The sequence below is a fragment of the Oncorhynchus nerka genome, unplaced genomic scaffold (genome assembly GCF_034236695.1).
Source record: "Oncorhynchus nerka isolate Pitt River unplaced genomic scaffold, Oner_Uvic_2.0 unplaced_scaffold_1787, whole genome shotgun sequence".
Lineage (NCBI taxonomy): Eukaryota > Metazoa > Chordata > Actinopteri > Salmoniformes > Salmonidae > Oncorhynchus > Oncorhynchus nerka.
Genome location: NW_027039535.1, coordinates 11,018 through 72,375, shown reverse-complemented (window position 1 = coordinate 72,375; position 61,358 = coordinate 11,018). Strand labels below are relative to the sequence as shown.

Below are 61,358 nucleotides of genomic sequence, written 5' to 3'. Positions count from 1 at the left end.
TATACTGTGTTCTATCTCTATACTGTGTTCTATCTCTATACTGTGTTCTATCTCTATACTGTGTTCTATCTCTATACTGTGTTCTATCTCTATACTGTGTTCTGTGTGAGATGGTGAATCCTGTTCAAATGTTCTTCAATGGGAGATGTACAGTATTTGATACAACACAACTTTACAATACAACACAACAGAACTTTACAACATAACTTTACAATACAACACAATTTTACAATACAACACAACACAACTTTACAAAACAACTTTACAATACAATACAACACAACTTTACAATACAATACAACACAATTTTACAACACAACACAACAATACAACACAACTTTACAATACAACACAACTTTACAATACAACACAACTTTACAATACAATACAACACAATTTTACAACACAACACAACAATACAACACAACTTTACAATACAACACAACAACACAACTTTACAATACAACACAACTTTACAATACAATACAACACAATTTTACAATACAACACAACACAACTTTACATAACAACTTTACAATACAATACAACACAACTTTACAATACAACAACACAACTTTACATAACAACTTTACAATACAATACAACTTTACAATACAACAACACAACTTTACAATACAACACAACTTTACAATACAATACAACACAATACAATACAACACAACTTTACAATACAATACAACACAACACAACTTTACAATACAACACAACTTTACAATAAAACACAACACAACTTTACAATACAATACAACACAACACAAGTATAGGCCACATACCTTGAGACAGAAGACCACCAAGCCAAGGTGTCTATCAGCAGGCATGTCAAAGTTAGGGTCACATCTAACCAGGGACTCCAGTAGCTTAGCCATCTCTACACCCTGAAAACACAAACGTAGAGGTCAGTCCCTGTAATGTAGCATCTCAAATTACAGAGGGAGAAAGAAACCGACAGACAGACAGACAGACACACAGACAGAAACACACACAGACAGACAGACAGACACACACACAGACAGACACAGACAGACACAGACACAGACAGACAGACAGACAGACAGACAGACAGACAGACTGACAGACAGACAGACAGACAGACAGACACACAGACAGACAGACAGACAGGTTACATACGTGTCTGATGTGTCCCTGAAGGTTCTTCAGACCGAAGCAGCGCATCACAAACCACAGCTTCAGAGAGCGGAACCGTCGACTCAGGGGGATCTGCCAATGCTGACAGACACACAGACAGACTCAGGGGGATCTGCCAATGCTGACAGACACACAGACAGACTCAGGGGGATCTGCCAATGCTGACAGACACACAGACAGACTCAGGGGGATCTGCCAATGCTGACAGACACACAGACAGACTCAGGGGGATCTGCCAATGCTGACAGACACACAGACAGACTCAGGGGGATCTGCCAATGCTGACAGACACACAGACAGACTCAGGGGGATCTGCCAATGCTGACAGACACACAGACAGACTCAGGGGGATCTGCCAATGCTGACAGACACACAGACAGACTCAGGGGAATATGCCAATGCTGACAGACACACAGACAGATTCAGGGGGATCTGCCAATGCTGACAGACACACAGACAGACTCAGGGGGATCTGCCAATGCTGACAGACACACAGACAGACTCAGGGGAATCTGCCAATGCTGACAGACACACAGACAGACTCAGGGGGATCTGCCAATGCTGACAGACACACAGACAGACTCAGGGGAATCTGCCAATGCTGACAGACACACAGACAGACTCAGGGGGATCTGCCAATGCTGACAGACACACAGACAGACTCAGGGGGATCTGCCAATGCTGACAGACACACAGACAGACTCAGGGGAATCTGCCAATGCTGACAGACACACAGACAGACTCAGGGGGATCTGCCAATGCTGACAGACACAGTGGATCAGGATCAAGGTTAAAACATTCAAATCAACATTAACATCTACAGTAAGATTAAGATCCAGATCAGGTTCAAGATCCAGATCAGGGTTCAAGATCCAGATCAGGGTTCAAGATCCAGATCAGGTTCAAGATCAGTTTCAAGAAGATTTGCATGCTTTCCCGACTGGTTAATGTTAGTGTAGGTAGTTTGTACCATGAAGTCGGTGGCTTGGTCTGAGTTTTCGTGTCTGAGGTAGACAGGGTCGACACTGAAGGTTTGTTGGAGCTTGACCTTGTCCTTCACCCTGTTAGGACCACCGTAGAAAAACATGTTACTATATCTCTTTCCAGACAGGATGCCATGGGGCTGAGTAGAGTTAGCCCAAATAGAACAGTTACTATATCTCTTTCCAGACAGGATGCCATGGGGCTGAGTAGAGAGAGCCCAAATAGAACAGTTACTATATCTCTTTCCAGACAGGATGCCATGGGGCTGAGTAGAGAGAGCCCAAATAGAGCAGTTACTATATCTCTTTCCAGACAGGATGCCATGGGGCTGAGCAGAGAGAGCCCAAATAGAGCTATCTCTTTCCAGACAGGATGCCATGGGGCTGAGTAGAGAGAGCCCAAATAGAACAGTTACTATATCTCTTTCCAGACAGGATGCCATGGGGCTGAGTAGAGAGAGCCCAAATAGAACAGTTACTATATCTCTTTCCAGACAGGATGCCATGGGGCTGAGTAGAGAGAGCCCAAATAGAACAGTTACTATATCTCTTTCCAGACAGGATGCCATGGGGCTGAGTAGAGAGAGCCCAAATAGAGCAGTTACTATATCTCTTTCCAGACAGGATGCCATGGGGCTGAGCAGAGTTAGCCCAAATAGAACAGTTACTATATCTCTTTCCAGACAGGATGCCATGGGGCTGAGTAGAGAGAGCCCAAATAGAACAGTTACTATATCTCTTTCCAGACAGGATGCCATGGGGCTGAGCAGAGTTAGCCCAAATAGAGCAGTCCTATTTTCTCTGCCTTGGCTGAGTGGCTTTCACGTGCACAAGCCTAGTTCCAATCAATAAAGAACAGCTTCTATCTCAAGGCCATCAGACTGTTAAACAGCCACCACTAACATTGAGTGGCTGCTGCCAACACACTGACTCAACTCCAGCTAACTTTAATAATGGGAAATGATGTAAAAAGATATCACTAGCCACTTTAAACAATGCTACTTAATATAATGTTTACATACTCTACATTACTCATCTCATATGTATATGTGTATACTGTATCATCTACTGCATCTTTATGTAATACATGTATCACTAGCCACTTTGTTTACATACCCTACATTACTCATCTCATATGTATATACTGTACTCTACTATATATGTACTCTACTATATCATCTACTGCATCTTTATGTAATACATGTATCACTAGCCACTTTGTTTACATACCCTACATTACTCATCTCATATGTATATACTGTACTCTATACCATCCACTACATCTTGCCTATGCCGTTCTGTACCATCACTCATTCATATATCTTTATGTACATATTCTTTATCCCTTTACACTTGTGTGTATACGGTAGTAGTTTTGGAATTGTTAGGTTAGAATACTCATTGGTAATTACTGCATTGTCGGAACTAGAAGCACAAGCATTTCGCTACACTCGCATTAACATCTGCTAACCATGTGTATGTGACAAATAACATTTGATTTGATTTGATTTAATGAATGGGCAACGCCGCCGCCGCTTCGTGTCTGGAAAGCCCTCGAGGGTCGTCATAACTCCTCTCTACCCCCCCTCTCTCTTTTTAAAACGTTTTACTGCAGTGGGCTAAATCAGGATCACACAATGTTTCTTGGTAGTGTTAATAAACCAATCTACTTCACACACATGGTTATGGGTTTAAAAACAGAAGACACCTGTCAGATATAGAGTTGAAATGTATTACATTTTGAGTTTGTATCCCAATATTACACTTTATATACATCACAGAAGACTAAATATAACACAACCGTTTGACATAGAATCACCAGATTTCCGTCTGTGTTTCTGAAATAATGTTAATTTAATTATTATTAATATTCCACCCCTAGAGGCCACTAGAGGGCGTTTTGGTCATTAGACTGCAGGACAGGATGACAACCAGGTCTTCCTCCCTCTCTCTCTCTTCCTTTCTCCCCTTCCTCTCCCTCTCTCCCTCCCATTCCTCTCTCCCTCCCCTTTCTTCCTCCCTCTCTCTTCCTTTCTCCCCTTTCTCTCCCTCACTCCCCTTCCTTCCTTCCTTCCTCCCTCCCTCCCCTTTCTCTCTCTCTCTCTCTCTCTCTCTCTCTCTCTCTCTCTCTCTCTCTCTCTCTCTCCTTCCTCTCTCTCTTCCTCCCATTCCTCTCTCCCTCCCCTCTCTCCCTCCCTCCCTCCCTCCCTCCCTCCCTCTCTCTCACCAGAAGGCAGTGCAGTCGAAGTGGACCATCATCCATTTTGAGGGGTTGAACGTGAAGGAGTCAGCATACTCTATACCCCCCAGAGGTCCTCTCCCTCCCTCCCTCCCTCCCTCCCTTCTCTCTCACCAGAAGGCAGTGCAGTCGAAGTGGACCATCATCCATTTTGAGGGGTTGAATGTGAAGGAGTCAGCGTACTCTATACCCCCCAGAGGTCCTCTCAGCTCAGGGCAGAGAAACGCTGAGCCTGCGTACGCTGCATCCACATGCAGCCACAGACCTTCCTCTGCACCTAGGCCAGGCAGGGGGAGGAATACAAACACGTTTTGCAGAGAATCTCGGGGGGCGGTGGGAGTCCGAGTGGAACTTGAACCTGCGACCCTGATCTGTATTCATACAGCGTCTCAGAGTAAGTATGAAGTAGCCTTGCGGGAACCTTGACTTGTGCGAGCAGGAATGGCTCACAGGGGCAGAGTAACCCGTCCATTCATGATCAGCGCTGTTACTCTGAGACTCTTTATGAATACGGACTCAGGACGCTGAGATTCACCAAAGTCATACAAAGGTCACATGTCATACATGTTATGTGTGGTACATGTTGTATGTCATACAGGTGTGTATGATAATGAGGAGGTAGGGGGGTACAGACGTACACACTGGTCCCAGCTCTGACAGGTCATCGAAGGCACACACCCCCGTGGTCCCCAGAGTGGCACACAGCTGAAACAAACAAACATGATCATTGGTTTGTTTACAACCTTGGTTACAACTGTTTATGACCTACTATGACCTACCATCCCCTAATATACCCTACATTGACTAACACCCCTTAATATACCCATCCATGACCTACCACCCCCTAATATACCCTACCACAACCTACCACCCCCTAATATACCCTACCATGACCTACCACCCCCTTATATACCCTACCATGACCTACCGCCCCCTAATATACCCTACCATGACCTACCACCCCCTAATATACCCTATCATGACCTACCACCCCTAATATGCCCTACCATAACCTACCACCCCTAATATACCCTACCATGACCTACCACCCCTAATATGACCTACCATCCCCTAATATACCCTACCATGACCTACCACCCCTAATATACCCTACCATGACCTAATATACCCTACCATGACCTACCACCACCTAATATACCCTACCATGACCTACAGCCCCCTAATATACCCTACCATGACCTACCACCCCCTAATATACCCTACCACGACCTACCGCCCCCTAATATACCCTACCATGACCTACCATGACAGGTACCAGTCCTCTCCTCCTGTCCTCCTGGATGGCCTGTTTCAGAGTGTCTCCTCTCAGGGAGAAGTGGTCGTCTGGAGGGAGGAACCTGATCTTCACCAGGGAGATCAGACCTGCCTTCTCCACTGAGGAGTGAGCCTGATAGAGGCAGAGAGGTGACGGAGAGATAGACGGACACACAGACAGACAGGCAGATGGACGGACACACGGACAGACAGACAGACATGCAGATGGACGGACACACGGACAGACAGACAGACATGCAGATGGACGGACACACGGACAGACAGACAGGCAGATGGACGGACACACGGGCAGACAGACAATCTCTCATTATGCAGAATTCACTATTTGTGTGTGTGTGTGTGTGTGTGTGTTTGCAAACGTTGCATATGTGCGTGTGTGTGTGTGTGGGTCCCTAACCCATCCCATCTTGACCTGGTCTGATGCGTAGGCCACCAGTCTGGAGTTGACCACTGAGTCGTCCAGGTCTCTGTCTGCTGGATCTGTCCTCTTCAGCTGTTGGATCCTGTGCTTCCTGGCAGCTAACAGAGCTACCAGACTACTCTCACTCACTGTACTCTGAGAGGAGAGAGGGATGGGGGGAGAGAGAGGAGGAAGGAAGGGGGATGGAGGGAGGGAGGGAGGAAGGAAGGAAGGAAGGAAGGAAGGAAGGAAGGAAGGAAGGAAGGAAGGAAGGAAGGAAGGAAGGAAGGAAGGAAGGAAGGAAGGAAGGAGGGAGGGAGGGAGGGAGGAAAGGAAGGAAAGGAAGGAAAGGAAGGAAAGGAAGGAAGGGGAATGTAAATGTAATGTAAATGGGAAGGAGGGAGAGAGAGGAGGGAGAGAGAAGGGAGAGAGACAAAGAGAGAGAGAGGGATGGGGACAGGGAGGGAGGGAGGGAGGGGAAGGGAAGGAGAGAGGGGAGAAAGTGAGAGGATGGAGGGAGAGATGGGGACAGAGAGAGGAGGGAGGGGGACAAAGAGGGAGGGAGGGAGACAAATAAGGAGGGGGAAGGGAAGGAAGGGGGAGTGAGGAGGGAGGGAGAGGGGAGAGAGACAAATAGGGATGGAGGGAGACAAAGAGGGAGGGAGGGAGAGAGAAAAGCACTACGTTTATGTGAACTGAAACACCTGAGAGCTCTTATTTACTGCTCTCTGAGAGGAGTGTAGAGAATGGTATTCCCATTCACCACTAGGTGGTGCTGTGAGAGTACATGTCTCTCTCCAGTAGACAGTCAGGTACATGTCTACCTGCCTATTCCTCCCCTGGTGCTGTATGGGTAGTACTGTAAGGTGAGTATGGTCAGGTATGGTCAGGTGTATCTATCCTACCTGCAGTATTCCTCCCCTGGTGCTGTCTAGTTGGTACTGTAAGGTGAGTATGGTCAGGTGTATCTATCCTACCTGAAGTATTCCTCCCCTGGTGCTGTCTAGTTGGTACTATAAGGTGAGTATGGTCAGGTATGGTCAGGTGTATCTATCCTACCTGCAGTATTCCTCCCCTGGTGCTGTCTAGTTGGTACTGTAAGGTGAGTATGGTCAGGTATGGTCAGGTGTATCTATCCTACCTGCAGTATTCCTCCCCTGGTGCTGTCTGGTTGGTACTGTAAGGTGAGTATGGTCAGGTATGGTCAGGTGTATCTATCCTACCTGCAGTATTCCTCCCCTGGTGCTGTCTGGTTGGTACTGTAAGGTGAGTATGGTCAGGTATGGTCAGGGATATCTATCCTACCTGCAGTATTCCTCCCCTGGTGCTGTCTAGTTGGTACTGTAAGGTGAGTATGGTCAGGTATGGTCAGGTGTATCTATCCTACCTGCAGTATTCCTCCCCTGGTGCTGTCTAGTTGGTACTGTAAGGTGAGTATGGTCAGGTATGGTCAGGTGTATCTATCCTACCTGCAGTATTCCTCCCCTGGTGCTGTCTAGTTGGTACTGTAAGGTGAGTATGGTCAGGTATGGTCAGGTGTATCTATCCTACCTGCAGTATTCCTCCCCTGTGCTGTCTAGTTGGTACTGTAAGGTGAGTATGGTCAGGTATGGTCAGGTGTATCTATCCTACCTGCAGTATTCCTCCCCTGGTGCTGTCTAGTTGGTACTGTAAGGTGAGTATGGTCAGGTATGGTCAGGTGTATCTATCCTACCTGCAGTATTCCTCCCCTGGTGCTGTCTAGTTGGTACTGTAAGGTGAGTATGGTCAGGTATGGTCAGGTGTATCTATCCTACCTGCAGTATTCCTCCCTGGTGCTGTCTAGTTGGTACTGTAAGGTGAGTATGGTCAGGTATGGTCAGGTGTATCTATCCTACCTGCAGTATTCCTCCCCTGGTGCTGTCTAGTTGGTACTGTAAGGTGAGTATGGTCAGGTATGGTCAGGTGTATCTATCCTACCTGCAGTATTCCTCCCCTGGTGCTGTCTAGTTGGTACTGTAAGGTGAGTATGGTCAGGTGTATCTATCCTACCTGCAGTATTCCTCCCCTGGTGCTGTCTAGTTGGTACTGTAAGGTGAGTATGGTCAGGTATGGTCAGGTGTACCCAGGTGTATCTATCCTACCTGCAGTATTCCTCCCCTGGTGCTGTCTGGTTGGTACTGTAAGGTGAGTATGGTCAGGTGTACCCAGGTGTATCTATCCTACCTGCAGTATTCCTCCCCTGGTGCTGTCTGGTTGGTACTGTAAGGTGAGTATGGTCAGGTATGGCCAGGGATATCTATCCTACCTGCAGTATTCCTCCCCTGGTGCTGTCTAGTTGGTACTGTAAGGTGAGTATGGTCAGGTGTATCCAGGTGTATCTATCCTACCTGTAGTATTCCTCCCCTGGTGCTGTCTGGTTGGTACTGTAAGGTGAGTATGGTCAGGTATGGTCAGGTGTATCCAGGTGTATCTATCCTACCTGCAGTATTCCTCCCCTGGTGCTGTCTAGTTGGTACTGTAAGGTGAGTATGGTCAGGTGTACCCAGGTGTATCTATCCTACCTGCAGTATTCCTCCCCTGGTGCTGTCTAGTTGGTACTGTAAGGTGAGTATGGTCAGGTATGGTCAGGTGTATCTATCCTACATGCAGTATTCCTCCCCTGGTGCTGTCTAGTTGGTACTGTAAGGTGAGTATGGTCAGGTATGGTCAGGTGTATCTATCCTACCTGCAGTATTCCTCCCCTGGTGCTGTCTAGTTGGTACTGTAAGGTGAGTATGGTCAGGTATGGTCAGGTGTATCTATCCTACCTGCAGTATTCCTCCCCTGGTGATGTCTAGTTGGTACTGTAAGGTGAGTATGGTCAGGTATGGTCAGGTGTATCTATCCTACCTGCAGTATTCCTCCCATGGTGCTGTCTAGTTGGTACTGTAAGGTGAGTATGGTCAGGTATGGTCAAGTGTATCTATCCTACCTGCAGTATTCCTCCCCTGGTGCTGTCTAGTTGGTACTGTAAGGTGAGTATGGTCAGGTATGGTCAGGTGTATCTATCCTACCTGCAGTATTCCTCCCCTGGTGCTGTCTAGTTGGTACTGTAAGGTGAGTATGGTCAGGTATGGTCAGGTGTATCTATCCTACCTGCAGTATTCCTCCCCTGGTGCTGTCTAGTTGGTACTGTAAGGTGAGTATGGTCAGGTGTATCTATCCTACCTGCAGTATTCCTCCCCTGGTGCTGTCTAGTTGGTACTGTAAGGTGAGTATGGTCAGGTATGGTCAGGTGTACCCAGGTGTATCTATCCTACCTGCAGTATTCCTCCCCTGGTGCTGTCTGGTTGGTACTGTAAGGTGAGTATGGTCAGGTGTACCCAGGTGTATCTATCCTACCTGCAGTATTCCTCCCTGGTGCTGTCTGGTTGGTACTGTAAGGTGAGTATGGTCAGGTATGGCCAGGGATATCTATCCTACCTGCAGTATTCCTCCCCTGGTGCTGTCTAGTTGGTACTGTAAGGTGAGTATGGTCAGGTGTATCCAGGTATATCTATCCTACCTGTAGTATTCCTCCCCTGGTGCTGTCTGGTTGGTACTGTAAGGTGAGTATGGTCAGGTATGGTCAGGTGTATCCAGGTGTATCTATCCTACCTGCAGTATTCCTCCCCTGGTGCTGTCTAGTTGGTACTGTAAGGTGAGTATGGTCAGGTGTACCCAGGTGTATCTATCCTACCTGCAGTATTCCTCCCCTGGTGCTGTCTAGTTGGTACTGTAAGGTGAGTATGGTCAGGTATGGTCAGGTGTATCTATCCTACCTGCAGTATTCCTCCCCTGGTGCTGTCTAGTTGGTACTGTAAGGTGAGTATGGTCAGGTGTATCTATCCTACCTGCAGTATTCCTCCCCTGGTGCTGTCTAGTTGGTACTGTAAGGTGAGTATGGTCAGGTATGGTCAGGTGTATCTATCCTACCTGCAGTATTCCTCCCCTGGTGCTGTCTAGTTGGTACTGTAAGGTGAGTATGGTCAGGTATGGTCAGGTGTATCTATCCTACCTGCAGTATTCCTCCCATGGTGCTGTCTAGTTGGTACTGTAAGGTGAGTATGGTCAGGTATGGTCAGGTGTATCTATCCTACCTGCAGTATTCCTCCCCTGGTGCTGTCTAGTTGGTACTGTAAGGTGAGTATGGTCAGGTATGGTCAGGTGTATCTATCCTACCTGCAGTATTCCTCCCCTGGTGCTGTCTAGTTGGTACTGTAAGGTGAGTATGGTCAGGTGTATGGTATTCCTCCCAGGTGCTGTCTATCTATCCTATCCTACCTGCAGTATTCCTCCCCTGGTGCTGTCTGGTTGGTACTGTAAGGTGAGTATGGTCAGGTATGGTCAGGTGTATCTATCCTACCTGCAGTATTCCTCCCCTGGTGCTGTCTAGTTGGTACTGTAAGGTGAGTATGGTCAGGTGTATCTATCCTACCTGCAGTATTCCTCCCCTGGTGCTGTCTGGTTGGTACTGTAAGGTGAGTATGGTCAGGTATGGTCAGGTGTATCTATCCTACCTGCAGTATTCCTCCCCTGGTGCTGTCTAGTTGGTACTGTAAGGTGAGTATGGTCAGGTATGGTCAGGTGTATCTATCCTACCTGCAGTATTCCTCCCCTGGTGCTGTCTAGTTGGTACTGTACGGTGAGTATGGTCAGGTGTATCTATCCTACCTGCAGTATTCCTCCCCTGGTGCTGTCTAGTTGGTACTGTAAGGTGAGTATGGTCAGGTATGGTCAGGTGTACCCAGGTGTATCTATCCTACCTGCAGTATTCCTCCCCTGGTGCTGTCTGGTTGGTACTGTAAGGTGAGTATGGTCAGGTGTACCCAGGTGTATCTATCCTACCTGCAGTATTCCTTCCCTGGTGCTGTCTGGTTGGTACTGTAAGGTGAGTATGGTCAGGTATGGTCAGGTGTATCCAGGTGTATCTATCCTACCTGCAGTATTCCTCCCCTGGTGATGTCTAGTTGGTACTGTAAGGTGAGTATGGTCAGGTGTATCTATCCTACCTGCAGTATTCCTCCCATGGTGCTGTCTAGTTGGTACTGTAAGGTGAGTATGGTCAGGTATGGTCAAGTGTATCTATCCTACCTGCAGTATTCCTCCCCTGGTGCTGTCTAGTTGGTACTGTAAGGTGAGTATGGTCAGGTATGGTCAGGTGTATCTATCCTACCTGCAGTATTCCTCCCATGGTGCTGTCTAGTTGGTACTGTAAGGTGAGTATGGTCAGGTATGGTCAAGTGTATCTATCCTACCTGCAGTATTCCTCCCCTGGTGCTGTCTAGTTGGTACTGTAAGGTGAGTATGGTCAGGTATGGTCAGGTGTATCTATCCTACCTGCAGTATTCCTCCCCTGGTGCTGTCTGGTTGGTACTGTAAGGTGAGTATGGTCAGGTATGGTCAGGTGTATCCAGGTGTATCTATCCAACCTGCAGTATTCCTCCCCTGGTGCTGTCTAGTTGGTACTGTAAGGTGAGTATGGTCAAGTGTATCTATCCTACCTGCAGTATTCCTCCCATGGTGCTGTCTGGTTGGTACTGTAAGGTGAGTATGGTCAGGTATGGTCAGGTGTATCCAGCTGTATCTATCCTACATTTACATTTACATTTAAGTCATTTACTGCAGACGCTCTTATCTTTACATTTAAGTCATTTAGCAGACGCTCTTATCTAGCGACTTACCTGCAGTATTCCTCCCCTGGTGCTGTCTGGTTGGTACTGTAAGGTGAGTATGGTCAGGTATGGTCAGGTGTATCCAGGTGTATCTATCCTACCTGCAGTATTCCTCCCCTGGTGCTGTCTAGTTGGTACTGTAAGGTGAGTATGGTCAGGTGTATCCAGGTGTATCTATCCTACCTGCAGTATTCCTCCCCTGGTGCTGTCTGGTTGGTACTGTAAGGTGAGTATGGTCAGGTATGGTCAGGTGTATCTATCCTACCTGCAGTATTCCTCCCCTGGTGCTGTCTGGTTGGTACTGTAAGGTGAGTATGGTCAGGTATGGTCAGGTGTATCTATCCTACCTGCAGTATTCCTCCCCTGGTGCTGTCTAGTTGGTACTGTAAGGTGAGTATGGTCAGGTATGGTCAGGTGTATCTATCCTACCTGCAGTATTCCTCCCCTGGTGCTGTGTAGTTGGTACTGTAAGGTGAGTATGGTCAGGTATGGTCAGGTGTATCCAGGTGTATCTATCCTACCTGCAGTATTCCTCCCCTGGTGCTGTCTAGTTGGTACTGTAAGGTGAGTATGGTCAGGTATGGTCAGGTGTATCCAGGTGTATCTATCCAACCTGCAGTATTCCTCCCCTGGTGCTGTCTAGTTGGTACTGTAAGGTGAGTATGGTCAGGTGTACCCAGGTGTATCTATCCAACCTGCCTATTCCTCCCCTGGTGCTGTCTAGTTGGTACTGTAAGGTGAGTATGGTCAGGTATGGTCATGTGTATCTATCCTACCTGCCTATTCCTCCCCTGGTGCTGTCTAGTTGGTACTGTAAGGTGAGTATGGTCAGGTGTACCCAGGTGTATCTATCCTACCTGCAGTATTCCTCCCATGGTGCTGTCTGGTTGGTACTGTAAGGTGAGTATGGTCAGGTATGGTCAGGTGTATCCAGCTGTATCTATCCTACATTTACATTTACATTTAAGTCATTTAGCAGACGCTCTTATCTAGAGCGACTTACCTGGTATTCCTCCCCTGGTGCTGTCTGGTTGGTACTGTAAGGTGAGTATGGTCAGGTATGGTCAGGTGTATCCAGGTGTATCTATCCTACCTGCAGTATTCCTCCCCTGGTGCTGTCTAGTTGGTACTGTAAGGTGAGTATGGTCAGGTGTATCCAGGTGTATCTATCCTACCTGCAGTATTCCTCCCCTGGTGCTGTCTGGTTGGTACTGTAAGGTGAGTATGGTCAGGTATGGTCAGGTGTATCTATCCTACCTGCAGTATTCCTCCCCTGGTGCTGTCTGGTTGGTACTGTAAGGTGAGTATGGTCAGGTATGGTCAGGTGTATCTATCCTACCTGCAGTATTCCTCCCCTGGTGCTGTCTAGTTGGTACTGTAAGGTGAGTATGGTCAGGTATGGTCAGGTGTATCTATCCTACCTGCAGTATTCCTCCCTGGTGCTGTGTAGTTGGTACTGTAAGGTGAGTATGGTCAGGTATGGTCAGGTGTATCCAGGTGTATCTATCCTACCTGCAGTATTCCTCCCCTGGTGCTGTCTAGTTGGTACTGTAAGGTGAGTATGGTCAGGTATGGTCAGGTGTATCCAGGTGTATCTATCCAACCTGCAGTATTCCTCCCCTGGTGCTGTCTAGTTGGTACTGTAAGGTGAGTATGGTCAGGTGTACCCAGGTGTATCTATCCAACCTGCCTATTCCTCCCCTGGTGCTGTCTAGTTGGTACTGTAAGGTGAGTATGGTCAGGTATGGTCATGTGTATCTATCCTACCTGCCTATTCCTCCCCTGGTGCTGTCTAGTTGGTACTGTAAGGTGAGTATGGTCAGGTGTACCCAGGTGTATCTATCCTACCTGCAGTATTCCTCCCATGGTGCTGTCTGGTTGGTACTGTAAGGTGAGTATGGTCAGGTATGGTCAGGTGTATCCAGCTGTATCTATCCTACATTTACATTTACATTTAAGTCATTTAGCAGACGCTCTTATCTAGAGCGACTTACCTGCAGTATTCCTCCCCTGGTGCTGTCTGGTTGGTACTGTAAGGTGAGTATGGTCAGGTATGGTCAGGTGTATCCAGGTGTATCTATCCTACCTGCAGTATTCCTCCCCTGGTGCTGTCTAGTTGGTACTGTAAGGTGAGTATGGTCAGGTGTATCCAGGTGTATCTATCCTACCTGCAGTATTCCTCCCCTGGTGCTGTCTGGTTGGTACTGTAAGGTGAGTATGGTCAGGTATGGTCAGGTGTATCTATCCTACCTGCAGTATTCCTCCCCTGGTGCTGTCTGGTTGGTACTGTAAGGTGAGTATGGTCAGGTATGGTCAGGTGTATCTATCCTACCTGCAGTATTCCTCCCCTGGTGCTGTCTAGTTGGTACTGTAAGGTGAGTATGGTCAGGTATGGTCAGGTGTATCTATCCTACCTGCAGTATTCCTCCCCTGGTGCTGTGTAGTTGGTACTGTAAGGTGAGTATGGTCAGGTATGGTCAGGTGTATCCAGGTGTATCTATCCTACCTGCAGTATTCCTCCCCTGGTGCTGTCTAGTTGGTACTGTAAGGTGAGTATGGTCAGGTATGGTCAGGTGTATCCAGGTGTATCTATCCAACCTGCAGTATTCCTCCCCTGGTGCTGTCTAGTTGGTACTGTAAGGTGAGTATGGTCAGGTGTACCCAGGTGTATCTATCCAACCTGCCTATTCCTCCCCTGGTGCTGTCTAGTTGGTACTGTAAGGTGAGTATGGTCAGGTATGGTCAGGTGTATCTATCCTACCTGCCTATTCCTCCCCTGGTGCTGTCTAGTTGGTACTGTAAGGTGAGTATGGTCAGGTGTACCCAGGTGTATCTATCCTACCTGCAGTATTCCTCCCCCGGTGCTTTCTGGGTGGTGATGGAGGAAGAAGGTGGGGAGACCAAGAGCTTTACACAACCAGTCCATCACGTTCATCTCCAGCTCTGTACACGCCGGGCTGGAGGCCTGGACCCAACACACAACAACATCATGTTATTCTATCATAAATAGTCATTCTAATATCACACTACTATAGGATTTCATTCATGTTATTCTATAATAAATAGTCATTATAATATCACACTACTATAGGATTTCCTGCAGGGGGTTTCTGTAGCAGATGATTGTATCCAAAGTAACTTATAGATTTAAAAAAAACTCACAAACTTGATGTCACAGTTAATGTTTTGCCAGGAAATATATATTTTTTAAACAAACATGATATTCGAGTCTTTAAACCAAAAGTTGAGTTGGATAATTAAGTGAGTGAATTTAGTGTAGTTCCACACAGTGTAAATCAAGTTTGATGTGGTAAGATAGTTACCCAGGTGAATCCGATGTTGTTGATGGCGTCAGCCAACATGTCTCCTAACATGGAGGGCCAGGAGGTCAGGGCTGGATAGTACGCATGCATGTAGGGGCTCTGCCAGTGGACCACCTGACACACACACACACACACTCCATCATTAGTGCCAGAAATATACTTTGGGGGACAGAATATCCTTACAAGTTACAGTGAACAATCGATGTTTGATCCACAATGGTCTCATAGTCACTCGGCAAGAAAATAACGTCCTCTCACTGTCAACTGTGTTTATTTTCAGCAAACTTAACATGTGTACATATTTGTATGAACAGAACAAGATTCAACAACTGAGACATAAACTGAACAAGTTCCACCGACATGTGACTAACAGAAATTGAATAATGTGTTCCTGAACAAAGGGGGGGTCAAAATTAACAGTCTGTATCTGATGTGGCCACCAGCTGCATTAAGTACTGCAGTGCATCTCCTCCTCATGGACTGCACCAGATTTACCAGTTCCTGCTGTGAGATGTTACCCCACTCTTCCTTCAAGGCACCTTCAAGTTACCAGACATTTCTGGGGGGAAAGGCCCTAGCCCTCACCCTCCGATCCAACAGGTCCCAGACGTGCTCAATGGGATTGAGATCCGGGCTCTTCGCTGGCCATGGCAGAACATTGACATTCCTGTCTTGCAGGAAATCAAACACAGAACGAGCAGTATGGCTGGTGGCATTGTCATGCTGGAGAGTCATGTCAGGATGAGCCTGCAGGAAGGGTACCACATGAGGGAGGAGGATGTCTTCCCTGTAACGCACAGCATTGAGATTGCCTGCAATGACAACAAACTCAGTCCGATGATGCTGTGACACACCGCCCCAGACCATCATGGACCCTCCACCTCCAAAGGCGACGTTGTTGCCGGTGATGTCTGGTCCAGCCACTCTCAGCCTATTGCGGACAGTCTGATGGTTGGATTGTGCGTTCCTGGTGTAACTCGGGCAGTTGTTGTTGCCATCCTGTTCCTGTCCTGCAGGTGTGATGTTCGGATGTACCGATCCTGTGCAGGTGTTGTTACATGTGGTCTGCCACTGCGAGCACGATCAGCTGTCCGTCCTGTCTCCCTGTAGCGCTGTCTTAGGTCTCACGGTATGGAAACGTTCACACAGATGAGCAAGGACCCTGGGCATTTTTCTTTTGGTGTTTTTCAGAGTCAGTAGAAAGGCCTCTTTAGTGTCCTACGTTTTCATAACTGTGACCTTAATTGCCTACGGTCTGTAAGCTGTTGGTGCCTTAACGACCGTTCAGCAGGAGCATGTTCATTAATTGTTTATGGTTCATTGAACAAGCAGGGAAACAATGTTTAAACCCTTTACAATGATCTGTGACGTTATTTGGATTTTTACGAATTCTCTTTGAAAGACAGGGTCCTGAAAAAGGGGCGTTAGTTTTTTTTGCTGAGTATATAATGTGTGAACATAACGTACCCCAGGCATGATGACCTTCTCTATGTCCCTGAAGATACAGTCCCAGTCCTCCGGGTCAGTGGGGGCGCTGTCTGGCAGCAGCTCTCTCATATAGCCAGGCTTCACCTCTGGGCCTGGGGTCACCTTCCTCTCTCTGATGGTGGTCAGGTACCTAGTGATGTAATCCACCATCTCTTTACCTGGACGACGGGCAACACACGACAGTCAGACACAATATTAGATAGCATATTACATTATATAGGATATCAATCACAAACAATGTTCAACCACTCTTTGAGATGTATAGAAACAGATGTAAGAGGATTAAAATCACTGTGTTTTGGTCTTCTTCAGGGTATAACAAAACGACAGTCAGATTACACAATATTAGATAGCATATTACATTATATAGGATATCAATCACAAACAATGTTCAACCACTCTTTGAGATGTATAGAAACAGATGTAAGAGGATTAAAATCACTGTGTTTTGGTCTTCTTCAGGGTATAACAAAACAACAGTCAGATTACACAATATTAGATAGCATATTACATTATATAGGATATCAATCACAAACAATGTGATTATTAGATAGCATATTACTTTGAGATGTAGATAGATGTAAGAGGATCAATCTTTGAACAAAACAAACTGTCAGATTGATTATTAGATAGCATATTACATTATATAGGATATCAATCACAAACAATGTTCAACCACTCTTTGAGATGTATAGAAACAGATGTAAGATTGTGTTTTGGTCTTCTTCAGGGTATAACAAAACGATTACACAATATGAGATAGCATATTACATTATATAGGATATCAATCACAAACAATGTGATTTTGGTTAGATAGCTATTACATTATATAGGATATCAATCAAAACAGATACATATTACATTATATAGATTCACAAACAATGTGATTATTAGATAGCATATTCAATATGTGATTATTAGATAGCATATTACATTATATAGGATATCAATCACAAACAATGTTCATTATTAGATAGCATATTAACATTAAGAGGATATCAATCACAAACAATGTGATTTTAGATAGCATATTACATTATATAGGATATCAATCACAAACAATGTGATTATTAGATAGCATATTACATTATATAGGATATCAATCACAAACAATGTGATTATTAGATGATATTATTATATAGGATATCACATGTATTATTAGATAGCATATTACATTATATAGGATATCAATCACAAACAATGTGATTATTAGATAGCATATTACATTATATAGGATATCAATCACAAACAATGTGATTATTAGATAGCATATTACATTATATAGGATATCAATCACAAACAATGTGTTATTGATAGCATATTACTTCAGGGATATATCAATATCAAAACAATGTGATTATTAGATAGCATATTACATTATATAGGATATCAATCACAAACAATGTGATTATTAGATAGCATATTACATTATATAGGATATCAATCACAAACAATGTTTATTAGATAATATTACATTATATAGGATATCAATCACAAACAATGTGATTATTAGATAGCATATTACATTATATAGGATATCAATCACAAACAATGTGATTATTAGATAGCATATTACATTATATAGGATATCAATCACAAACAATGTGATTATTAGATAGCATATTACATTATATAGGATATCAATCACAAACAATGTGATTATTAGATAGCATATTACATTATATAGGATATCAATCACAAACAATGTGATTATTAGATAGCATATTACATTATATAGGATATCAATCACAAACAATGTGATTATTAGATAGCATATTACATTATATAGGATATCAATCACAAACAATGTGATTATTAGATAGCATATTACATTATATAGGATATCAATCACAAACAATATTATTAGATAGCATATTAAACATTATATAGGATATCAATCACAAACAATGTGATTATTAGATAGCATATTACATTATATAGGATATCAATCACAAACAATGTGATTATTAGATAGCATATTACATTATATAGGATAAATCACAAACAATGTGATTATTAGATAGCATATTACATTATATAGGATATCAATCACAAACAATGTGATTATTAGATAGCATATTACATTATATAGGATATCAATCACAAACAATGTGATTATTAGATAGCATATTACATTATATAGGATATCAATCACAAACAATGTGATTATTAGATAGCATATTACATTATATAGGATATCAATCACAAACAATGTGATTATTAGATAGCATATTACATTATATAGGATATCAATCACAAACAATGTGATTATTAGATAGCATATTACATTATAGATATCAATCACAAACAATGTGATTATTAGATAGATATTACATTATATAGGATATCAATCACAAACAATGTGATTATTAGATAGCATATTACATTATAGGGATATCAATCACAAACAATGTGATTATTAGATAGCATATTACATTATATAGGATATCAATCACAAACAATGTGATTATTAGATAGCATATTACATTATATAGGATATCAATCACAAACAATGTGATTATTAGATAGCATATTACATTATATAGGATATCAATCACAAACAATGTGATTATTAGATAGCATATTACATTATATAGGATATCAATCACAAACAATGTGATTATTAGATAGCATATTACATTATATAGGATATCAATCACAAACAATGGATATCAATATCAATCACAAACAATGTGATTATTAGATAGCATATTACATTATATAGGATATCAATCACAAACAATGTGATTATTAGATAGCATATTACATTATATAGGATATCAATCACAAACAATGTGATTATTAGATAGCATATTACATTATATAGGATATCAATCACAAACAATGTGATTATTAGATAGCATATTACATTATATAGGATATCAATCACAAACAATGTGATTATTAGATAGCATATTACATTATATAGGATATCAATCACAAACAATGTTTATTAGATAGCATATTACATTATATAGGATATCAATCACAAACAATGTGATTATTAGATAGATTTACATTATATAGGATATCAATCACAAACAATGTGATTATTAGATAGCATATTACATTATATAGGATATCAATCACAAACAATGTGATTATTAGATAGCATATTACATTATATAGGATATCAATCACAAACAATGTATTAAACAGATAGAGGATTACATTATATAGGATATGGTCAGGGTATAACAAAAATGTGATTATTAGATAGCATATTACATTATATAGGATATCAATCACAAACAATGTGATTATTAGATAGCATATTACATTATATAGGATATCAATCACAAACAATGTGATTATTAGATAGCATATTACATTATATGAGATATCAATCACAAACAATGTGATTAGATGTAAGATAGGATTAAAATCACTGTGTTTTGGTCTTCTTCAGGGTATAATCAAATGTGATTATTAGATAGCATATTACATTATATAGATTAACAATGTGATTATTAGATAGCATATTACATTATATATTAGATAGCATATTACATTATATAGATATCAATCACAAATAATGTTCAATATAGGATATCAATCACAAACAATGTGATTATTAGATAGCATATTACATTAATCAATCACAGATGATAAGAGATATTTAAATCAATCACAAACAATGTGATTATTAGATAGCATATTACATTATATAGGATATCAATCACAAACAATGTGATTATTAGATAGTATAACAAATATAGGATATCAGATTACAAACAATGTGATTATTAGATAGCATATTACATTATATAGGATATCAATCACAAACAATGTGATTATTAGATAGCATATTACATTATATAGGATATCAATCACAAACAATGTGATTATTAGATAGCATATTACATTATATAGGATATCAATCACAAACAATGTGATTATTAGATAGCATATTACATTATATAGGATATCAATCACAAACAATGTGATTATTAGATAGCATATTACATTATATAGGATATCAATCACAAACAATGTGATTATTAGATAGCATATTACATTATATAGGATATCAATCACAAACAATGTGATTATTAGATAGCATATTACATTATATAGGATATCAATCACAAACAATGTGATTATTAGATAGCATATTACATTATATAGGATATCACAAACAATGTGAATTAGATAGCATATTACAATATCACAATGTGATTATTAGATAGCATATTACATTATATAGGATATCAATGTGATTATTAGATAGCATATTACATTATATAGGATATCAATGTGATTATTAGATAGCATATTACATTATATAGGATATCAATGTGATTATTAGATAGCATATTACATTATATAGGATATCAATGTGATTATTAGATAGCATATTACATTATATAGGATATCAATGTGTATATTAGATAGCATATTACATTATATAGGATATCAATGTGATTATTAGATAGCATATTACATTATATAGGATATCAATGTGATTATTAGATAGCATATTACATTATATAGGATATCAATCACAAACAATGTGATTATTAGATAGCATATTACATTATATAGGATATCAATCACAAACAATGTGATTATTAGATAGCATATTACATTATATAGGATATCAATCACAAACAATGTGATTATTAGATAGCATATTACATTATATAGGATATCAATCACAAACAATGTGATTATTAGATAGCATATTACATTATATAGGATATCAATCACAAACAATGTGATTATTAGATAGCATATTACATTATATAGGATATCAATCACAAACAATGTGATTATTAGATAGCATATTACATTATATAGGATATCAATCACAAACAATGTGATTATTAGATAGCATATTACATTATATAGGATATCAATGTGATTATTAGATAGCATATTACATTATATAGGATATCAATGTGATTATTAGATAGCATATTACATTATATAGGATATCAATGTGATTATTAGATAGCATATTACATTATATAGGATATCAATCACAAACAATGTGATTATTAGATAGCATATTACATTATATAGGATATCAATCACAAACAATGTGATTATTAGATAGCATATTACATTATATAGGATATCAATCACAAACAATGTGATTATTAGATAGCATATTACATTATATAGGATATCAATCACAAACAATGTGATTATTAGATAGCATATTACATTATATAGGATATCAATCACAAACAATGTGATTATTAGATAGCATATTACATTATATAGGATATCAATCACAAACAATGTGATTATTAGATAGCATATTACATTATATAGGATATCAATCACAAACAATGTGATTATTAGATAGCATATTACATTATATAGGATATCAATCACAAACAATGTGATTATTAGATAGCATATTACATTATATAGGATATCAATCACAAACAATGTGATTATTAGATAGCATATTATACTGAGGAAATATATAAACGCAACATGCAAAAAAATTCAATGATTTTACAGTTGAGTTACAGTTCATTTAAGGACTTTTTTCCCCCAAAGGAAATCAGTTCATTTAAATAAATCCATTAGGCCCTAATCTATGGATTTCACATGACAGGGTCGCAGCCATGGGTGGACCAGGGAGACGTAAGCCCACCCATTTGGGAGCCAGGTCCATCTACTGGGAAACCAGGCGCAGCCAATCAGAATATTTTTTCCCCCACAAAAGAGCTTTATTACAGTTTCATCAGCTGTCTGGGTGGCTGGTCTCAGACAAACCCACAGTTTCATCAGCTGTCTGGGTGGCTGGTCTCAGACGATCCTACAGGTGAAGAAGCCGGATGTGGAGGGCCTGGGCTGGCGTGGTTAACGAGGCCGATTGGACGTACTGCCAAATTCTCTAAAACATCGTTGGAGGCGGCTTATGGTAGAGAAATGAACATTCAATTCTCTGGCAACCGTTCTGGTGTACATTCCTGTAGTCTGCATGCCATTTGCACGCTCCCTCAAAACCTGAAACATCTGTGGCATTGCGTTGTACAGTATGACAAAACTGCATATTTTAGAGTGGCCTTTTATTGTCCCCATCTACCTACCTACAATACCAACCATCAATCTACCTACAATACCAACCATCTATCTACCTACAACACCAACCATCTATCTACCTACAACACCAACCATCTATCTACCTACAACACCAACCATCTATCTACCTACAATACCAACCATCTATCTACCTACAATACCAACCATCTATCTACCTACAACACCAACCATCTATCTACCTACAACACCAACCATCTACCTGCCTACAATAACTACCTAAAATAACTACCTAAAATAAATACCTACAATAATTACCTACAATACCTACCAAAAATACCTACCGGTACCTACAATAACTACCTACAATAACTACCTAAAATACTTACAATACCTACCTACAATACCAACCATCTACCTGCCTACAATAACTACCTAAAATACCTACCTAAAATAAATACCTACAATAATTACCTACAATACCTACCAAAAATACCTACCGGTACCTACAATACCTACCTCAATAACTACCTACAATAAATACCTACAATTATTACCGACAATACCTACCTAAAATACCTACCTACAATACCTACCTACAATACCTACCTACAATACCTACCTACAATAACTACCTACAATACCTACCTACAATAACTACCTATAATACCTACAATACCTACCTACAATACCTACCTACAATAACTACCTACAATAACTACCTAGAATACTTAGAATAACTACCTAAAATACCTACCTACAATACCTACCTAAAATACCTACCTAAAATACCTACCTAAAATACCTACCTACAATAACTACCTACAATAACTACCTAAAATAACTACCTACAATACCTACCTACAATAACTACCTAAAATACCTACCTAAAATACCTACCTACAATACCTACCTAAAATACCTACCTAAAATACATACCTACAATAACTACCTACAATAACTACCTAAAATAACTACCTAAAATACCTACCTAAAATACCTACCTAAAATACCTACCTACAATAACTACCTACAATAACTACCTACAATACCTACCTACAATACCTACCTACAATACCTACCTAGAATACCTACCTACAATAACTACCTAAAATAACTACCTAGAATACTTAGAATAACTACCTATAATAACTACCTAAAATACCTACCTAAAATACCTACAATAACTACCTACAATACCTACCTACAATACCTACCTACAATACCTACCTAATATAACTACCTAGAATACCTACCTACAATACCTACCTACAATACCTACCTACAATAACTACCTACCTACCTAAAATAACTACCTACAATAACTACCTACAATAACTACCTAAAATAACTACCTAGAATACCTACCTACAATAACTACCTAAAATAACTACCTAGAATACTTAGAATAACTACCTAAAATAACTACTTACAATAACTACCTAAAATAACTACCTAAAATAACTACCTAGAATACTTAGAATAACTACCTAAAATAACTACCTAGAATACTTAGAATAACTACCTAAAATAACTACCTAGAATACCTACCTACAATAACTACCTAGAATACTTAGAATAACTACCTAAAATAACTACCTAGAATACCTACCTACAATAACTACCTAGAATACTTAGAATAACTACCTAAAATAACTACTTACAATAACTACCTAAAATAACTACCTAGAATACTTAGAATAACTACCTAAAATAACTACTTACAATAACTACCTAAAATAACTACCTAGAATACTTAGAATAACTACCTAAAATAACTACTTACAATAACTACCTAAAATAACTACCTACAATAACTACCTAGAATACTTACAATAACTGCCTGCAATGCCTGCCTGCAATGACTGCCTGCAATGCCCTAAATGCTGCCTGCAATGCCTGCCTGGAATGCTGCCTGGGATGCCTGCCTGCAATGCCTGCCTGCAATAACTGCCTGCAATGCCTGCCTGCAATGCTGCCTGCAATGACTGCCTGGAATGCCTGCCTGCAAATAACTGCCTGCAATGACTGCCTGCAATGCTGCCTGGAATGCCTGCCTGCAATAACTGCCTGCAATGCCTGCCTGCAATGACTGCCTGGAATGCCTGCCTAAAATAACTGCCTGCAATGCCTGCCTGCAATGACTGCCTGGAATAACTGCCTGGAATGCCTGCCTGCAATAACTGCCTGGAATGCCTTGCAATGACTGCCTGCAATGCCTGCCTGCATAACTGCCTGGAATGCCTGCAATGACTGCCTGCTATACTGCCTACAATGACTGCCTGCAATAACTGCCTGCAAAATAACTGCCTGCAATGCCTGCCTGCAATGCTGCCTGGGATGGCAATAACTGCCTAAAATGACTGCCTGGAATGACTGCCTGCAATAACTGCCTGGAATGCCTGCCTGCCTGCAATGACTGCCTGGAATGACTGCCTGCAAAATAACTGCCTAAAAATACTGCCTGGAATAACTGCCTGCAAATGAACTGCCTAAAATGACTGCCTGGATGACTGCCTGGAATGACTGCCTGCAATGCCTGCCTGCAATAACTGCCTGGAATACCTACCTAAAATACCTGCCTGCAATACTGCCTGCAATGACTGCCTGCAAATACTGCCTGGAAATGACTGCCTGGGACTGCCTGCAATACTGCCTGCAATGACTGCCTGCAATGCCTGCCTGGAATGGCTACCTAAAATGCCTGCAATGCCTGCCTAAAAAAATGACTGCCTGCAATACTGCCTGAATGCCTGCCTGCAATACTACCTAAAATGACTGCCTGCAATAACTGCCTGCAATGCCTGCCTGCAATGACTGCCTGCAATGCCTGCCTACTGCCTGCAATGCTGCCTGCAATACCTGCCTGGAATGCCTGCCTGCAATAACTGCCTGCAATAACTGCCTGGAATGCTGCCTGCCTGATGACTGCCTGGAATAACTGCCTGGAATGCCTGCCTAGAATACTGCCTGCAATAACTACCTGGGATGCCTGCCTGCCTGGGATGACTGCCTGACAATGACTGCCTGGAATGCCTGCCTAAAATAACTGCCTGCAATGCCTGCCTGGAATGCTGCCTAAAATGACTGCCTGGAATACTGCCTGCAATAACTGCCTACTATACTGCCTGAATAACTGCCTGCAATAACTGCCTGCAATGACTGCCTGCAAAATAACTGCCTGGAATAACTGCCTGCAATAACTGCCTAAAATAACTGCCTAAAATAACTGCCTGCAATGACTGCCTACCTGCCTGGAATGAACTGCCTGCAATAACTGCCTAGCATAACTGCCTAAATAACTGCCTAAAATAACTGCCTGCAATAACCTACCTAAAATAACTGCCTGGAATGACTGCCTGAATAACTGCCTAAATAACTGCCTGGAATACTGCCTAAAATAACTGCCTGCAAATACTGCCTAAATAACTGCCTGCAATAACTGCCTGCAATAACTACCTACAATGCCTGCCTAAATAACTGCCTGCAATGCTGCCTGCAAATAACTGCCTAAATACCTGCCTGCAATGCCTGCCTAAAATAACTGCCTGGAATGGCTGCCTGGAATGCTGCCTGCAATAACTGCCTAGAATACCTGAATAACTACCTAAAATGACTGCCTGGAATACTGCCTAAATAACTGCCTGGGATACCTGCCTAAAATAACTGCCTGCAATGCTGCCTGGAATAACTGCCTGCATAACTGCCTGCCTGCAATAACTACCCTGCAATAACTACCTACAATAACTGCCTGGATAACTGCCTAGAATGACTGCCTAACTGCCTGCAATAACTGCCTGGAATACCTGCCTAAAATAACTAATGCTGCCTGCAAATAACTGCCTGGAATACTGCCTAGAATGCCTGCACTGCCTGCAATGAACTGCCTGCAATGACTGCCTGGAATAACTGCCTGGATGACTGCCTGCAGAATGCTGCCTGCAATGCTGCCTGCAATGACTGCCTGGAATGCCTGCCTGCAATAACTACCTACAATAACTGCCTAGGAATAACTGCCTAGAATACTGCCTAAAATAACTGCCTGGATAACTGCCTACAATAACTGCCTGCAATAACTGCCTAAAATAACTGCCTGCAATAACTGCCTAAAATAACTGCCTAAAATAATAACTGCCTAAAATAACTGCCTGAATAACTGCCTAGAATAACTGCCTGGAATAACTGCCTGGAATAACTGCCTAAAATAACTGCCTGGAATGCCTGCAACTGCCTACAATAACTGCCTGAAATGACTGCCTGCAATAACTGCCTGGAATGACTACCTGCAATGACTACCTGCAATGCCTGCCTGAATAACTGCCTGGAATAACTACCTGCCTGCCTAACTGCCTGCAATGCCTGCCTGGAATACTGAATAACTGCCTGGGAATGACTGCCTGCAAATAACTGCCTGGAATGCCTGCCTGGCAATAACTGCCTGGAATAACTGCCTGCAATGCCACTGCCTGCAATAACTGCCTGAATGACTGCCTGCAATAACTGCCTGGAAATGCCTGCCTGCAATGCTGCCTGCAATGCCTGCCTGCAAATGCCTGCCTGAATGACTGCCTGCTGATGCCTGCCTGCAATAACTGCCTGGAATAACTGCCTGCCTGCATGCCTGCCTGCAATGACTGCCTGCCTGCAATGCCTGCCTGGAATAACTGCCTAAAATACTGCCTGGAACTGCCTGCAATGCCTGCCTGCAATACTGCCTGCAATGACTGGGATGCCTGCCTGCAATAACTGCCTGCAATAACAATGCCTGCCTGGAATGCCTGCCTGCAATAACTGCCTGGGATAACTACCTAAATACTGCCTGCAATGACTGCCTGGAATGACTGCCTGCAATAACTGCCTAAAATAACTGCCTAAAATGACTGCCTAAAATAACTGCCTGCAATAACTGCCTGCAAACTGCCTAAAATAACTGCCTGGAAAATAACTACTGCCTGGATAACTGCCTGCCTGGATAACCTGCCTGCAATGCCTGCCTACAATAACTGCCTGGAATAACTGCCTGCCTGGAATGCTGCCTGCCTGAATGCCTGCCTGCAATAACTGCCTGAATGCCTGGAATGCCTGCAATGCTGCCTGCAATAACTGCCTGCCCTGCAATAACTACCTGGAATGCAGAATAACTACCTATAATAACTACCTACAATACCTACCTACAATAACTACCTAGAATACTTAGCCTGCAATAAAATGACTACCTACAATAACTACCTACAATAACTACCTAGAATACTTAGAATAACTACCTAAATAACTACCTAAATAACTACCTACAATACCTACTACCTAGAATAACTACCTAAAATAACTACCTACCTAAATAACTACCTAGAATAATAACTACCTAAAATAACTACCTAGAATAACTGCCTAATAACTACCTAAAATAACTACCTAGAATAACTACCTAGAATACTACCTAGAATAACTACCTAAAATAACTACCTAAATAACTACCTAGAATACTTAGAATAACTACCTAAAATAACTACCTAGAATACTTAGAATAACTACCTAAAATAACTACCTACAATAACTACCTAAAATACTACCTAAAATAACTACCTAGAATAACTACCTAGAATAACTACCTAGAATAACTACCTAAAATAACTACCTAAAATAACTACCTAGAATAACTACCTAGAATAACTACCTAAATAACTACCTACAATAACTACCTAAAATAACTACCTACAATAACTACCTACAATACCTACCTACAATAACTACCTAAAATAACTACCTACAATAATACCTACCTACAATAACTACCTAGAATACTTACAATAACCTACCTACAATAACTACCTACAATACCTACCTAAATAACTACCTACAATACCTACCTACAATAACTACCTACAATAACTACCTACAATACCTACCTAAAATAACTACCTAAAATAACTACCTAAAATAACTACCTACAATAACTACCTAGAATACCTACCTACAATAACTACCTAGAATACCTACCTACAATAACTACCTAGAATACTTACAATAACTACCTACAATACCTACCTACAATAACTACCTAAAATAACTACCTAGAATACTTAGAATAACTACCTACAATAACTACCTAGAATACTACCTACAATAACTACCTAGAATACTTAAATAACTACCTACAATAACTACCTAGAATAACTACCTACAATAACTACCTAAAATACCTACCTACAATAACTACCTACAATAACTACCTAAAATAACTACCTAAAATAACTACCTAGAATAACTACCTAAAATAACTACCTAAAATAACTACCTAAAATAACTACCTACAATAACTACCTAAAATACCTACCTAGAATAACTACCCTAAAATAACTACCTACAATAACTACCTAAAATAACTACCTAGAATAACTACCTACAATAACTACCTAAAATAACTACCTAAATAACTACCTAAAATACCTACCTAAAATAACCTACCTGCAATAACTACCTAAAATAACTACCTAATAACTACCTACAATACTGCCTACAAATAACTACCTAAAATAACTACCTAGAATAACTACCTAAAATAACTACCTAAAATAACTACCTAATAACTACCTAATAACTACCTGGAGAAAATAACTGCCTAAATAACTACCTAAAATACTGCCTAAAATAACTACCTAAAATAACTACCTAAAATAACCTACCTAACACCTAAAATAACCTGCCTAATAACTACCTAAATAACTACCTAAAATAACTACCTACAATAACTACCTGCAAATAACTACCTAAAATAACTACCTAAAATAACTACCTACAATACCTGCATAAAAATAACTGCCTAAATATACCTACCTACAATACCTACCTAAAATAACTACCTAAAATACCTACCTAAAAACTACCTAAAATACCTAGAATAACTGCCTAATAACTACCTACAATAACTACCTAGAATACCTGCCTGCAATGCCTACCTACAATACCTACCTAGAATACCTGCCTGCAAAATAACTACCTAAAATAACTACCTAGAATAACTTAGAATAACTACCTAAAATAACTACCTAAAATAACTACCTAGAATAACTACCTAGAATAACTACCTAAAATAACTACCTAGAATACCTACAATAACTACCTAGAATACTTAGAATAACTACCTAAAATAACTACCTACAATAACTACCTACAACTAACTACCTACAATAACTACCTAAAAATAACTACCTAAAATAACTTACCTGCAATAACTACCTACAATAACTACCTAAAATAACTACCTAAAATAACTACCTACAATAACTACCTAAAATACCTACCTAGAATACCTACCTACAATAACTACCTACAATAACTACCTAGAATACTTACAATAACTACCTACAATAACTACCTAGAATACCTACCTACAATAACTACCTAGAATACTTACAATAACTACCTACAATAACTACCTAGAATACTTACAATAACTACCTACTATACCTACCTGCAATAACTACCTACAATAACTACCTAAAATAACTAACCTAAAATAACTACCTACAATAACTACCTAAAATAACCTACCTAAAATAACTACCTAAAATAACTACCTACAATAACTACCTAAAATACCTACCTAGAATAACTACCTAGAATAACTACCTACAATAACTACCTAAAATAACTACCTAGAATAACTACCTACAATAACTACCTAAAATAACTACCTAGAATAACTACCTACAATAACTACCTACAATAACTACCTACAATACCTACCTAAAATACCTACCTAAAATACCTACCTAAAATACCTACCTACAATAACTACCTACAATAACTACCTAAAATAACTACCTACAATACCTACCTACAATAACTACCTAAAATAACTACCTAGAATAACTACCTACAATAACTACCTAAAATAACTACCTAGAATAACTACCTACAATAACTACCTACAATAACTACCTAAAATAACCTAACTACCTAAAATAACTACCTAAAATACTACCTAAAATGCCTACCTACAATAACTACCTACAATAACTACCTAAAATAACTACCTAAATAACTACCTAAAATAACTACCTAAAATACCTACCTACCTAAATAACTACCTACAATACTGCCTAAAATAACCTACCTAAAATAACTACCTACCTGCCTACAATAACTACCTAAAATAACTACCTACAATAACTACCTAAAATAACTACCTACAATAACCTACCTAAAATAACTACCTAAATAACTACCTACAATAACTACCTGCAAATAACTACCTACAAATAACTACCTAGAATACCTACCTACAATAACTACCTAAAATAACTACCTAGAATACCTACAATAACTACCTAAATAACTACCTAGAATACTTAGAATAACTACCTAAAATAACTACCTAAAATACAATAACTACCTAAATACCTAGAATAACTACCTAAAATAACTACCTAAATAACTACCTACAATAACTACCCTAAATAACTACCTAAAATAACTACCTAAAATAACTACCTACAATAACTACCTACAATAACTACCTAAAATAACTACCTAAAATAACTACCTACAATAACTACCTAAAATACCTGCCTAGGAATAACTACCTAGAATAACTACCTAACAATAACTACCTAAAATAACTGCCTATAACTACCTACAATAACTACCTAAAATAACTACCTAAATAACTACCTACAATAACTACCTAGAATAACCTACCTAAATAACTACCTACAATACCTACCTACAATAACTACCTAAAATAACTACCTAGAATAACTACCTAAAATAACTACCTAGAATACTACCTAGAATAACTACCTATAATAACTACCTACAATACCTACCTACAATAACTACCTAGAATACTTAGAATAACTACCTACAATAACTACCTACAATAACTACCTAATACTGAATACTACCTAGAATAACTACCTAGAATAACTACCTACAATAACTACCTAGAATAACTACCTAGAATAACTACCTAAAATAACTAATAACCTAAAATAACTACCTAAAATAACTACCTAAAATAACTACCTAAAATAACTACCTAGAATACTTAGAATAACTACCTAAAATAACTACCTAAAATAACTACCTAAAATACTTAGAATAACTACCTAAAATAACTACCTAAAATAACTAATAACTACCTAGAATAACTTACTAACTACCTAAAATAACTACCTAAATACTTAGAATAACTACCTAAAATAACTACTTACAATAACTACCTAAAATAACTACCTAAAATAACTACCTAGAATAACTACCTAGAATAACTACCTAGAATAACTACCTAAAATAACTACCTAAAATAACTACCTAGAATACTTAGAATAACTACCTAAAATAACTACCTACAATACCTACCTACAATAACTACCTACAATAACTACCTACAATACCTACCTACAATAACTACCTAAAATAACTACCTACAATACCTACCTACAATAACTACCTACTACCTACAATAACTACCTACCTAAATAACTACCTGCAATACCTACCTACAATAACTACCTAAAATACCTACCTACAATAACTACCTAGAATAACTACCTAAAATAACTACCTAAAATAACTACCTACAATAACTACCTAAAATAACTACCTACAATAACTACCTAGAATACCTACCTACAATAACTACCTACAATACCTACCTACAATAACTACCTAGAATACTTAAATAACAATACTACCTACAATACTACCTACAATAACTACCTAAATAACTACCTACAATAACTACCTAGAATAACTACCTACAATAACTACCTAGAATACTACCTACAATAACTACCTAAATAACTACCTACAATAACTACCTAGAATACTTACAATAACTACCTACAATACCTACCTACAATAACTACCTACAATAATACCTACCTACCTAAAATAACTACCTAAAATAACTACCTACAATAACTACCTAAATAACTACCTAAAATAACTACCTAGAATAACTACCTAAATAACTACCTAGAATAACTACCTAGAATAACTACCTACAATAACTACCTAAAATAACTACCTACAATAACTACCTAAAATACCTACCTACAATAACTACCTAAAATAACTACCTAGAATACTTAGAATAACTACCTATAATAACTACCTACAATAACTACCTACAATAACTACCTAGAATACTTAGAATAACTACCTAAAATAACTACCTACAATACCTACCTGCAATAACTACCTAAAATAACTACCTAGAATAACTACCTACAATAACTACCTAAAATACCTACCTAGAATAACTACCTAGAATAACTACCTACAATAACTACCTAAAATACCTACCTAAAATAACTACCTACAATAACTACCTAAAATAACTACCTAGAATACTTAGAATAACTACCTAAAATAACTACCTAGAATAACTACCTAAAATAACTACCTACAATAACTACCTAGAATACTTAAATAACTACCTAAAATAACTACCTACAATAACTACCTAAAATAACTACCTAAAATAACTACCTAAAATAACTACCTAAAACTAACTACCTAAAATAACTACCTAAAATAACTACCTACAATAACCTACAATACCTACCTACAATAACTACCTAAAATAACTACCTAGAATACCTACCTACAATAACTACCTAAATACTTACCTAATAACTACCTACAATAACTACCTAAATACTTACAATAACTACCTACTATACCTACCTACAATAACTACCTACAATAACTACCTAAAATACCTACCTAGAATAACTACCTAGAATAACTACCTACAATAACTACCTAAAATAACTACCTACAATAACTACCTAAAATACCTACCTACAATAACTACCTAAAATAACTACCTAGAATACTTAGAATAACTACCTATAATAACTACCTACAATACCTACCTACAATAACTACCTAGAATACTTAGAATAACTACCTAAAATAACTACTTACAATACCTACCTGCAATACCTACCTAAAATAACTACCTAGAATAACTACCTACAATAACTACCTAAAATACCTACCTAGAATAACTACCTAGAATAACTACCTACAATAACTACCTAAAATACCTACCTAAAATAACTACCTACAATAACTACCTAAAATAACTACCTAGAATACTTAGAATAACTACCTAAAATAACTACCTACAATAACTACCTAAAATAACTACCTACAATAACTACCTAGAATACTTAGAATAACTACCTAAAATAACTACCTAGAATACTTAGAATAACTACCTAAAATAACTACTTACAATAACTACCTAAAATAACTACCTAAAATAACTACCTAGAATAACTACCTAGAATAACTACCTAAAATAACTACCTAAAATAACTACCTAAAATAACTACCTACAATACCTACCTACAATAACTACCTAAAATAACTACCTAGAATACCTACCTACAATAACTACCTAGAATACTTAGAATAACTACCTAAAATAACTACTTACAATAACTACCTAAAATAACTACCTAAAATAACTACCTAGAATACTTAGAATAACTACCTAAAATAACTACCTACAATAACTACCTAAAATAACTACCTAAAATAACTACCTAGAATACTTACAATAACTACCTAAATAACCTACCTACAATAACTACCTAAATACCTACCTACAATAACTACCTAGAATACTTACAATAACTACCTACAATACCTACCTAAAATAACTACCTACAATACCTACCTACAATAACTACCTACAAAACTACCTACCTAAATACCTACCTAAAATAACTACCTACAATAACTACCTAGAATACCTACCTACAATAACTACCTACAATACCTACCTACAATAACTACCTAGAATACTTACAATAACTACCTACAATACCTACCTACAATAACTACCTACAATAACTACCTAGAATACCTACCTACAATAACTACCTAGAATACTTACAATAACTACCTACAATAACTACCTACAATAACTACCTAGAATACTTACAATAACTACCTACTATAGCTACCTAAAATAACTACTTACAATAACTACCTAAAATAACTACCTAAAATAACTACCTAGAATACTTAGAATAACTACCTAAAATAACTACCTAGAATACCTACCTACAATAACTACCTAGAATACTTAGAATAACTACCTAAAATAACTACCTAGAATACCTACCTACAATAACTACCTAGAATACTTAGAATAACTACCTAAAATAACTACTTACAATAACTACCTAAAATAACTACCTAAAATAACTACCTAGAATAACTACCTAGAATACCTACCTACTACCTAGAATACTTACAATAACTACCTACAATAACTACCTACAATAACTACCTACAATAACTACCTAGAATAACTACCTAGAATAACTACCTAGAATAACTACAATAACTACCTACAATAACTACCTACAATAACTACCTAGAATACTTACAATAACTACCTACTATAGCTACCTACAATAACTACCTACAATAACTACCTAAAATAACTACCTAAAATAACTACCTACAATAACTACCTAAAATAACTACCTAAAATAACTACCTACAATAACTACCTACAATAACTACCTAAATAACTACCTACAATACCTACCTACAATAACTACCTAAAATAACCTACCTACCTAAATAACTACCTAGAATACTTACAATACCTACCTAAATAACTACCTACAATACCTACCTACAATAACTACCTAGAATACCTACCTACAATAACTACCTACAATAACTACCTACAATAACTACCTAAAATAACTACCTACAATAACTACCTAAAATAACTACCTACAATAACTACCTAGAATACCTAACTACCTACAATAACTACCTAATAACTAATAACTACAATAACTACCTAAATACCTACCTACAATAACTACCTAGAATACTTACAATAACTACCTACAATACCTACCTACAATAACTACCTACTATACCTACCTACAATAACTACCTACAATAACTACCTAAAATAACTACCTAAAATAACTACCTACAATAACTACCTACAATAACTACCTAAAATAACTACCTAAAATAACTACCTAGAATAACTACCTAAAATACCTACCTAGAATAACTACCTAGAATAACTACCTACATTAACTACCTAAAATAACTACCTACAATACCTACCTACAATAACTACCTAGAATACTTACAATAACTACCTACAATACCTACCTACAATAACTACCTACAATAACTACCTAGAATACCTACCTACAATAACTACCTAGAATACTTACAATAACTACCTACAATAACTACCTACAATAACTACCTAGAATACTTACAATAACTACCTACTATAGCTACCTAAAATAACTACTTACAATAACTACCTAAAATAACTACCTAAAATAACTACCTAGAATACTTAGAATAACTACCTAAAATAACTACCTAGAATACCTACCTACAATAACTACCTAGAATACTTAGAATAACTACCTAAAATAACTACCTAGAATACCTACCTACAATAACTACCTAGAATACTTAGAATAACTACCTAAAATAACTACTTACAATAACTACCTAAAATAACTACCTAAAATAACTACCTAGAATAACTACCTAGAATACCTACCTACAATAACTACCTAGAATACTTACAATAACTACCTACAATACCTACCTACAATAACTACCTACAATAACTACCTAGAATACCTACCTACAATAACTACCTAGAATACTTACAATAACTACCTACAATAACTACCTACAATAACTACCTAGAATACTTACAATAACTACCTACTATAGCTACCTACAATAACTACCTACAATAACTACCTAAAATAACTACCTAAAATAACTACCTACAATAACTACCTAAAATAACTACCTAAAATAACTACCTACAATACCTACCTACAATAACTACCTACAATAACTACCTACAATACCTACCTACAATAACTACCTAAAATACCTACCTACAATAACTACCTACAATAACTACCTAGAATACCTACAATACCTACCTACAATAACTACCTAGAATACCTACCTACAATAACTACCTACAATAACTACCTACAATAACTACCTACAATAACTACCTACAATAACTACCTAAAATAACTACCTACAATAACTACCTAAAATAACTACCTACAATAACTACCTAGAATAACTACCTACACCTACCTAATAACTACCTAACTAATAACCTACAATAACTACCTACAATAACTACCTACAATAACTACCTAGAATACCTACCTACAATAACTACCTACTTACAATAACTACCTACAACAACTACCTACAATAACTACCTAGAATACTTACAATAACTACCTACTATAGCTACCTACAATAACTACCTACAATAACTACCTAAAATAACTACCTAAAATAACTACCTACAATAACTACCTAAAATAACTACCTAAAATAACTACCTACAATAACTACCTAAAATACCTACCTAGAATAACTACCTAGAATAACTACCTACAATAACTACCTAAAATAACTACCTAGAATAACTACCTACAATAACTACCTAAAATAACTACCTAGAATAACTACCTACAATAACTACCTAGAATACCTACCTACAATAACTACCTACAATACCTACCTACAATAACTACCTACAATAACTACCTAAAATAACTACCTAGAATACTTAGAATAACTACCTATAATAACTACCTACAATACCTACCTACAATAACTACCTAGAATACTTAGAATAACTACCTAAAATAACTACTTACAATAACTACCTACAATAACTACCTAAAATAACTACCTAGAATAACTACCTACAATAACTACCTAAAATAACTACCTAGAATAACTACCTACAATAACTACCTACAATAACTACCTAAAATACCTACCTATAATAACTACCTACAATACCTACCTACAATAACTACCTAGAATACTTAGAATAACTACCTAAAATAACTACTTACAATACCTACCTACAATACCTACCTAAAATAACTACCTAGAATAACTACCTAAAATACCTACCTAGAATAACTACCTACAATAACTACCTACAATAACTACCTAAAATACCTACCTAAAATAACTACCTACAATAACTACCTAAAATAACTACCTAGAATAATAACTACCTAAAATAACTACCTAAAATAACTACCTAGAATAACTACCTAGAATACTTAGAATAACTACCTAAAATAACTACCAACAATAACTACCTAGAATACTTAGAATAACTACCTAAAATAACTACCTAGAATACTTAGAATAACTACCTAAAATAACTACTTACAATAACTACCTAAAATAACTACCTAAAATAACTACCTAGAATAACTACCTAGAATAACTACCTAGAATAACTACCTAAAATAACTACCTAAAATAACTACCTAGAATACTTAGAATAACTACCTAAAATAACTACCTACAATACCTACCTACAATAACTACCTACAATAACTACCTACAATACCTACCTACAATAACTACCTAAAATACCTACCTACAATACCTACCTACAATAACTACCTAGAATACTTACAATACCTACCTACAATAACTACCTACAATACCTACCTACAATAACTACCTACAATACCTACCTACAATAACTACCTACAATAACTACCTACAATACCTACCTAAAATAACTACCTACAATAACTACCTAAAATAACTACCTACAATAACTACCTAGAATACCTACCTACAATAACTACCTACAATACCTACCTACAATAACTACCTAGAATACTTACAATAACTACCTACAATACCTACCTACAATAACTACCTACAATAACTACCTAGAATACCTACCTACAATAACTACCTAGAATACTTACAATAACTACCTACAATAACTACCTACAATAACTACCTAGAATACTTACAATAACTACCTACAATACCTACCTACAATAACTACCTACTATACCTACCTACAATAACTACCTACAATAACTACCTAAAATAACTACCTAAAATAACTACCTACAATAACTACCTACAATAACTACCTAAAATAACTACCTAAAATAACTACCTAGAATAACTACCTAAAATACCTACCTAGAATAACTACCTAGAATAACTACCTACATTAACTACCTAAAATAACTACCTACAATAACTACCTAAAATACCTACCTACAATAACTACCTAAAATAACTACCTAGAATACTTAGAATAACTACCTATAATAACTACCTACAATACCTACCTACAATAACTACCTAGAATACTTAGAATAACTACCTAAAATAACTACTTACAATACCTACCTGCAATACCTACCTAAAATAACTACCTAGAATAACTACCTACAATAACTACCTAAAATACCTACCTAGAATAACTACCTACAATAACTACCTAAAATACCTACCTAAAATAACTACCTACAATAACTACCTAAAATAACTACCTAGAATACTTAGAATAACTACCTAAAATAACTACCTAGAATAACTACCTAAAATAACTACCTACAATAACTACCTAGAATACTTAGAATAACTACCTAAAATAACTACCTAGAATACTTAGAATAACTACCTAAAATAACTACTTACAATAACTACCTAAAATAACTACCTAAAATAACTACCTAGAATAACTACCTAGAATAACTACCTAAAATAACTACCTAAAATAACTACCTAAAATAACTACCTACAATACCTACCTACAATAACTACCTAAAATAACTACCTAGAATACCTACCTACAATAACTACCTAGAATACTTACAATAACTACCTACAATAACTACCTAGAATACTTACAATAACTACCTACTATACCTACCTACAATAACTACCTACAATAACTACCTAAAATACCTACCTAGAATAACTACCTAGAATAACTACCTACATTAACTACCTAAAATAACTACCTACAATAACTACCTAAAATACCTACCTACAATAACTACCTAAAATAACTACCTAGAATACTTAGAATAACTACCTATAATAACTACCTACAATACCTACCTACAATAACTACCTAGAATACTTAGAATAACTACCTAAAATAACTACTTACAATACCTACCTGCAATACCTACCTAAAATAACTACCTAGAATAACTACCTACAATAACTACCTAAAATACCTACCTAGAATAACTACCTAGAATAACTACCTACAATAACTACCTAAAATACCTACCTAAAATAACTACCTACAATAACTACCTAAAATAACTACCTAGAATACTTAGAATAACTACCTAAAATAACTACCTAGAATAACTACCTAAAATAACTACCTAAAATAACTACCTAAAATAACTACCTACAATAACTACCTAAAATAACTACCTAGAATACTTAGAATAACTACCTAAAATAACTACTTACAATAACTACCTAAAATAACTACCTAAAATAACTACCTAGAATAACTACCTAGAATAACTACCTAAAATAACTACCTAAAATAACTACCTAAAATAACTACCTACAATACCTACCTACAATAACTACCTAAAATAACTACCTAGAATACCTACCTACAATAACTACCTAGAATACTTAGAATAACTACCTAAAATAACTACTTACAATAACTACCTAAAATAACTACCTAAAATAACTACCTAGAATACTTAGAATAACTACCTAAAATAACTACTTACAATAACTACCTAAAATAACTACCTACAATAACTACCTAGAATACTTACAATAACTACCTACAATACCTACCTACAATAACTACCTACAATACCTACCTACAATAACTACCTAGAATACTTACAATAACTACCTACAATACCTACCTACAATAACTACCTACAATACCTACCTACAATAACTACCTAAATAACTACCTACAATACCTACCTAAAATAACTACCTACAATAACTACCTAGAATACCTACCTACAATAACTACCTAAATAACCTACCTACAATAACTACCTAGAATACTTACAATAACTACCTACAATACCTACCTACAATAACTACCTACAATAACTACCTAGAATACCTACCTACAATAACTACCTAGAATACTTACAATAACTACCTACAATAACTACCTACAATAACTACCTAGAATACTTACAATAACTACCTACTAATAACTAAAATAACTACTACAATAACTACCTAAAATAACTACCTAAATAACTACCTAGAATAACTACCTAAAATAACTACCTAGAATACCTACCTACAATAACTACCTAGAATACTTAGAATAACTACCTAAAATAACTACCTAGAATACCTACCTACAATAACTACCTAGAATACTTAGAATAACTACCTAAAATAACTACTTACAATAACTACCTAAAATAACTACCTAAAATAACTACCTAGAATAACTACCTAGAATACCTACCTACAATAACTACCTAGAATACTTACAATAACTACCTACAATACCTACCTACAATAACTACCTACAATAACTACCTAGAATACCTACCTACAATAACTACCTAGAATACTTACAATAACTACCTACAATAACTACCTAGAATACTTACAATAACTACCTACTATAGCTACCTACAATAACTACCTACAATAACTACCTAAAATAACTACCTAAAATAACTACCTACAATAACTACCTAAAATAACTACCTAAAATAACTACCTACAATACCTACCTACAATAACTACCTACAATAACTACCTACAATACCTACCTACAATAACTACCTAAAATACCTACCTACAATACCTACCTACAATAACTACCTAGAATACTTACAATACCTACCTACAATAACTACCTACAATACCTACCTACAATAACTACCTACAATACCTACCTACAATAACTACCTACAATAACTACCTACAATACCTACCTAAAATAACTACCTACAATAACTACCTAAAATAACTACCTACAATAACTACCTAGAATACCTACCTACAATAACTACCTACAATACCTACCTACAATAACTACCTAGAATACTTACAATAACTACCTACAATACCTACCTACAATAACTACCTACAATAACTACCTAGAATACCTACCTACAATAACTACCTAGAATACTTACAATAACTACCTACAATAACTACCTACAATAACTACCTAGAATACTTACAATAACTACCTACAATAACTACTTACAATAACTACCTACTATAGCTACCTACAATAACTACCTAAAATAACTACCTAAAATAACTACCTACAATAACTACCTACAATAACTACCTAAAATAACTACCTAAAATAACTACCTAGAATAACTACCTAAAATACCTACCTAGAATAACTACCTAGAATAACTACCTACATTAACTACCTAAAATAACTACCTACAATAACTACCTAAAATACCTACCTACAATAACTACCTAAAATAACTACCTAGAATACTTAGAATAACTACCTATAATAACTACCTACAATACCTACCTACAATAACTACCTAGAATACTTAGAATAACTACCTAAAATAACTACTTACAATACCTACCTGCAATACCTACCTAAAATAACTACCTAGAATAACTACCTACAATAACTACCTAAAATACCTACCTAGAATAACTACCTAGAATAACTACCTACAATAACTACCTAAAATAACTACCTAAAATAACTACCTAGAATACTTAGAATAACTACCTAAAATAACTACCTAGAATAACTACCTAAAATAACTACCTAAAATAACTACCTAGAATAACTACCTACTACCTAAAATAACTACCTAGAATACTTAGAATAACTACCTAAAATAACTACTTACAATAACTACCTAAAATAACTACCTAAAATAACTACCTAGAATAACTACCTAGAATAACTACCTAAAATAACTACCTAAAATAACTACCTAAAATAACTACCTACAATACCTACCTACAATAACTACCTAAAATAACTACCTAGAATACCTACCTACAATAACTACCTAGAATACTTACAATAACTACCTAAATAACTACCTAGAATACTTACAATAACTACCTACTATACCTACCTACAATAACTACCTACAATAACTACCTAAAATACCTACCTAGAATAACTACCTAGAATAACTACCTACATTAACTACCTAAAATAACTACCTACAATAACTACCTAAAATACCTACCTACAATAACTACCTAAAATAACTACCTAGAATACTTAGAATAACTACCTATAATAACTACCTACAATACCTACCTACAATAACTACCTAGAATACTTAGAATAACTACCTAAAATAACTACTTACAATACCTACCTAAAATAACTACCTAGAATAACTACCTACAATAACTACCTAAAATACCTACCTAGAATAACTACCTAGAATAACTACCTACAATAACTACCTAAAATACCTACCTAAAATAACTACCTACAATAACTACCTAAAATAACTACCTAGAATACTTAGAATAACTACCTAAAATAACTACCTAGAATAACTACCTAAAATAACTACCTACAATAACTACCTAGAATAACTACCTAGAATAACTACCTAAAATAACTACCTACAATACCTACCTAGAATAACTACCTAAAATAACTACCTAGAATACTACCTACAATAACTACCTAAAATAACTACCTAAAATAACTACCTACAATAACTACCTAAAATAACTACCTAAAATAACTACCTAGAATACTTAGAATAACTACCTAAAATAACTACCTAAATAACCTACCTACAATAACTACCTAAAATAACTACCTAGAATAACTACCTACAATAACTACCTAAAATACCTACCTAGAATAACTACCTAGAATAACTACCTACAATAACTACCTAAAATACCTACCTAAAATAACTACCTACAATAACTACCTAAAATAACTACCTAGAATACTTAGAATAACTACCTAAAATAACTACCTAGAATAACTACCTAAAATAACTACCTACAATAACTACCTAGAATAACTACCTAAAATAACTACCTAAAATAACTACCTACAATACCTACCTACAATAACTACCTAAAATAACTACCTAGAATACCTACCTACAATAACTACCTAGAATACTTAGAATAACTACCTAAAATAACTACTTACAATAACTACCTAAAATAACTACCTAAAATAACTACCTAGAATACTTAGAATAACTACCTAAAATAACTACTTACAATAACTACCTAAAATAACTACCTACAATAACTACCTAGAATACTTACAATAACTACCTACAATACCTACCTACAATAACTACCTACAATACCTACCTACAATAACTACCTAGAATACTTACAATAACTACCTACAATACCTACCTACAATAACTACCTACAATACCTACCTACAATAACTACCTACAATAACTACCTACAATACCTACCTAAAATAACTACCTACAATAACTACCTAGAATACCTACCTACAATAACTACCTACAATACCTACCTACAATAACTACCTAGAATACTTACAATAACTACCTACAATACCTACCTACAATAACTACCTACAATAACTACCTAGAATACCTACCTACAATAACTACCTAGAATACTTACAATAACTACCTACAATAACTACCTACAATAACTACCTACCTACCTACAATAACTACCTACTATAGCTACCTAAAATAACTACCTACAATAACTACCTAAAATAACTACCTAAAATAACTACCTAGAATACCTACCTACAATAACTACCTAGAATACTTAGAATAACTACCTAAAATAACTACCTAGAATACCTACCTACAATAACTACCTAGAATACTTAGAATAACTACCTAAAATAACTACTTACAATAACTACCTAAAATAACTACCTAAAATAACTACCTAGAATAACTACCTAGAATACCTACCTACAATAACTACCTAGAATACTTACAATAACTACCTACAATACCTACCTACAATAACTACCTACAATAACTACCTAGAATACCTACCTACAATAACTACCTAGAATACTTACAATAACTACCTACAATAACTACCTACAATAACTACCTAGAATACTTACAATAACTACCTACTATAGCTACCTACAATAACTACCTACAATAACTACCTAAAATAACTACCTAAAATAACTACCTACAATAACTACCTAAAATAACTACCTAAAATAACTACCTACAATAACTACCTAAAATACCTACCTAGAATAACTACCTAGAATAACTACCTACAATAACTACCTAAAATAACTACCTAGAATAACTACCTACAATAACTACCTAAAATAACTACCTAGAATAACTACCTACAATAACTACCTAGAATACCTACCTACAATAACTACCTACAATAACTACCTACAATACCTACCTACAATAACTACCTAAAATAACTACCTAGAATACTTAGAATAACTACCTATAATAACTACCTACAATACCTACCTACAATAACTACCTAGAATACTTAGAATAACTACCTAAAATAACTACTTACAATACCTACCTACAATACCTACCTAAAATAACTACCTAGAATAACTACCTACAATAACTACCTAAAATACCTACCTAGAATAACTACCTACAATAACTACCTACAATAACTACCTAAAATACCTACCTAAAATAACTACCTACAATAACTACCTAAAATAACTACCTAGAATACTTAGAATAACTACCTAAAATAACTACCTAGAATAACTACCTAGAATACTTAGAATAACTACCTAAAATAACTACCAACAATAACTACCTAGAATACTTAGAATAACTACCTAGAATAACTACCTAGAATACTTAGAATAACTACCTAAAATAACTACCTAGAATACTTAGAATAACTACCTAAAATAACTACTTACAATAACTACCTAAAATAACTACCTAAAATAACTACCTAGAATAACTACCTAGAATAACTACCTAGAATAACTACCTAAAATAACTACCTAAAATAACTACCTAGAATACTTAGAATAACTACCTACAATACCTACCTACAATAACTACCTACAATAACTACCTACAATAACTACCTACAATACCTACCTACAATAACTACCTAAAATACCTACCTACAATACCTACCTACAATAACTACCTAGAATACTTACAATACCTACCTACAATAACTACCTACAATACCTACCTACAATAACTACCTAGAATACTTACAATAACTACCTACAATAACTACCTACAATAACTACCTAGAATACCTACCTACAATAACTACCTAGAATACCTACCTACAATAACTACCTACAATAACTACCTAAAATAACTACCTAGAATACCTACCTACAATAACTACCTAGAATACCTACCTACAATAACTACCTACAATAACTACCTAGAATAACCTACCTACAATAACTACCTACAATACCTACCTACAATAACTACCTACAATAACTACCTATAATACCTACCTACAATAACTCTACCTACAATAACTACCTACAATAACTACCTAAAATAACTACCTATAATAACCCTACCTACAATACCTACCTAGAATACCTACCTACAATAACTACCTACAATAACTACCTAGAATACCTACCTACAATAACCCTACCTACAATAACTACCTACAATACCTACCTACAATACCTACCTAGAATAACTACCTAGAATACCTACCTAGAATAACTACCTAGAATACCTACCTAGAATACCTACCTACAATAACTACCTACAATACCAACCTACAATAACTCTACCTACAATAACTACCTACAATACCTACCTACAATACCTACCTAGAATAACTACCTAGAATACCTACCTACAATAACTACCTAGAATACCTACCTACAATACCTACCTACAATAACTACCTACAATAACTACCTACAATAACTACCTACAATAACTACCTAGAATACCTACCTACAATACCTACCTACAATAACTACCTACCTACAATAACTACCTACAATAACTACCTACAATACCTACCTAGAATACCTACCTACAATAACTACCTACAATAACTACCTACAATACCTACCTACAATAACTCTACCTACAATAACTCTACCTAGAATACCTACCTACAATAACTACCTACAATAACTACCTATAATACCTACCTACAATAACTCTACCTACAATAACTACCTACAATACCTACCTACAATAACTCTACCTACAATAACTCTACCTAGAATACCTACCTACAATAACTACCTACAATAACTACCTATAATACCTACCTACAATAACTCTACCTACAATAACTACCTACAATAACTACCTAAAATAACTACCTATAATAACTCTACCTACAATACCTACCTACAATACCTACCTAGAATACCTACCTACAATAACTACCTACAATAACTACCTATAATACCTACCTACAATACCTACCTACAATACCTACCTAGAATAACTACCTAGAATACCTACCTACAATAACTACCTAGAATATCTACCTACAATACCTACCTACAATAACTACCTACAATAACTACCTAGAATACCTACCTACAATACCTACCTACAATAACTACCTAAAATACCTACCTACAATAACTCTACCTACAATACCTACCTAAAATAACTACCTACAATAACTACCTAAAATAACTACCTAGAATACCTACCTACAATAACTACCTAAAATAACTACCTAGAATACCTACCTAAAATAACTACCTAGAATACTTAGAATAACTACCTAAAATAACTACCTAGAATACCTACCTACAATAACTACCTAAAATAACTACCTAGAATACCTACCTAAAATAACTACCTAGAATACTTAGAATAACTACCTAAAATAACTACCTAGAATACCTACCTACAATAACTACCTAAAATAACTACCTAGAATACCTACCTAAAATAACTACCTAGAATACTTAGAATAACTACCTAAAATAACTACCTAGAATACCTACCTACAATAACTACCTAAAATAACTACCTAGAATACCTACCTAAAATAACTACCTAGAATACTTAGAATAACTACCTAAAATAACTACCTAGAATACCTACCTACAATAACTACCTAAAATAACTACCTAGAATACTTAGAATAACTACCTAAAATAACTACTTACAATAACTACCTAAAATAACTACCTAGAATACTTACAATAACTACCTAGAATCTAAATACGTGGTTTTAGCTTTACTCAGCACTATATAGAGAAGAAGCCAAGCTTACCTCTACGATTGTATTCCTCTGCCTGCATCCTTGTAACAATAGAGTTGTCAGCTGAGAGGTGTACAGTAGTGTGTTAGATCAGTGTTTCTCTCTGCTGGTGTTGTTTAGTTAAGAGACGGAGGTACAGACATATATATATATATACACAGGGCCACCGATGGAGACCGCCCTAAAGGTACTGACGTAGACTGACATAGAAACTAATGCTCGTCTCTCTACCTTCCCACCTACAGTTAAATAAACATCAAGGGCTGCATCTCATTTCACAATAGATGTCCTCTCTCCACGTGCCCTGGTGCACTGCACTCCCACCCTCCCCTTCATGGGTCTATCTGTCTGGGATGAATAGGTAAATGTGACGGTCACGCACACACACAGACACACTCGCACGCAAACACACAGACACAGACACACACACACGCACGCACACACACAGACACACGCACACACACACACACACACACACAGACACACTCACACGCACACACACAGACACACTCACACGCACTCATGCACACACACACAGACACACGCACGCACACACACACACACACCCAGACACACTCACACACACACGCACGCACGCACAGACACACGCACGCACGCACAGACACACACACGCACGCACAGACACACTCACACACACACACTCACACACACGCACGCACACACACACACACAAACACACAGACACACACACTCACACACACCCAGACACACTAACACACACACTCACACACACACAGACACACACGCATGCACACACACACACATACAAAGCTGTGTTCAAAGTAAATTAAACTTTCGTTCACTCCTCATTTTCCCTCTGTGAACTAAATAAACTAACATGACACACTAATGTTGTTTGAAGAGAATAATGTCAACTAGGTAAAGAAACCTGGTGTGACGTGATTTAACAGAACAGAACGCTACTTCATGGAATCACGGTCAAATGCTTCCAATCACATATCACAGAGGATGTGGCTTGTGTTTTCCAGTATCTCTGACTGATGTAGGCATAGAGATGCATCCCAAATGGCCCCCTGCACCCTATATAGCCCTATAGCCCCTGGTCAAAAGTAGTGCCCTGTAAAGGAGATAGGGCTCCATCTGGAACACAGCCAGGTCTAGGATGTCTTACTCAATGAACCAGCAGATGTTATCATATACAGGATGTTATCATATACAGGATGTCTTACTCAATGAACCAGCAGATGTTATCATATACAGATGTTATCATATACAGGATGTTATCATATACAGGATGTTATCATATACAGGATGTTATCATATGCAGATGTTATCATATACAGGATGTTATCATATACAGATGTTATCATATACAGGATGTCTTACTCAGTGAACCAGCAGATGTTATCATATACAGGATGTTATCATATACAGATGTTATCATATACAGGATGATATATACAGATGTTATCATATGCATATGTTATCATATACAGGATGTTATCATATACAGGATGTTATCATATACAGATGTTATCATATACAGGATGATATATACAGATGTTATCATATGCATATGTTATCATATACAGGATGTTATCATATACAGGATGTTATCATATACAGGATGTTATCATATACAGATGTTATCATATGCAGGATGTTATCATATACAGATGTTATCATATACAGATGTTATCATATACAGGATGTTATCATATACAGGATGTTATCATATACAGATGTTATCATATGCAGGATGTTATCATGTGCAGATGTTATCATATACAGGATGATATCATATACAGATGTTATCATATGCCGATGTTATCATATGCAGGATGTTATCATATGCAGGATGTTATCATGTGCAGGATGTTATCATATACAGGATGTCTTACTCAATGAACCAGCAGATGTTATCATATACAGATGTTATCATATGCAGATGTTATCATATACAGATGTTATCATATACAGGATGTTATCATATACAGGATGTCTTACTCAATGAACCAGCAGATGTTATCATATACAGATGTTATCATATGCAGATGTTATCATATACAGATGTTATCATATACAGGATGTTATCATATGCAGGATGTTATCATATACAGATGTTATCATATGCAGGATGTTATCATATACAGGATGTTATCATATGCAGGATGTTATCATATGCAGATGTTATCATATGCAGGATGTTATCATATGCAGATGTTATCATATGCAGATGTTATCATTTACATTTACATTTAAGTCATTTAGCAGACGCTCTTATCCAGAGCGACTTACAAATTGGTGCGTTCACCTTAAGACATCCAGTGGAACAGCCACTTTACAATAGTGCATCTAAATCTTTCAAGGGGGGTGAGAAGGATTACTTTATCCTATCCTAGGTATTCCTGAAAGAGGTGGGGTTTCAGGTGTCTCCGGAAGGTGGTGATTGACTCCGCTGTCCTGGCGTCGTGAGGGAGTTTGTTCCACCATTGGGGGGCCAGAGCAGCGAACAGTTTTGACTGGGCTGCGCGGGAACTGTACTTCCTCAGTGGTAGGGAGGCGAGCAGGCCAGAGGTGGATGAACGCAGTGCCCTTGTTTGGGTGTAGGGCCTGATCAGAGCCTGGAGGTACTGAGGTGCCGTTCCCCTCACAGCTCCGTAGGCAAGCACCATGGTCTTGTAGCGGATGCGAGCTTCAACTGGAAGCCAGTGGAGAGAGCGGAGGAGCGGGGTGACGTGAGAGAACTTGGGAAGGTTGAACACCAGACGGGCTGCGGCGTTCTGGATGAGTTGTAGGGGTTTAATGGCACAGGCAGGGAGCCCAGCCAACAGCGAGTTGCAGTAATCCAGACGGGAGATGACAAGTGCCTGGATTAGGACCTGCGCTGCTTCCTGTGTGAGGCAGGGTCGTACTCTGCGGATGTTGTAGAGCATGAACCTACAGGAACGGGCCACCGCCTTGATGTTAGTTGAGAATGTTTATCATATACAGATGTTATCATATACAGATGTTATCATATACAGGATGTTATCATATACAGGATGTTATCATATACAGATGTTATCATATACAGATGTTATCATATACAGATGTTATCATATACAGGATGTTATCATATACAGATGTTATCATATACAGATGTTATCATATACAGGATGTTATCATATACAGATGTTATCATATACAGGATGTTATCATATACAGATGTTATCATATACAGATGTTATCATATGCAGATGTTATCATATACAGATGTTATCATATGCAGGATGTTATCATATACAGATGTTATCATATGCAGATGTTATCATATACAGGATGTTATCATGTGCAGGATGTTATCATATGCAGATGTTATCATATACAGATGTTATCATATGCAGGATGTTATCATATACAGATGTTATCATATGCAGGATGTTATCATATACAGATGTTATCATATACAGATGTTATCATATGCAGGATGTTATCATATGCAGGATGTTATCATGTGCAGGATGTTATCATATGCAGATGTTATCATATGCAGATGTTATCATATACAGGATGTTATCATATACAGGATGTTATCATATACAGGATGTTATCATGTGCAGGATGTTATCATATGCAGATGTTATCATATACAGATGTTATCATGTGCAGGATGTTATCATATGCAGATGTTATCATATGCAGATGTTATCATATACAGATGTTATCATATACAGATGTTATCATATACAGATGTTATCATATACAGATGTTATCATATGCAGATGTTATCATATACAGATGTTATCATATACAGGATGTTATCATATATAGATGTTATCATATACAGATGTTATCATATGCAGGATGTTATCATATATAGGATGTCCTGCAGTATCAAACTATTTGTCACATGTGCCGAATACAACAGGTGTAGTAGACCTTACTGTGAAATGCTTACTTACAAGCCCTTAACCCACAATGCAGTTCAAGAAATAGAGTTAAGAAAATATTTACTAAATAAACTAAAGTACATTGTTTAAATAAATAGTAACAATAAAATTACAGAACAATAATGAGGCTGTATACAGGGGGTACCGGTACCCAGTCCATGTGCTGGGGTACAGGTTAGTCGAGGTAATTTGTACATGTAGGTAGGGGTAAAGTGACAATGCATAGATAAACACAATGAATAGCAGCAGTGTAAAAACAAAGTCCGGGTGGCCATATGATTAATTGTTCAGCAGTCTTATAGCTTGGGATTAGAAGCTGTTAAGGAGCCTTTTGGACCTAGACTTGGCGCTCCGGTACCACTTGCCGTGCGGTAGCTGAGAGAACAGTCTATGACTTGGGTGACTGGATTCTTTGACAATTTTTGGGGCCTTCCTCTGACACTGCCTAGTATATACAGTAGGTCCTGGATGTCAGGAAGCTTGGCCCAAGTGATGTACTGGGTCGTATTCACTACCCTCTGTAGCGCTTTAAGGCGGTGATGTAACCTGTCAGGATGCTCTCGATGGTGCAGCTGTAGAACTTTTTGAGGATCTGGGGACCTATGCCAAATCTTTTCAGTCTCCTGAGGGGGAAAAGGTGTTGTCGTGCCCTCTTCACAACTGTCTTGGTGTGTTTTGACCATGATAGTTTGTTGGTGATATGGACAGGGAGTACGCACCCTGAGGGGCCCCGGTGTTGAGGATCAGCATTGCAGATGTGTTGTGGCCTACCCTAACCACCTGGGGGTGGCCCGTCAGGAAGTCCAGGATCCAATTGCAGAGGGAGGTGTTTAGTCCCAGGGTGCTTCACTTAGCTTTGTGAGCACTATGGTGTTGAACGGTGAGCTGTAGTCCATGAACAGCATTCTCACATAGGTGCTCCTTTTGTCCTCTGTGGTTTTCCTTTAACAAGTTGAGGGTAAAGGTCATCTAAACCCTTAACCTGTTTACGTTATGTGTACCGCTGAGCTGATGAGCAAGCACCAACCTTTAGAAGGTCTTAGCAGAATTATTAAACAACTGGGTTTTATATTTTGACTGCGTGGATATCCCAGGGACAGTTAGTGAAAACATAGATCAATGCAACCCGATTGTGGTTGAGAAATATGGAAAATAATGGTTAATAACATCAAGTAATGTATCCCCCTCTGAATCTACAGATTCGTTGTGTATTTTTTTATTACTAACTCCCATTCATAAAGTATAAGGTTTATTATGATTATAGTATTACCATACGAAGTGGATTGTACAACCCAGAATGAAGGGTTTGAAATGATGAAGTGTCTGTGGTTTTTCTGTGTTGATTTCCCTTACTTTAATATAGAGTATAGAATATTCTGATATAGAAGCTAAAAATCTAAACGCTTACATTTAAATGATATGATTATTATCACACGAGTGATAAGAGGATGGAATGTAAGGGACATTTTCATTTTGTGCTTTTCTTTTTACTCATTTCTGTGTTCTCTTCATTTGCCTTTTCTTGTAAATAATTTCTGCGTTCTATTCATGTGCTGTTCTATAAAGCAATTTCTGAGTTCATGCAAGTGGCTGACTGTACAAATCACCTATCACAGTAGCTGCAATTTGGCAGTACGCCCAGAACGTGTTTTGAAAACGAACAACCGTGTTTTGAGAACAAACGAAAGATATCTCAGTTTCAAGTTTTCAGCTTAGAGAGAAAGAAGCCTTGTGAGGTGTTGGTCTGTCACATGTTATGAAACAAAACGGTAATGATGAATTAATTATGCTAAATCATGCAACTGAGTGTCCCTGTATCCCTGTGTCTCTGTGTCCCTGTTTCCCTCTTTACTGCATAATGAATGTCCCAACTGTCTGGGACGGTAATGCTCCCCAACACCGTTTTGTTCTTTATGAATTTATGAATTCTATGAATTCTGAAACATATTCCAGTCTGTACTAGCAAAACAGTCCTGTAGTGTCTAACCATTTCCGAGTTGAGCGAGTCACTGGTACTTCCTGCTTTAGTTTTTGCTTGTAAGCAGGAATCAGGAGGACAGAATTATAGTCAGATTTGCCAAATGGAGGGTGAGGGAGAGCTTTGTATGCGTCACTGTGTGTGGAGTAAAGGTGGTCTAGAGTTTTTTTCCCCTCTGGTTGCTGGTAGAAATTAGGTCAAATGGATTTAAGTTTGCCTGCATTAAAGTCCCCGGCCCACTAGGAGGGCCGCTTCTGGATGAGCATTTTCTTGTTTGTTTATAGCCTTATACAGCTTGTTGAGTTCGGTCTTAATGCCAGCATCGGTTTGTGGTGGTAAATAGACAGCTACTAATAATATAGATGAAAACTCTCTTGGTAGATAGTGTGGTCTACAGCTTATCATGAGATACTCTACCTCAGGCGAGCAATACCTCAAGACTTTTTAAATATTAGACATGGTGCACCAGCAGTTATTGACAAATAAACACACCACCCCGCCCCTCATCTTACCAGACGTAGCTGCTCTGTCCTGCCGATACACGGAAAACCCAGCCAGCTCTATATTATGCGTGTCGTCGTTCAGCCACGACTGGGTAAAACATATGATATTACAGTTTTTTAATGTCCCGTTGGTAGGCTAGTCTCGACCGTAGATCATTGAGTTTGTTTTCCAGTGATTGCACGTTGGCCAATAGAACCGATGGTAGTGGCGATTTGCTCACTCACCTCTGAATCCTCACAAGGCGTTCCGACCTTCTCCCTCTGTATCTCCGCCTTTTCTTCATCGAATGACAGGGATTTGTCCCTGGTCTCTGGAAAGTAGTATATCCTCTGCATCGGACTCATTAAATAAAAAATCTCCGTCCACCTTACGGTAAACCTCCCATTGACAGATGAATGAGATGGAATAACTCTTATGACATAATCTCTATTTATCCATTTTCCTCATCTATGTGTAATTTCAAATGACAATTGAGAATGTATCCATCCATCAAAAAATAAAGAATGAATCATTGGTCCTTAGAACAGAAAAGGCCGCAGTATTTTGAAGAGCATCCCAACTCCATCGGTACTTTGGAAAGCATCAGCTGTTCAGTTACTCTAATTGCCTTTTAATGTACAAAATGAAGAGGATGAAGATGGAAACGTAGGTCCTCTTGTGTAAACAAAATATTTGACATTGTGTTCCCATTTGAACTTTGCTGTGCTTTTAAATGGTTGAAAGTGCAGTGATAGACATTTGGGTGACAACTACATTTTAAAAAAATCAGACATTGTTTTTCCATTGGAATTGGGTTTGGTTTTAGATGGTTGAAAGCATAGTGATAGTACATTGGAAATTCAACTAACTTTTGTCTGTCTTTTTGAGTAGGTGAATATAAGTTATAATCTCATTTATCAACGTCTCAACCAAATATTCCCCCAGTTATCCACATTGAAATGAGGTTCTGTAACCAGTGGGCTGTGACTCCCAGTTATCCACATTGAAATGAGGTTCTGTAACCAGTGGGCTGTGACTCCCAGTTATCCACATTGAAATGAGGTTCTGTAACCAGTGGGCTGTGACTCCCAGTTATCCACATTGAAATGAGGTTCTGTAACCAGTGGGCTGTGACTCCCAGTTATCCACATTGAAATGAGGTTCTGTAACCAGTGGGCTGTGACTCCCAGTTATCCACATTGAAATGAGGTTCTGAACCCAGTGGGCTGTGACTCCCAGTTATCCACATTGAAATGAGGTTCTGTAACCAGTGGGCTGTGACTCCCAGTTATCCACATTGAAATGAGGTTCTGTAACCAGTGGGCTGTGACTCCCAGTTATCCACATTGAAATGAGGTTCTGAACCCAGTGGGCTGTGACTCCCAGTTATCCACATTGAAATGAGGTTCTGAACCCAGTGGGCTGTGACTCCCAGTTATCCACATTGAAATGAGGTTCTGAACCCAGTGGGCTGTGACTCCCAGTTATCCACATTGAAATGAGGTTCTGAACCCAGTGGGCTGTGACTCCCAGTTATCCACATTGAAATGAGGTTCTGTAACCAGTGGGCTGTGACTCCCAGTTATCCACATTGAAATGAGGTTCTGTAACCAGTGGGCTGTGACTCCCAGTTATCCACATTGAAATGAGGTTCTGTAACCAGTGGGCTGTGACTCCCAGTTATCCACATTGAAATGAGGTTCTGAACCCAGTGGGCTGTGACTCCCAGTTATCCACATTGAAATGAGGTTCTGAACCCAGTGGGCTGAGACTCCCAGTTATCCACATTGAAATTAGGTTCTGAACCCAGTGGGCTTTAACTCCCACTTATCCACATTGAAATGAGGTTCTGTACCCAGTGGGCTGTGACTCCCAGTTATCCACATTGAAATGAGGTTCTGAACCCAGTGGGCTGTGACTCCCAGTTATCCACATTGAAATGAGGTTCTGAACCCAGTGGGCTGTGACTCCCAGTTATCAACATTGAAATGAGGTTCTGAACCCAGTGGGCTGTGACTCCCAGTTATCCACATTGAAATGAGGTTTTGTACCCAGTGGGCTGTGACTCCCAGTTATCCACATTGAAATGAGGTTCTGTACCCAGTGGGCTGTGACTCCCAGTTATCCACATTGAAATGAGGTTCTGAACCCAGTGGGCTGTGACTCCCAGTTATCCACATTGAAATGAGGTTTTGTACCCAGTGGGCTGTGACTCCCAGTTATCCACATTGAAATGAGGTTCTGTACCCAGTGGGCTGTGACTCCCAGTTATCCACATTGAAATGAGGTTCTGAACCCAGTGGGCTGTGACTCCCAGTTATCCACATTGAAATGAGGTTCTGAACCCAGTGGGCTGTGACTCCCAGTTATCCACATTGAAATGAGGTTCTGAACCCAGTGGGCTGTGACTCCCAGTTATCCACATTGAATTGAGGTTCTGAACCCAGTGGGCTGTGACTTCCATGAAGATTTTCAACACCTAACTCCACCATTTCTCAACGTTGTCAACATCATTGTAAAGCCCTACTTATTCGATTTGACAGTTATTTCTGAAGACTATTATTTATTTAATATGATTAGTGATTCACTTTAAGAAAAAAAAAAAAAATGTAAGGTAAAGTTAACTGAACTCTCATTTTAAAGTGGTGAAACTATTCTTTTTAAAATATGTTTTTCTAAATAAACATTGAACATCTCATAGTCAAATCACAGTGTAAAACAGGTGAGCTGCTTTTGGCCGTCTTCTGGTAGAAAACTGAACGGGTCGAGCACAACACGTCAACCCTGTTACCCAACACGTCAACCCTGTTACCCAACACGCCAACCCTGTTACCCAACACGCCAACCCTGTTACCCAACACGCCAACCCTGTTACACAACACGTCAACCCTGTTACCCAACACGCCAACCCTGTTATCCAACCCATCGACCCTGTTACCCAACAGGTCAACTCTATTACCCAACACATCAACCCTGTTACCCAACACGTCAACCCTGTTACCCAACACGCCAACCCTGTTACCCAACACGCCAACCCTGTTACCCAACACGTCAACTCTGTTACCCAACACGTCAACCCTGTTACCCAACACGTCAACCCTGTTACCCAACACGTCAACTCTGTTACCCAACACGTCAACCCTGTTACCCAACACGTCAACTCTGTTACCCAACACGTCAACCCTGTTACCCAACACGTCAACCCTGTTATCCAACCTATCGACCCTGTTACCCAACAGGTCAACTCTATTACCCAACACATCAACCCTGTTACCCAACACGTCAACCCTGTTACCCAACACGTCAACCCTGTTACCCAACATGTCGAACCCTGTTACCCAACAGGTCAACTCTATTACCCAACACATCAACCCTGTTACCCAACATGTCGAACCCTGTTACCCAACATGTCAACCCTGTTACCCAACACGTCAACCCTGTAACCCAACACGTCAACCCAGTTACCCAACATGTCGAACCCTGTTACCCAACACGTCAACTCTGTTACCCAACATGTCGAACCCAGTTACCCAACATGTCGAACCCTGTTACCCAACACGTCAACTCTGTTACCCAACACGTCAACCCTGTTACCCAACCCATCACCCCCAACAGGTCAACTGTTACAACGTCAACCCTGTTACCAACCCGTCGACCCTGTTACCCAACAGGTCAACTCTGTTACCCAACACATCAACCCAACAACATCAACCCTGTTACCCAACACGTCAACCCTGTTACCCAACACGTCAACCCTGTTACCCAACACGTCAACCCTGTTACCCAACACGTCAACCCTGTTACCCAACACGTCAACCCTGTTACCCAACACATCAACCCTGTTACCCAACACGTCAACCCTGTTACCCAACACGTCAACCCTGTTACCCAACACATCAACCCTGTTACCCAACATGTCGAACCCTGTTACCCAACACGTCAACCCTGTTACCCAACACGTCAACCCTGTTACCCAACACGTCAACCCTGTTACCCAACCCGTCGACCCTGTTACCCAACAGGTCAACTCTATTACCCAACACATCAACCCTGTTACCCAACACGTCAACCCTGTTACCCAACACGTCAACCCTGTTACCCAACACGTCAACCCTGTTACCCAACACGTCAACCCTGTTACCCAACACGTCAACCCTGTTACCCACGTCAACCCAACACGTCAACCCTGTTACCCAACACATCAACCCTGTTACCCCTGTTACAACACGTCAACCCCTGTTACCCAACACATCAACCCTGTTACCCAACACGTCAACCCTGTTACCCAACACGTCAACCCTGTTACCCAACACGTCAACCCTGTTACCCAACACATCAACCCTGTTACCCAACACGTCAACCCTGTTACCCAACACGTCAACCCTGTTACCCAACACGTCAACCCTGTTACCCAACACGTCAACCCTGTTACCCAACAGGTCAACTCTATTACCCAACACATCAACCCTGTTACTCAACACATCAACCCTGTTACCCAACACGTCATCCCTGTTACCCAACAGGTCAACTCTATTACCCAACACATCAACCCTGTTACCCAACACCCTGTTACCCAACCCTGTTACCCAACACGTCGAACCCTGTTACCCAACATGTCAAACCCTGTTACCCAACACGTCAACCCTGTTACCCAACACGTCAAACCCTGTTACCCAACACGTCAACCCTGTTACCCAACACGTCATCCCTGTTACTCAACACATCAACCCTGTTATCCAACCCATCAACCCTGTTACCCAACACGTCAACCCTGTTACCCAACACGTCAACCCTGTTACCCAACACGTCAACCCTGTTACCCAACACGTCAACCCTGTTACCCAACATGTCAAACCCTGTTACCCAACAGGTCAACTCTATTACCCAACACATCAACCCTGTTACTCAACACATCAACCCTGTTACCCAACACGTCATCCCTGTTACCCAACAGGTCAACTCTATTACCCAACACATCAACCCTGTTACCCAACACGTCAACCCTGTTACCCAACACGTCAACCCTGTTACCCAACACGTCAACCCTGTTACCCAACACGTCAACCCTGTTACCCAACACATCAACCCTGTTACCCAACAGGTCAACTCTATTACCCAACACATCAACCCTGTTACCCAACACGTCGACCCTGTTTCCCAACACGTCAACTCTGTTACCCAACATGTCGAACCCTGTTACCCAACATGTCAAACCCTGTTACCCAACACGTCAACCCTGTTACCCAACACGTCAACCCTGTTACCCAACACGTCAACCCTGTTACTCAACACATCAACCCTGTTACCCAACACGTCAACCCTGTTACTCAACACATCAACCCTGTTACCCAACACGTCATCCCTGTTACCCAACACGTCAACCCTGTTACCCAACACGTCAACCCTGTTACCCAACACGTCAACCCTGTTACCCAACACGTCATCCCTGTTACCCAACACGTCATCCCTGTTACCCAACACGTCATCCCTGTTACCCAACACAACACTTCAAAACCTGTTACCCAACACGTCGACCCTGTTACTCAACACGTCAACTCTGTTACCCAACATGTCGAACCCTGTTACCCAACATGTCAAACGCTGTTACCCAACACGTCAACCCTGTTACCCAACACGTCAACCCTGTTACCCAACATGTTAACCCTGTTACTCAACACGTCAACCCTGTTACTCAACACATCAACCCTGTTACCCAACACGTCAACCCTGTTACCCAACATGTCAAACCCTGTTACCCAACACGTCAACCCTGTTACCCAACATGTCAACCCTGTTACTCAACACGTCAACCCTGTTACCCAACACATCAACCCTGTTACTCAACACGTCAACCCTGTTACCCAACACGTCATCCCTGTTACCCAACACGTCATCCCTGTTACCCAACACGTCATCCCTGTTACCCAACACGTCATCCCTGTTACCCAACACGTCGACTCTGTTACCCATAACTAGACAGGCTAGAAATGTTTGAACAATTATTGTCATTTTTTTTTGGTGAAGCTTGCATTCAATTGCCCCTCCCTGTTCCACACAACAACAAGCTTCCATTTCCCAAAATGCAATTCATGGCTGATTTAAGATTACATGTTGGCTGAGATCCCGGTTACTTTATTTGGCACGTAATAGGCACTTACTATAGTCGTTTCTTTTATTCAACCACTTGAGATGGGAAACATTGTTTTTCATTCAGTTTAACATGATTTTTTGACAGAATGTTAAAATGAGGGGAAATCAATGGTTCCACATCTCAAACCTAATTGGTGGAACTGGAATTGTTGGCCCCACCTCTCTTCTCCCAATGTGTGTCTGTCTGTGGGCGAGAGACTCAGGGCAGAGCTCACATTGATCATGTTTACAATAGCATGATAGCCACACAACAAAAAGCCCCACGCCATCACCTTTTGTGAGAACATATTCCATGCTAAAAGACCCATTGTTCTGATTCAACACAGAAGGCATCAAGATAACGTAAGGTCATTCTGAGTTGGAAATACATGGCAAACCTTAAATAAACAATAATTGCCAACATTAAAACAAGAAGAAACTAAACAGTATAAAACACAGAGAATGACAGACGTTACCACTGCACCAGAATGGTTTACAAGTGTAACATTGGTAAGAAATGGAGTTCTCAGATCACAATGTGGAGGTCAATGACAGACTGGGATAATAACAGTCATCAGGTTCACCAGACGTCCCTGTAGATACACACACACACACACACACACACACGATACATACACACACGCACATACACACACACACGCATACACACACACGCACACACACGATACATACACACACACACACATACACACACACACACACGCACGATACATACACACACACGCATACACACACACACACATACACACACACGCCGCACGATACATACACACACACGCATACACACACACACAAACACGCGCACGATACATACACACACACACACACACACACACACAAAACCTATTCTGTGAAAGTACATTTCAAGTTCCATTTCCTGTCTGACTAGCTGAATGTATTGTTGTTAGTTTCCTGTCTGACTAGCTGAATGTATTGACGTTGGTTTCCTGTCTGACTAGCTGAATGTATTGTTGTTGGTTTCCTGTCTGACTAGCTGAATGTATTGACGTTGGTTTCCTGTCTGACTAGCTGAATGTATTGACGTTGGTTTCCTGTCCGACTAGCTGAATGTATTGACGTTGGTTTCCTGTCCGACTAGCTGAATGTATTGACGTTGGTTTCCTGTCTGACTAGCTGAATGTATTGTTGTTAGTTTCCTTGAATGTATTGTTGTTAGTTTCGTTGGTTTATTGACGTTGGTTT

The 61,358-nt window shown here is 38.3% G+C and overlaps 1 protein-coding gene across 1 annotated transcript; it reads right to left on the bottom strand.

Annotated features, from left to right (window-relative positions):
* Positions 1-794: 794 nt before the first annotated feature.
* hdc (histidine decarboxylase) lies at positions 795-47,731 on the bottom strand (the record flags this gene model as incomplete). The annotated part of the gene is made up of 11 exons (XM_065015014.1): positions 47,643-47,731; positions 16,551-16,729; positions 15,084-15,197; positions 14,603-14,725; positions 6,098-6,241; positions 5,654-5,797; positions 5,028-5,094; positions 4,504-4,666; positions 2,138-2,228; positions 1,150-1,248; positions 795-896 (listed from the first exon to the last, which is right to left on the bottom strand). Coding segments are annotated over exons 1-11 (1,254 nt in total), but the record flags the coding sequence as incomplete, so codon positions are not given.
* Positions 47,732-61,358: the final 13,627 nt, after the last annotated feature.